The 72,089-nt window shown below is 36.0% G+C and overlaps 2 protein-coding genes across 4 annotated transcripts; both read left to right on the top strand.

Moving 5' to 3' along the window:
- The first annotated feature begins 31,315 nt into the window (after positions 1-31,315).
- Positions 31,316-49,685, top strand: LOC110709408 (serine/threonine-protein kinase CTR1-like). The gene is made up of 16 exons (XM_021887626.1): positions 31,316-32,068; positions 37,075-37,376; positions 37,462-37,606; positions 38,512-38,615; positions 39,542-39,750; positions 41,365-41,757; positions 41,924-41,964; positions 43,885-43,953; positions 44,055-44,155; positions 44,295-44,379; positions 44,589-44,687; positions 45,530-45,598; positions 45,686-45,817; positions 47,041-47,135; positions 47,229-47,448; positions 49,285-49,685. Exons 1-15 carry the CDS (start codon positions 31,559-31,561, stop codon positions 47,335-47,337), a joined length of 2,463 nt encoding a protein of 820 aa, XP_021743318.1. The 5' UTR covers positions 31,316-31,558; the 3' UTR covers positions 47,338-47,448; positions 49,285-49,685.
- A 7,567-nt stretch (positions 49,686-57,252) lies between these two features.
- LOC110709409 (heat stress transcription factor A-3-like) lies at positions 57,253-60,197 on the top strand. Of its 3 annotated transcripts, XM_021887628.1 has the most exons (3): positions 57,253-57,404; positions 57,613-58,052; positions 58,939-60,197. In XM_021887628.1, exons 2-3 carry the CDS (start codon positions 57,723-57,725, stop codon positions 60,031-60,033), a joined length of 1,425 nt encoding a protein of 474 aa, XP_021743320.1. In that variant the 5' UTR covers positions 57,253-57,404; positions 57,613-57,722; the 3' UTR covers positions 60,034-60,197. The 3 variants fall into 3 exon arrangements, with proteins under 3 accessions (XP_021743320.1, XP_021743319.1, XP_021743322.1); XM_021887627.1 differs by having other exon boundaries at positions 57,253-58,052; XM_021887630.1 differs by lacking the exon at positions 57,253-57,404 and having other exon boundaries at positions 57,915-58,452.
- The last annotated feature ends 11,892 nt before the right edge of the window (positions 60,198-72,089 follow it).

A 72,089-nucleotide genomic window follows, 5' to 3' on the forward strand; every position in this document is an offset into this window, starting at 1 on the left:
ATTATTATATTTATTATTATTATTATTATTATTATTATTATTATTATTATTATTATTATTATTATTATTATTATGTTTCTTGATATTATTTTTATTGCTTGATCACACTTTTATGCATGTTTAAAGGAATTTAATACTTGTAATCGCGCTTAATAAGATAATTAATAATCTTGTTAGGATAAATTTAGTTATAATTTCAAGTGATCGCCAATAATAGTTTTATTTGTGCATTTATATTCAACCAACATAGATAAACAGGTTTAGGGTTAATCCTATGATTGTATGTTAATTAGAAAGTGCACATGAATACGATCGGAATAAAGTAGAGGCCTATTATTAGGGCAGGTTCAATCTCTTTTGAGTTGGATTTGTACCTTCATCCCCGAACCCTTATTTGGTTCTAGACCTTATGGAGTTGACGATCTCTTGGATCGTTAAGGGGTGTAACCTTCACCATGTGAACAGTTTACAAGTTCCTAAAACTTGTTAACGACTCTTTTGCTCTATCTTCTTCCCTTTTGGACAACACCGTACTTTAGTGTATGATCACAGTGGGATTCAAGCTAGGGGTTAATGCTTGAATTTATTCCCCACGGGTATAATTTTGGGGGTCATTTTGACCCTTTATGGATACAAATTAAGCTCGGAATTGACAAAAAAATAATGTAAATGCTCCGTTTTGTGTGTTGAAAAATATTTCGATTAGCTTGTTATTTTTTAACCATCAAAATTGATCGAGTAAGGTTTTGGGGGTCATGTTGATCCTTTATGATAACAAATTAAGCTCGGAATTGACTAAAAAAAACATATATGCATGCCCCGTTTTGTATGTCGATATCTTAATTTTCTTTTCGGAAAAAAATGCGAAACAGGATATTTACGTTATTTTTTGCCAATTTCGAGTTTAATTTGTACCCGTAAAGGATCAAAATGACCCCCAAAATCTTAATCAAACAATATTCGTCACGAAAATCGAAAAAAGTATTATTTTTATTCATTAAAATAAATAATTATTGTGTATTAATTTTAAAAAGTAATGACATTTGGTGAAATAATTTTCCAAAGTAATGACATTTGGTGAAATAAGAATTGCATTAATGGAAAACTAACGTCCATATGCTATTAGTGGCACGAGGTGTCATTGTATTGTTTGTCAGTGGCATTTGGTGAATTTTGAAAACTTTGATGGCATTTGGTGAATTTTGTAAGTATTCAGTGGCATTTGGTGAAATAGCCGTGGTTTTAATTTGAGTTCCTCCCATAACCACCTCCATTATTGCCATTATTGTTACCTTGTGCATTCTGAGCCTGATTATAGTCATTCTGCTTCTTTAAACACTCAAATTTCTTGTGAACAACCTCCCCACATTCAAAGCAAGTAAGCTAATCTCCATTGCAATTGTGTCTTGGATGACTCTTGTCACAATTACGGCATGGGTCAATCACCAGACCCTTGTTGATTTTGTTGTCCCTGGCCCCGGTGGTTATTGATCGATTGCTGTTGTTACGGCCTCCCTACTAACCATTTCTACTATTCCCATTATTATTACCCCCAAGGCGTGGTCTCTTGTCATATCCTTGGTGGTTCGATGAATTCTCACCATTCCCCTTGACTCTCACGAGCTTCACTTTCCTAGGACTCATCCTCGTCGTCATCATCCAGGTTATAGTCAAAGTCTCGCTTGGCTTCCGTCATTGCCTTCTCAAGGTATTCCATAGTAGGGATCCATCTTCCACCGTAATGATATTTATCATTTAGTTTACCATTGATGTATAAGTCAGCAAACTTCTTCTTAAGTTGAGAAAATGGTCCCTCAAAAGTAGTGTGTGTAAAAGTATTTGAGATCGTCTCTCCAGAGTGAGGTACTAAGATTGGCCCTCAAGTACATTGTAATGGTAATGTTTAATGAAGAGATTTAAATGGTGCACATAATGTCAAATTTTTTCATCGTACTTCATACGAATCATGTAGGGAGAATCGGGTAATACATGTGTACTCTTCCTAACACTCGACTTTCTTGCAGTTTTACGTTCTCGTACCATCGTCTAATAAAAGAAAATAAATAACTACATCATAAGTACTTAATAAAAGTACTGTAAAACACATAGATCCTTTATCGTGATTCCCACACTCACGGCTTTCCTAAGCTTAAATCAATTTACAAACTTATATATATATATAGGGGAGGCTCTCGATCGTGAGAATTTTCTTATGTGAGAACACTTTTTATGTTCTAAATTTTTACTCGTATGTTCTAAATTTTAAATCTGATGTTCTAAACTTTTTTCCAGGTGTTCTAAATTAAATCAGATGTTCTAAATTGATACTCACATGTTTTAAACCATAAATTAGTTAAGTTAGATGTTCTAAATTTCAAATGACTTATTCCGAAATTTTAACTTATATGTTTAAAATTTAAAACGTGCGTGTGTTCTAAGATTTTTAGTTATGTGTTCTAAATTCGAAAGCATATGTTCCAATTTTTACTCGCATGTTCTATATTTTTACATATATGTTCACTATTTTTACTCCCATTTTCTATATTTTATACCAAGTGTTCTAAATTTTTTATTCACACGTTCTAAATTTTAAATCAGATGTTTTAAATTTTAATCATATGTTCTAAATTTCATAAAGCAAATTTTTTAAGTTTTTACTCACATGTTCTAATTCTTGAATCAGATGTTCTAAATTATTGCTCATACACATGTTCAAAATTATTATTCATATGTTATAAATTATTAGTCATATGTTCTAAATTAAATTTGAGTCGCATGTTCTAAATTTTTACTCACGTATTCTAAATTATAGATCAATTCTCATATAAGTATTAATTCTCATATATGAACCTATTCTCACCGGATCCTGACAAGGTAAAGTCGTATCCCTAAATCAAAAGTAATTACCAAAGTCCTCTAACTAAAGTAGATAGGCAAGTAGGGTCGAACTCCACAGGGAAACAAGTCTTTCTATTCCTAATTAACCAATAAAATCTAGATTATGAGGCAACCAATATTTATATTTAAATAATAAACTAAACTACGGAGATTAAGAATAAGGAGAAAATAATATATAAAAGGATCTAGGGCATAGGTTCACCAATAAATAATATTTCAGGGTAGAATATAATAATCATTCATCAATGCATACATCAATCAGATTATAAAGGGCTTTCGCTACGTATTATAATCACACAATTAATTTACCAGTATTAAATCTCATCTTTCGAATATCGACTTAACCATTTATAAATTAACCTGCCTATTGAAACTAGACCTAAACATCAATTCTCATCTGTCGAATCTCGAATCAATATTGTCAAACTCATGCATAAAAGATCAGGCCTAATCTAGTCACAGAGCGTTAAATCAATCAATAGGAAATTAATCTAGCATTGATAATTAACAACAATAAATTACCCTTTCATATTATTTATGGATCCCCATAAACCCTAGAAAGAAAACTACTCACACATAATAGAAACTAAACTAATCAAAGCAATAAAGTAAGACATGATTAAAGGAATAAAATAAACAACTAAGATTAAAAGAAGAGAAATCGTTACCAAAATAAATCTGGAATTAAGAATAGATTAAGAACAAAGGTTTAAGAGAAAGAAAATCTAAGAGAACAATTAAGAGGGTAAAGAAAGAGTAAAAGAGAGAGAGAGAGAGAGAGATCCTAAAATCGTATTACGGAGGAGTATTTATAATCTATACAAATCCTAAGTTAAAACAAACTTAAACGACAAAATTAACTCCTAATATTTACACGCGCCCGATCAGGCGAGGCACCGCCCGATCGGGTGCGCCTTTTTGCTCTTCAGGTAGACTCTCGCGCCCGGCCGGGCGCGTCACCGGGCGCCGACCTTAGCTTCTCCCGCCCGGCCGGGCAAAACTCCGGGCGCCAGCATCTTTGGCCGGGCGGCTCTCCTGGGCCACTAATTAGACTACGATTGGGCTCCAATTCTTCGAGCCAATCTGGGTTTCCTCTTCAGGACTTATACCGAGCCCTTAATCACCGGTTCGATGGCTCTAACCGGCCCTGGGCTATAAAATCTGGTCATGCTTCTCCAATGTTCGTGATTGCTCCAAAATATCTCGGGAAAATACTCCAAAAGTGTAAATCCCTGCAAAAGTCAACCAAATTTACGAAAACACTAGAAAACACCAATTAGTAATAAAAGTGGCTCTAAAGAGCCAAAAATTCTACTAATTATGACCAAGGGATGGGGGTAAAATACTATATAAAATAGACACATCAAACTCCCCCAAGCCAAACCTTTGCTTGTCCCTAAGCAAAGATCTTATCAATGAATCAATAAATATGCTTCACCCCAGAAAGTAAAAATCAAGCACAAACGATTCAGGGTAAATCAAATAAACATGCTTCAAAATCAACCAATCAAATCCATCCAATTACCAATCTTCCCTAACAATTGTCAAAAAGAGCAAACCACAAGAGCATATAGAATTCAAGACTAGTGCTCACACACTCAACTCTCATTTTTGTGGCGTGTAAAAGATGTACTCGATCGCTTTCCATCCAACCCCTTTATGTGAACAATGCCCTCCCAACTCACACTCTCGTGTGTATAAAACAATGAACGCTCAACCTACTAGTCGACTCGAAATATGTCAAATCATAACTTGCATTGATAAACAACACTTTTACATTCATACAATTCTATGCACAAAGGTCGAAAGGTATTTAAATCTTGTAATGTAAGGCTAGGGTAAAGGGTAGGATAAATTTGGGAAAATGTGAGAGAAAAGCTATGCTTAAGGGAGCAAATCCTAATAAAACCCATGATCAAAATAAATAGATCAACATCTTCTACATAGCCAACTCTAATATCAACCAAATATACTCCAATCATAATAAACAATCCCAACACTTACAATTTCACTCATAAAAATATAATAATGAAGAAGTGGAGTGAATAAACAAACTTTATTTCCAAACTTGATTTTTTCATTGAAGCTCTATTATTTTTCCTTTTGAATCAACCTCCAACTAGAACAATTGAACACTTTTTTCTTTTGAATTTTCTATTGAAGTTCACTTATTTTTTTCACATTTTTTTTTCTTGAACTTCTCTTTTTTTTTCATAGCATCATGCTTTATTTTTTCAAGAAAATATTACACTCAAACTCATCAAAAATAAACATGATAAAAAACAAAACTACTTCTCAAAAACCCACCCAAATTGTGCAAATAATAAGCACACTACAAACTCCCTCACCTCATCACTAATAGCTTCCCCAAGCCAAGCTTGGGACTAGTAACTAATGGGGAAAAATAGGCTTGTAATGTGGCTAATAAACAACAAAAATTCAAGGCAACAACATGGGTAGCAAGAAGGGAACAAATGTATCTACAATCATCTAGAGGCTACCTAAAAGAATGAAAGCCTTCGTCCTCCTCAATGTGCATAATAATGAATCATATAAATATTACTAATAGTTTCAAACCAATACTCAAATTCATTGACATACCAGGAACTAACATACATTCATAATCAAATCAACTAGTCAAGCACTATATTCACAAGTAGTTGGACAAAATTGACGCATGTTAAGGTTCCAAAGCAATCAAACATCAAATCATGATCAACTAATACACAATGCTTATCATCATATACCAAGAATCAAAACAAATTTCTCAAGTAAGGGGCACAGGGAAGCATGATTTACAATTCATTTGAACATATTTTTGGATTTTTTTTTTATTTTTCAATTTTTTTGTATTTTTCATGTATAAGAAAGCAATAAAACTAACCTAGAAAGCAATAAATCTAACCTAAGAAAACACACCAAAAATAAAAGAAAAGAGAAAAATAAATATACCAAATCCAAAATCTCCCCCAAGCCAGAATCAGACAATGTCCTCATTGGCTCGGGAACTAGCCCAGCATAGCTAGTCCTGATCATCCTCATCCTCATCCAAAGTAATCAGCATGAAAACTCCCCCCCCCCCCCCCCCGCCGGTCCCCAAAAGGAATGTCCTGGCCGTACCCATGGAAGGAAAAATAGTCAGTGTAAATACCATGGGTAGTGGGATCCCTATCGTATCCTTGGGGAGGAGGCTAAAACCAGTCAGGGTGAATAGCGTCGTCGGGAATGTTGCCCCAACGAGCATAATCATCGTACATAGGGTAGAGAGCTCTACCTTGGTTCCTCTCTAGGTACCCTAACCTCTAGTCTATGGAGCCTACCATCCTCCTAAGGTCAGTATGAGAATGCTCGATACGTCCTAAGGCCTGACCTATACTCTGAAGGTCCCAAAATGGGTCAGAGTCAACATGAGGGACGGAGTGAGACATGCGAGGTGGAGAGAATGCCACCTCGGGCTCAGGCTGAGGTGGTGGTGGTGCTTGCCCCCTAGCGTTGGCAACTAAAACATCATATGTGTAAGATGGTTGCCCTGGGGGAAAGGCGGTCAAGTCAGGACTGGGTAGGGGAAAGATGGGAAAAGGTTGCTCGCTCCCAGTCCTAATACACCAAAAGGGTGTCTGCTCACTATCCGGTCGTACCCACCCCAACTCCTCTAGGTACCTAATGGTCATGTAGGTATCAGGTCCATAGTTGATCATCTGGTGGGGTCTAGTCTCTACAAAACCGGCCTTCTTAATAGCTATACTAGTGATGAGGCCACCTAGACGGATGGGGGTAGTAGTGGTGTTACTAGCCGTAGCATACCTAGCTAAGTGATGGATGATATACCTAGCTATGTTAAGCTTCCCGAATCCGAACACATAATGGCCAATAACAGCAAGTTCATTGGTCTGACAGTTATGGGGCTCGTTCCTACCTAATAAGCGAACACCAACAAATCTTTGCCATACTTTAGGAACGGGGTGATGGATTGGTTTAGCACTAGCATGTTAGGCGTTAGGCGCCGACAAACTAGTCAAAGCAGTATAAATATCATCCATTTTGTATTCAGCATGCCATTGGTGAGGCAAATCAGGTTCCAAATCAAACAATTTACAAAAATCAACAAAAGTTAAAGTAATATTTCTATTATTTAACCTAAAAATCAATTTTGGCCCATTTTTATGGCTATGAACATGCAAAGAGGAAAGCAATTCACAGGTTAATTCACGATAAGTGGCATAGTGCATATCAAAAAATTTCCTCATACCAATATCGTTCAAAAATCTCCTAACATAATCATATAAACCTAATGCTTCTAGAGTAGGGCGGTGTAACCACCGTGAAGGAATTACCTCACGCCCGTAGATTTTCTCGAGCTTTTCCTTCTGTTCTGGGGTTGCTATTTTGATCGTCAGCCAATGAGGTAGTTGCAACGCCGGGTCGTATTGCTGACTTGAGCTTGAGCTTCCCCCTAAAAGTGTTCTTGCCCTTTTTGCCGCCATTGTTGAGATTTTTATGAAATGGGTCTAAAAATTATTTTATTGGAACTTGAAGATTTTGGTGTAGAAATGTAGAGGATGAAGAGGGGATCAAAAATATGTAAAAAATTTTGGATTTGGGTGAGAGATGAAGGAGGAAAATTAAAGAGAAGGTAGAGAGAATTTGTGTTTTAGAGAGAGAAAGTAATGGAGGAAAGAAGAAATGAAGGAAGAAAGGAGAAAAGAAAGAAGAAGAAGAAGCGGACGACCCTCGCGCCCGGTCAGGCGGTCTGTCGCCCGGTCGGGCGATCTGGAATTTTGATATTTGGAAGTTCTCGCGCCCGGTCGGGCGCCAGTCGCCCGATCGGGCGATCTAATAGCCCGATTTTCCTCAACTCTCGCGCCCGATCGGGCGATCTAACGCTCGAAATTTCGCTCCTTCTCGCGCCCGATCGGGCGAACAAATATGTCCATATACGACGAGTTTCGCGCCCGGTCGGACGCCCATCGCCTGGTCGGGCGAAAATATTCGAAATAAAAGCCTAGCTCTCGTGCCCGGTCGGGCCCGAGGCTTATTGACGAAACCTGTACTTTCTTCCTTTCTTCATATTTTGACTAACTCTTTTCCTTCAAACCTGTATAAGCACTCATAAAACTCATTAAATTCCCTCATCTCTCCCCTCAAAAGAAAAAGAAAGGAAAACTAAGCTAGTCTAAAAAGCATTAAAAATACGGGTTGCCTCCCGCAAAGCGCTGGTTTATCTCGGTCCTGCACGACCTTCTTACCAAGTACAAGAAATAGGACCCTTGGCCTAACGCTTGATCGGGCGGTTTCTCACCCGGTCTAGCGGTGTTTTGGCTACGACGCGGCTTCCTGACATGCCCTGTGGGGCGCCAATTCACTTTGTCTGGTGGATCCTCCTTGACTTGGATTGGGGGTTTTTCAATGCTACGCACCAAAAATCCTTCTTTGATCGAGGGTTGCTTCAAATTGTCATTACATTGAATACTTGCAATTCGATCTGGCGGAACACTTGTCGTAGGCTCAAATTTCACAACTTGCTTGATTGATTCCACCTTTTCGTCGTCAAAACCAAGACCAACAGTGTAAAGTGCTCTTTCAATTGCATCAACTTCCTTCTGCCATTTGTCTATCTCATCTGAAAGGGATGCAACACAAGATACCGCCTCCAAGGGGTCTTTTTCAAGAGCTTGGGGCTTGTTAGAATAATTCTCAACCACTTTGACACTAAAACATTTCTCCTCAATCATGGAGCTTTTAGTGGTATTATTAAGATTAAAAATAACTGTATCATCCCCTACTGATAGTGTTAACTTACCACTTCTCACATCTATGATTGCTCCTGCAGTGTTAAGGAATGGTCTACCCAAAATAATTGGGTTTTGCATATCCTCAGCTATATCAAGGACAACAAAATCCTCAGGTATATAAAATTTACCTACTCTTACGGGGACATCCTCTAAAACACCTAAAGGGTATTTGAAAGAACGGTCGGCCATTTGTAGAGTAATATTAGTATCTTTTAATTTACCCATATTCAACTTGGAACACACGGATAATCGCATGACACTAACGCTAGCACCCAAATCACACAATGCATTATCAATCATTAGATTGCCTATATGACAAGGGATAGAAAAGCTACCAGATCTTTTAATTTAGGTGGAGATTTATTCTGAAGTACGGCACTACACTCTGCAGTGAAAGTTACTATCTCTACCTCACTAATAGACCTTTTCCTTGTCAATATTTCTTTCATAAATTTTGCATATGAAGGAATTTGTGTGATTAATTCAGTGAAAGGAACTGTTACCTTCAAATCTTTCACCATCTCCAAGAACTTACCAAACTGCTTATCCAAATTTGTCTTCAAGTGACGATTGGGGAATGGAAGTTTGATAATTGGCTTTGGAGCATTATTGCTCTTATCTAGAGTGGCCACCTTCTCCGGAGTCGTACCCTGCAATGTAGAATTAGATATGTTAGTATTATGCTTTAGCCCTGCAGGGCTATTAACTACATTGTCAGGTTTAACGGAATCAAGATTAGCATTATTTAATAAAATAGGTTCATCAACTCTGGGCATAGGGGGCCCTTCATAGTTTGAACCACTCCTTAGAGTAATTTCCTAAGCTTGATCCGTAGGCCTGGTCGGCTGTGCTGGCAGAGCTCCCTGTTGGTGGGCTTGTAGAGTAGCGGAGAGTTGCGCAATCTGATTATCTACAATTTTGTTATGCGCTAGAATTGAATCAATTGTCGCATCTCTACTCTCCATGTGCTTCTGCATATTAACCAACATCGCTCAAATTTCCACCAAGGAAGGGTCGGAAGATGAGGAGGGTTGTTGTGGTTGGTTCTTCTGGCCAGCATTGGGATGGTAATATTTCTGCTGCTGTTGCTGTGGCGCCTTTGGTTCTTGTGGTGGTGGATTTTGAACATTAGTACTCCGGTAGGAAAGGCACGGATGATTCCGATACCCAGGATTGTAGGTGTTGGAGTATGGGTTATTCTGCCTATAAGCTTGAAAGGCATTAACTTGCTCCACGGAACTCCTGCAATCTTGTTCCCAATGACCTATAATACCACAATTTTCACAGAAAGCCTCATTAGAATTATTATTAATTGCAGAAACATTAGCTACATTAGCAGTGCTCAGATTATCTAATTTTTGGCAGATAGAGGTCAGCTGAGCATGCAAAAAGGATACATGGTCGACGCTATGCTTCCCCTTGTTAGAAAATCCTGTGGGATTCCCATATTGGGAATTATGTATCGTCATATCTTCAATAACTTGACCTGCATCATCAACATTTAGATTCATAAATCTCTGATGTGTCTATTTTATATAGTATTTTACTCCGTCCCTTGGTCATAATTAGTAGTGTTTTTGGCTCTTTAGAGCCACTTTAATTACTAATTGGGGTTTTCTAGTGTTTTCGTAGATTTTGTTGACTTTTGCAGGGGTTTATGCTTTTGGAGTATTTTCCCGAGATATTTTGGAGCAATCACGAGCATTGGAGAAACACGACCAGTGTTTATAGCCCAGGGCCGGTTAGAGACATCGAACCGGTGATTAAGGGCTCGGTATAGGTGATACCGGGGCATTTGGATCGAGTATTCAAGACCCAAAGAGGAAACCCAGATTGGCCCGAAGAATTGGAGCCCAATCGAAGTCCAAATAGTGGCCCAAATGATCTGCCCGGTCAAAAAGGCTGGCGCCCGAAGGCGCGCCCGGCCGGGCGGGAGAAGCGCCTGGTGACGCGCCCGGCCGAGCGCGAGATTTGTATTGGAGTAAAATAAGGCGCGCCCGATCGGGCGCGTGTATATTTAGGAGACGATTAGCGTCGTTTTAATTTGTTTTAGTTTAGGATTTTTGTACAGAGTATAAATACTCCTCAGTAATACGATTGTACGACCTCTTCTTCTTCTCTGAATCCTTTCTCTTAGTTTTCTCTCTACTTAGACTTCTTTCTCTAAACTCTCTCTCAAAACCTTTGTTATTATTTCTTTGATTAATTTCAGATTTATTTTGGTAATGATTTCTTTTCCCTTAATCTTAGTTATTTATTTTATTCCTTTGATCATGATTTATTTTATTGCTCTGCTTAGTTTATATTTAATTATGTGTGAGTAATTTAATTTCTAGGGTTCATGGGGATCTAATAAATAATATGAAGGGGTAAATTATTGTTGTTGATTATCAATGCTAGATTAATTTCCTATTGATTGAATTAATGCTCTGTGACTAGATTAGGCCTATCTTTTATGCATGAGTTTGACAATATTGATTCAAGAATTGAGAGATGAGAATTAATGTTTAGGTCTAGTTTCAATAAGCGAGTTAATTTATAAATGGTTAAGTCAAGAATCGAGAGATGAGATTTAATACCGATAAATTAATTGTGTGATTGTAATAAGTAGCGAGAGCCCTTTACAATTTGGTTAATTGATGCATTGATGATTGACTATTATTGATTGTTGGTATTGCATGATATTTCTTATTGGATTGTTTTAATGTTTTACAATTGCGGCTTGTAAAAGTATAGCAATATTAAATTGATGAATCGAGCAGATGTTAATTTGATATTAAAGGCTATTTTCAATAAGAACTTAGATCTAGTAAATTGCGAGAGCCTGTTAGATCTATGTTGATTAATAAATTGCGAGAGCCTGTTAATCATGTTATTTATGCAATGTCAATGATTGATTACTATGTTTTACCCTGGAGTATTATTTATTGGTGAACCTATGCCCTAGATCCTTTTATATATTGTTTTCTCCCTATTCCTATTCTTTGTAGTTTAGTTTCTTATTCATTCATAAATATTGGTTACTTAAATAATTTAGATTATAATATTTAATTAGGAGTAAAAAGACTTGTTTCCCTGTGGAGATCGACCCTACTTCCCTATCTACCTTAGTTAGTGATTTAGGAATTATTTTTTATTAGGAGATACGACTTTACCCTGTCAAAATTTGGCGCCGTTGCCGGGGAAACAGTTTTATTTTTATTTCTGATTGTTTTTGTAGTCTAGATTATTTCCCTCTTGTCTCAGAGAGCGTTAGTTCTCTGAGACAAATCTCATATTTGCTTCTAGTTTTTGTTTATGCCCAGGTGTTCCAGATCAGGTTATATCCCATTCGATCCTGAGATCGAACGTTCCTTCCATAGACAGAAAAACTTCTACAAGCAAATTCTGGTGGATTCTGGTGATACTAACAATAATCACCGCGATCCTTCAACTGATTCTAGCGATTTCGAGGTATCATCTGACACAGAATCAGAGATGGCGGTTCCAAAGAAGCTTAGTGATTATTCACAACCAAAGCTCACGGATTTTCCACATCTCACCCCTACTCCGGCTCTTGACGGGGTTCAATTCAAAATCAAACCCCAATTTATAACGATGATAGAGAGGAAGCAATTCAGTGGAGCCAAGGGTGAAGACCCGAATCTTCACATTGCCGACTATTGTCAATATTGCAACACCATCAGGCAAGCCGGGGTCTTTCAAGACCAAATCAGGGAGATTCTCTTTCCCTTTTCTTTAACTAGAAAAGCTAAATTGTGGTTTAATGGTTTGAATAGAACTACACTTGGTATTACTGACTGGGAAACTCTTGTTTTGAATTTTTATAACAAGTATTATCCTGCAGAGAGAACAGCAGTACTACGAAGTGCGATTCAGAACTTTGCCCAGGAAGCCGATGAGTCTTTATATGAGGCTTGGGAGAGGTTCAAGGACTTACAAAGAGAATGCCCTCACCACAATTTAGCACAATGGCAGTTAATCCAAGCATTTTATAACGGCATTGGAAATTCTTATAGAATAATTTTAGACTCTGCGGCTAGTGGGATATTTATGAATCTTAATGTTGATGATGCAGGTCAGGTTATTGAAGATATGGCGATACACAATTCCCAATATGGGAATCCCAGAGGATTTGCTAACAAGGGGAAACATAGTGTCGACTCTGTATCCTTTTTGCAAGCCCAACTGACCTCTATTTGTCAAAAATTAGATAATCTGAGCACTGCTAACGTAGCCAATGTTTCTGCAATTAATAACAATTCTAATGAGGCTTTCTGTGAAAATTGTGGTATTGTAGGTTATTGGGAGCAGGATTGCAGGAGTTCCGTGGAGCAAGTTAATGCCTTTCAAGCTTATAGGCAGAATAACCCATACTCCAACACTTACAATCCTGGGTATCGGAATCATCCATACCTTTCCTACCGGAGCACTAATGTTCAAAATCCACCACCACAAGAACCGCAGGTGCCACAGCAACAGCAGCAGAAGTATTATCACCCAAATGCTAGCCAGAAGAATCAACCACAACAACTCCCCTCATCTTCCGACCCTTCTTTGGGGGAAATTAGAGCAATGTTGGTCAATATGCAAAAGCACATGGAGAGCAGAGATGCGACAATTGATCAAATTTTAACGCATAATAAAATTGTAGATAATCAAATTGCGCAACTCTCCGCTACTCTACAAGCACGCCAACAGGGAGCCCTGCCGGCACAGCCGACTAGGCCTACGGATCAAGCATTTGAAATCACTCTAAGGAGTGGTTCAAACTATGAAGGGCCCTCTATGCCCAGAGTTGATGAACCTATTTTATTAAATAATGCTAATCTTGATTCCATTAAACCAAACAATGTAGTTGCTAGCCCTGCAGGGCTAGAGGATAATACTAACACATCTAATTCTACATTGCAGGGTAAAACTCCAGAGAAGGTGGCTACTCCAGACAAAGAGAAGAATGCTCAAAAGCCTATTATCAAACTTCCTTTCCCCAATCGTCAATTGAAGACAAACTTGGATAAGCAGTTTGGTAAGTTCCTGGAGGTGGTTAAAGATTTGAAGGTAACAGTTCCCTTTACTGAGTTGATCACACAAATCCCCTCATATGCAAAATTTATGAAAGAAATTTTGACGAGTAAAAGGTCATTTAGTGAGGTAGAGACAGAAGCTTTCACTGCAGAGTGTAGTGTCGTACTTCAAAATAAGTCTCCGCCTAAGTTAAAAGATCCGGGTAGTTTTTCTATCCCTTGTCATATTGGTAATCTCTTAATTGATAATGCATTATGTGATTTGGGTGCTAGTGTTAACGTCATGCCATTATCTGTGTGTTCTAAGTTGAATATGGGTAAATTAAAAGCTACCAATATAACTCTGCAAATGGCCGACCGTTCTTTCAAATACCCCCTAGGTGTTTTAGAGGATGTTCCCGTCAGAGTAGGTAAATTTTATATACCTGTGGATTTTGTTGTTCTTGATATGGCTGAGGATGTGCAAACCCCAATTATTTTGGGTAGACCATTCCTTATTACTGCAGGAGCAGTCATAGATGTTAGAAGTGGTAAGTTAACACTATCAGTAGGGGACGATAAAGTTGTTTTTAATCTGAATAATGCCCCCAAAAGCTCCATGACTGAGGAGAAATGTTTCAGTGTTAATGTGGTTGTAAATTATTCTAACAAGCCCCAAGCTCTTGAAAAAGATCCCTTGGAGGCGGTATCTTGTGTTGCATCCTTTTCAGATGAGATAGAAAGATGGCAAAAGGAAGTCGATGCAATAGAAAGAGCACTCTACAATGTTGGTCTTGGTTTCGAGGATGAACAAGTGGAACCGATCGAGCAAGTTGTGCGAATCGAGCCTACAGTATGTGTTCCGCCAGATCGAGTTGCAAGTGTTGAACGCAATGACAATTTGAAGCAACATTCGATCGAAGAAGGGTTTTTAGTGCGTAGCATTGAAGATATCCCATTCCAAGTCAAGGAGGATCCACCAGATAAGGCAACTTGGCGTCCCACAGGTTATGTCAGGAAGCCGCATCGCAGCCTAAACATCGCTAGACCGGGTGAGAAACCACCCGATCAAGCGCTAGACCAAGGGTCCTAGGAATTGTACTTGGTAAGAAGGTCGTGCGGGACCTAAATAAACCAGCGCTTTGCGGGAGGCAACCCGTATTTTTAATGCTTTTTAGACTAGTTTCTCTTTTCGTTTTCTTATGTGAGGAGAGATGAGGGAATTTAATGAGTTTTATGAGTGTTTGTACAGGTTTAAAGGAAAAGAGTTAGACAACTTTTTGAGAACAGAAGGAAATTAGCATTCCCCGATTTAGTTTCGGGCCCGACCAGGCGAGACGCGCCCGACCGGGCGCGAATTTTGATGTTTACGGACTAATTTGTCCGCCTGATCGGGCAAGCAGCGCCCGACCGGGCGCGAGAAGTGAAGAAATTCTGGGCAAAAATTCGCCCGACCGGGCGCGAGAGATTACGTATTTTTGTAAACTCAGCTCGCCCGATCGGGCGCGAGAAACAACCTCATTTTTTATCAGATCGCCCGATCGGGAGACCCACCGCCCGACCGGGCGCGAGTGTCAGACGTCTTGTTCTTCTTCCGTCTTTCCTCCTTCTTTCTTCATTTCTTCTTTCCTCCATTACTTTCTTTCTCTAAAACTCAAATTTTCTCTAACTTCTCTCTAAGATTTCTCCTCCATTACCAATCCAAATTCAAAACTCTTTATATATTTGTAATCCTCTCTTCATCCTCTTCACTCTCATACAAAAAAATTTCAATTTTAATTCGAAATATTTTCGACCCATTTCTCTACATGGCTTCAAAGAGGGCAAGATCAATTTTTGGTAGGAGCTCCAGTTCGAGGGAGGAGTATGACCCTGACTTGCAGCTCCCGTATTGGCCGACGATCCGGATCGTGAGCCGGGAACAGAAAGAAAGATTGGAGCATTTGGTCGGTCGTGAGGTAATCCCTTCTCGGTGGTTACACCGCCCTACCCTAGAATCATATGGTTTGTTTGATTATGTTAAACGATTTTTGAATGATATTGGCATGAGAAAATTTGTTGACATGCATTATCCTACATACCGAGAACTCACATGTGAATTTTTGTCCACTTTTCATGTTGTTAGTAGTAGGAATGGGCCTAATTTATTTTTCAGGTTAAATAATAGAAATATTAGTTTAACTTTTGTTGAATTCTGTAAAATTTTTGAATTAAATTCTGAATTATCTCACCAGTGGCATGAAGATTATAAAATGGGTGATTTATATTTTGCTTTGACTGGTTTACCTGCCCCCGACCCCCAACATGCTAGTACCAAACCCATTCACCACCCTGTCCCGAAAATCTGGCAAAGATTTGCGGGATTGTGTTTTTTTGGGTAGGGCCGAGCCTCAAAACTCTCAAACCAATGAACTAGCTATAATAGGTCACTATGTATACGGGTTTGGGAAATTGAACATAGGCAGGTTCATAGTTCATCACCTGAGTCGGCATGCCACAGCCAGCACCACTTCCAAGTCCCCTATCCGTTTAGGTGGCCTTATCACTCGATTAGCGGTGAAAAAGGCCGGTTTTGTAGTAGACGGACCCCACCAGCTGACCAACTGTGGACCAGATACCTACATGACTGCTAGGTATTTTGAGGATGTGGGGTGGGTTAGGCCGGAAAGCGAGCAGACACCCTTTTGGTGTATTCGGACTGGGAACGAGCAACCTTTGCCTATTTTTCCCCTTCCCAGTCCAGACTTGACTGCCTTTCCCCCAGGGCAACTTTCTTACACCTATGATGCTTTAGTTGCCAACGCTAGGGGACAGGCACCACCACCACCAGTTCCACCACCTCAGCCCCAGCCCGAGGTGGCTTTCTCTCCACCTCGTATGTCCCATTAGTCCCTCATGTTGACTCTGACCCAGTTTGGGATTTTCAGAGTATAGGTCAGGCCCTAGGACGTATTGAGCATGCACAGACTGACCTTAGGAGGATGGTGGGCTCTATTGACCACATGTTAGGGTACCTAGAGAGGAACCAGGGTAGAGCTCTCTACCCTATGTACGATGATTATGCTCGTCAAGGCAACATTCCCGACGACGCTATTCACCCTGACTGGTTTCAGCCTCCACCCCAAGGATACGGTAGGGATCCCACTGCCCGTGGTATTTACTCTGACTATTCTTCCTTTTTCGGGTACGGGCAGAACATACCTTTCGGGGGACCGGCGGGGGGGGGGGGGGGGAGTTTTCACGCTGACTATTTTGGTGGTAGCTCTTCTGGTGCAGGTGGTGCAGGTGGCAGTGGAGGTGCGGGTTTCGGCTCGATGGACGAGGATGATGAGGACTAGCTATGTTGGGCTAGTTTCCAAGCCAATGAGGACATTGTCTGATTTTGGCTTGGGGGAGATTTTGGTTTGGTATTTTTCTTTTTCTCTTTTCTTTTATTTTTGGTGTGTTTTCTTAGGTTAGATTTTTCGCTTTCTAGGTTAGTTTTATTGCTTTCTTTATATATAAAGATATAAAAAAAAATTGAAAAATAAAAAAATCCAAAATTACGTTCCAATGAATTATAAATTATGCTTCCCCGTACCCCTTACTTTAGAAATTTGTTTTGATCCTTGGTATTTGATGATAGGCATTGTGGATTAGTTGATCATGATTTAATGTTTGATTGCCCTGAAACCTTTACATGCGTCAATTTTGTCCAACTACTTGTGAATATAGTGCTTGACTAGTTGATTTAGTAAGGAATGTGTGATAGTTCCATAGTTCCTGGTATGTCAATGAATTTGAGTATTGGTTTGTAACTATTAGTAATATTTATATGATTCATTATTATGCACATTGAGGAGGACAAAGACATTTGTTCTTTTAGGTAGCCTCCAGATGACTGTAGATACATTTGTTCCCTTCTTGCTACCCATGTTGTTGCCTTGACTTTTTGTTGTTTATCAGCCACATTACAAGCCTATTTTGCCCCATTGATTACTAGTCCCAAGCTTGGCTTGGGGGAGCTATTAGTGAGTGAGGTGAGGGAGTTTGTAGTGTGCTTATTATTTGCACAACTTTGGTGGGATTTTGAGAAGTTGTTTTGTTGTTATTCATGTTTATTTTTGATGAGTTTGAGAGTTATATTTTCTTGAAAAAATAAAGCATGATATTATGAAGAAAAAAAATAGAAGTTCAAAGAAAAAAAAAGTGAAAAAAATAAGTGAACTTCGAAAAAAAAATGTTCAAATGTTCTAGTTGGAGGTTGATTCAAAAGAAAAAAAAATAAGAACTTCAATGAAAAATTCAAGTTTGGAAATAAAGTTTGTTTATTCACTCTATTACTTCATTATTATATCTTATGTGTGAAATGGTAAGAGTTGGGATTATTTATTATGATTGGAGTATATTTGGTTGATGTTAGAGTTGGTTATGTAGGAGATGTTGATCATTATTTATTTTGATCATGGGTTTTACTAGGATATGGCTCCTTTAAGCATAGTTTTTCTCTCACTTATTCCCAAATGTATCCTACCCTTTACCCTAGTCTTACATTACAAGCTTTAAAGACCTTCTGACCTTTATGCATAGAATTGTATGAATGTGAAAGTATTGCTTATCAATGCAAGTTATGATTTGGCATATTTTGAGTCGACTAGTAGGTTGAGCGTTCATTGTTTTATACACACGAGAGTGTGAGTTGGGAGGGCATTGTTCACATAAAGGGGTTGGATGGAGAGCGATCGAGTACATCTTTTACTCGCCACAAAAATGAGAGTCGAGTGTGTGAGCACTAGTCTTGAATTCTATATGCTCTTGTGGTTTGCTATATTTGACAATTGTTAGGGAAGAAAGGTAATTGGATGGATTTGATTGGTTGACTTTGAAGCATGTTTATTTGATTTGCCCTGGATCGTTTGTGCTTGATTTGTACTTTTGGGGTGAAGCATATTTATTGATTCATTGATAAAATCTTTGCTTAGGGACAAGCAAAGGTTTGGCTTGGGGGAGTTTGATGTGTCTATTTTATATAGTATTTTACTCCGTCCCTTGGTCATAATTAGTAGTGTTTTTGGCTCTTTAGAGCCACTTTTATTACTAATTGGGGTTTTCTAGTGTTTTCGTAGATTTGGTTGACTTTTGCAGGGATTTATGCTTTTGGAGTATTTTCCCGAGATATTTTGGAGCAATCACGAGCATTGGAGAAACACGACCAGAGTTTATAGCCCAGGGCCGGTTAGAGACATCGAACCGGTGATTAAGGGCTCGGTATAGGTGATACCGGGGCATTTGGACCGAGTATTCAAGACCCAAAGAGGAAACCCAGATTGGCCCGAAGAATTGGAGCCCAATCGAAGTCCAAATAGTGGCCCAAATGATCCGCCCGGTCAAAAAGGCTGGCGCCCGAAGGCGCGCCCGGCCGGGCGGGAGAAGCGCCCGGTGACGCGCCCGGCCGGGCGCGAGATTTGTATTGGAGTAAAATAAGGCGCGCCCGATCGGGCGGTGCCTCGCCCGATCGGGCGCGTGTATATTTAGGAGACGATTAACGTCGTTTTAATTTGTTTTAGTTTAGGATTTTTGTACAGAGTATAAATACTCCTCAGTAATACGATTTTACGACCTCTTCTTCTTCTCTGAATCCTTTCTCTTAGTTTTCTCTCTCTACTTAGACTTCTTTCTCTAAACTCTCTCTCAAAACCTTTGTTATTATTTCTTTGATTAATTTCAGATTTATTTTGGTAACGATTTCTTTTCCCTTAATCTTAGTTATTTATTTTATTCCTTTGATCATGATTTATTTTATTGCTCTGCTTAGTTTATATTTAATTATGTGTGAGTAATTTAATTTCTAGGGTTCATGGGGATCTAATAAATAATATGAAGGGGTAAATTATTGTTGTTGATTATCAATGCTAGATTAATTTCCTATTGATTGAATTAATGCTCTGTGACTAGATTAGGCCTATCTTTTATGCATGAGTTTGACAATATTGATTCAAGAATCGAGAGATGAGAATTAATGTTTAGGTCTAGTTTCAATAGGCGAGTTAATTTATAAATGGTTAAGTCAAGAATCGAGAGATGAGATTTAATACCGATAAATTAATTGTGTGATTGTAATAAGTAGCGAGAGCCCTTTACAATTTGGTTAATTGATGCATTGATGATTGACTATTATTGATTGTTGGTATTGCATGATATTTCTTATTGGATTGTTTTAATGTTTTACAATTGCGGCTTGTAAAAGTATAGCAATATTAAATTGATGAATCGAGCAGATGTTAATTTGATATTAAAGGCTATTTTCAATAAGAACTTAGATCTAGTAAATTGCGAGAGCCTGTTAATCATGTTATTTATGCAATGTCAATGATTGATTACTATGTTTTACCCTGGAGTATTATTTATTGGTGAACCTGTGCCCTAGATCCTTTTATATATTGTTTTCTCCTTATTCCTATTCTTTGTAGTTTAGTTTCTTATTCATTCATAAATATTGGTTACTTAAATAATTTAGATTATAATATTTAATTAGGAGTAAAAAGACTTGTTTCCCTGTGGAGATCGACCCTACTTCCCTATCTACCTTAGTTAGTGATTTAGGAATTATTTTTTATTAGGGGATACGACTTTACCCTGTCAATCTCCCACTAGCTGCAGAATCTAAAATTATTCTAGAAGAATTTCCAATGCCATTATAAAAGGCTTGGATTAACTGTCATTGTGCTAAATTATGATGAGGGCATTCTCTTTGTAAGTCCTTGAACCTCTCCCAAGCCTCATATAAGGATTCATCGGCTTCTTGGGCAAAGTTCTGAATCGCACTCCGTAGTATGGTTGTTCTCTCTGCAGGATAATACTTATTATAAAAATTCAAAACAAGAGTTTCCCAGTCAGTTATACCAAGTGCAATTCTATTTAAGCCATTAAACCACAATTTAGCTTTTCTAGTTAAAGAGAAGGGAAAGAGAATCTCCCTGATTTGGTCTTGAGTGACCCTGGCTTGCCTAATGGTATTACAATATTGACAATAGTCGGCAATGTGAAGATTTGGGTCTTCACCCTTAGCTCCACTGAATTGCTTCCTCTCTATCATCGTTATAAATTGAGGTTTAATTTCAAATTATACCCCATCAAGAGCCGGAGTGGGGGTGAGATGTGGAAAATCTGTAAGCTTTGCTTGTGAGTAATCACTAAGCTTCTTTTGAACCGCCATCTCTGATTCTGCGTCTGATGATACCTCTGAATCGCTAGAACCAGTTGGAGGATCGCGGTGGTTATTATTATTATCACTAGAATCCGCCAGGATTTGCTTGTAGAGATTTTTCTATCTATGGAAGGAACATTCGATCTCAAGATCGAATGGGATGTACCCTGATCTGGAACACCTGGGCATAAACAAAAAACTAAAAGCAAATATGAGATTTGCCTCAAAGAACTAACGTTCCCTGAGACAAAAAAAAAAAGAAAATAACCTAGACTACAAAAATAATTAGAAATAAAAATAAAATCGTTTCCCCGGCAATGGCGCCAAATTTTTACAGGGTAAAGTCGTATCCCCTAATCAAAACTAATTACCTAAGTCCTCTAACTAAAGTAGATAGGGAAGTAGGGTCGAACTCTACAGGGAAACAAGTCTTTTTATTCCTAATTAACCAATAAAATCTAGATTATGAGGTAACCAATATTTATATTTGAATAATAAACTAAACTACGGAGATTAAGAATAAGGAGAAAATAATATATAAAAGGATCTAGGGAATAGGTTCACCAATAAATAATATTTTAGGGTAGAATATAATAATCATTCATCAATGCATACATCAATCAGATTATAAAGGGCTTTCGCTACGTATTATAATCACACAATTAATTTACCGGTATTAAATCTCATCTTTCGAATCTCGACTTAACCATTTATAAATTAACCTGCCTATTGAAACTAGACCTAAACATCAATTCTCATCTGTCGAATCTCGAATCAATATTGTCAAACTCATGCATAAAAGATCAGGCCTAATCTAGTCACAGAGCGTTAAATCAATCAATAGGAAATTAATCTAGCATTGATAATTAACAACAATAAATTACCCTTTCATATTATTTATGGATCCCCATAAACCCTAGAAAGAAAACTACTCACACATAATAGAAACTAAATTAATCAAAGCAATAAAGTAAGACATTATTAAAGGAATAAAATAAACAACTACGATTAAGAGAAGAGAAATCGTTACCAAAATAAATCTGGAATTAAGAGTAGATTAAGAACAAAGGTTTAAGAGAAAGAAAATCTAAGAGAACAATTAAGAGAGTAAAGAAAGAGTAAAAGAGAGAGAGAGAGATCCTAAAATCGTATTACGGAGGAGTATTTATACTCCGTACAAATCCTAAGTTAAAACAAACTCAAACGACAAAATTAACTACTAATATTTACACGCGCCCGATCGGGCGAGGCACTGCCCGATTGGGCGCGCCTTTTTTGCTCTTCAGGTAGACTCTCGCGCCCGGCCGGGCGCGTCACCGGGCGCCGACCTTAGCTTCTCCCGCCCGGCCAGGCGCGGCTCCGGGTGCTAGCCTCTTTGGCCGGGTGGCTCTCCTGGGCCACTAATTGGACTACGATTGGGCTCCAATTCTTCGGGCCAATCTGGCTTTCCTCTTCGGGTCTTAAATACTCGGTCCAACTGCCGCGGTACACCTATACCGAGCCCTTAATCACCGGTTCGATGGCTCTAACTGGCCCTGGGCTATAAAATTTGGTCATGCTTCTCCAATGTTCGCGATTGCTCCAAAATATCTCGGGAAAATACTCCAAAAGTGTATATCCCTGCAAAAGTCAACCAAATCTACGAAAACACTAGAAAACACCAATTAGTAATAAAAGTGGCTCTAAAGAGCCAAAAACACTACTAATTATGACCAAGGGATGGGGGTAAAATTCTATATAAAATAGACACATCAGATCCCTTCCCTATATTTATGTATATGTATATGTATATGTATATATATATATATATATATATATATATATATATATATATATATATATATATATATATATATATATATAGATTTTAGTCCCTAAATTTTGAAAAAAAAGACCTTGGCTCTAAATACCAATTTGTATCACCCCAAAAATTCGAGTCTTTTTAGAATAATAAGAGTAACCTTTAACTTTCAAAACTCAACCATTGTACCTTGAGAGTGTTACTGCTACACTTATTTTCCGTAGAAAATAAATGCAAAGAAAAACGAAATACTATTTAATAAACTAAGTGGTCTAAGTGGTGGCAAAATGAAATAGTCATTACATCAAAATTACAAATTATTTTAAAAGCAATAGTTAAAAGGAAATAGATAAATTTGGAAATAAACTAAATTGTCTTAGCTATGTAATTATTCTAACGTCTCTTCACACGTAACTAAGTACCCTCTTAGTCTCTTACCAACCTGCAAAATTAATGAGAAACAAGAAAAGAGAGAAAACTCCCAAAATCAGATAAACTGAGTAATTCTAACTCCATCCCGTAAAATAAATAATTTTAGTTTGAAAACATTTTATGCATAATACAGCTTCATAGACATTATAATACTATACCAAAATCAAATTGTCACATACCATTTTATTACTTTAGTTAAGAAAGGGAAAGAGAACGCCAGTAAGCTGGGACTAGTCCCTGTCACCACCTACTTTACAGAGGGTCGCGTGTATGGCCATACCCCTACTCCCCATACCCGTTGAATAGGAGGAAGACTAACAATAATATACAATAATTTAAACCATCTAATAGCAACCATAACTACTAGTGGACAACTTAGTCTTCACCCTTTCGGGTTTCATTTTCCTTCTTAGAAAAATTTCACTGTACATTTTATTAGATTAAATCATCCGATCACATTGCACACAAGTAGTCCCTCCGTTTCTAAATACTTGCTCCACTTTTCATTTATGACCGTTTTTAAATACTTGCTTCATTTTCTTATTTGGAAAGCTTTTATAATATTTAATTAATTTTTCTCACCTAGTGAACCTACCATGAATCACATTTTATTAATTTCATATTCTATCTCCTCCAATTCTCTCCACTACTTTTGGTTTTTACATTTTTTTAATTCTTCCACAAACCCACTACCCCTATATTTTATTACTTTCTTCAATTTCTTCTAAAACTCCGCGCACGGAGAAATGGAGCAAGTATTTAAAAATTGAGGGAGTATTGCACAAATCAATATAATCCCAAGTAGCAATATTTCAATTTCAGTATTATTATAACATAGTCATTCTACATGACATACAATTACAACTCGTTTCCCAATAAGCCTTGGAGACCATCAATTACATATAATCAATCATCCAATTTCCAAGATTTTAATTTTTTTTTTTTTAAAAAAAAAAAAAAAAAAAAAAAAAAAAACTCATACGATATCAATTAATCAAATTTTCAAAAATAATTATACTAGTACACAAAATATAGAAAACTAGTATAAAATATGATTTCAGCATTTCATATGATAACACACTCATCACATATAATTACATAAGCATGTAGTCGGGACATAATATTTCAAAATAATTTCCTAACGGGGTTCTAAAGATGATGGACATTGAAAATTACCTTGATCGTGCGTAAATCTCATGGTAATTAACCTCCAAAACGTTCATCTAGTAGCCTCCTCCGTCTACAAATAAACGAGTCCAAGTTAGTCTTAGTATACTAATCGAATTAGTTAGGTAACATCATTAATACTTGATGTCTATTACTAATGCACCACTACGCACGTAAGAAGAAAGAAAGTAATTATTTTTTTGTAAAATAATTACTCATCTTTCCCACCATTGTTGCTCGCCTAACCATTGCCTGTAATTGAAAGAAACATCTTATAGTTTACGGAAGATCAAACAAAACCCCCCTTTTTTTAAAAAAAATAAATAAATAATAAAATCTATGCCCCTTCAACTATGAATTGGAAGGAGCCATAGAATTGAAATATAACTCAAGGTCAAGGAACGAAGGCATAGTTTGTAGTTGGTTGGCGAACAATTATTATCAAGAAGGATGAAGGTGAAGAAGAACCATTGCTTACCACTATACTCAATCAATTATAGTTGGTGTTTTAGCATATGACACAAACTAAAGAAGAATAGGTTTGAGGGAAAAGAAAGCTTCTTGGAGCTAACATATTCTCATGGAAATTTGGGTGCATGAGATTGGGCATTTATAAACTTAATATTATGAAGGTAGATTTATCCAGAAGATCTACAAGATAAGAACTGATTTCAAATAGAATTTATTTTTTTTTATCCGATAACACCAATTCTAGAAAATCGGTTTCTCATTCTTTTTTTTTTTAAATTCAAAATCAGTTTTTGGAAATTTTCCAAAATCAATTTTATTTTATTTTTATATAAAAATCCAAAAATAAAAATAATTATTATAAAATTTATCACTATACATATAAATTTGAAAACAATTATAAATTTAAAAATTTATATTAGAAAAATCGTTGACTAATTAAACTAAAAAATTTGGGGTATTATACTGAAAGGAATGGTGTCCTTCGAACAAGTGTATTATTCCGATAGAGGATTCAGAGTTATTAGAAAGCTAATTATTCAGTAAGGTCAAGAGATCGGAATGCCTAGGTGGAGGCCGATTCCGATCAGTAACATTAATGTATAATTAATATTACAACTTAACCTTGACTGAACCCTTCGGGACACACCCAAGAAACTAACGATCCGACACGGCGAATTAATTTGGAAGGAATTAATGAGTCGCTCAAGTATTAAATATTAAGACGTCGAAAATCGAGCTAGGAGCGTCGAAACTGAGCGTCGCAAGTCGAATCAAATTGATAGAAGACGAGATGGTAAAATCAAACTAATTAATCGACAATTACCAAACATTGGAATGACCCAAGCAAACCAGGTGCTAGGGAAAAATGGTGCTAGCATGTGCACCGTACCTAGGCAATGGTGCTAGGTTCACATGGCTAGCACGCACCAGCCGCGCACAAAGCAGCAGTAGCCCGCATATGCGTGCGTGGCTTGCTGCACGCATGTGCGGGCAGGTGTGCTAGGCCAACATTGCTGGCGCGCCAAGCACTAAGCACCCAGCAGCATCCAGCTAGCAAGCTTGGCGTGCTGGGCTACGTGTGCTAGCATAAGCGCAGCAGCAAGCCTCGGCCAGCAGTCTGCATATGTGCGTGGCTTGTTGAGCCGAGGCAGCGTGCATTTCTGCACCAAGCAGCCACGAGAGGCCCAGCCAAGGCTGCCAGCTGGGCGCGCCTTGGTGCCCAAGGCAGCTGCCACGTGGCGTGCGGGGAGTGTGGCCATGTGGAAAGTGTTGGATAGCTAAGGGGAAGCTTGGGGAGAAGGAATGGTCCCCTCCCCTTGTGGTCCTCACCTAACCTCTCCTTCTATGATTGCCACTTGTTTATTAATTAGTTGTTGGTTGTTTTCTTTTATTTTTGATTTAAAAATAAAAAAGAAAAATTAATTTTACCAAATCTCCCACATTATATTGATGGGAGAGTGGATTTCTCACTTGAGTTTCCCTATAAATATCCCACTTGGGAATTGGGAAAACTTACTTGGGAATTGGGAAAACTCACTTGAGTAAGAGCTTAAAAAGGCATCTCCACTTGAGAGAAAACCTTTAAGCTCATTAATTTCTCGAGTAGTGCTTTGGTTCGACTTGGCTAACCTCAAGTAATAGATCAGTCGAGGTCGCATTGTGGGTGGATATCATCGGAGGCCGTTGCGTTTGTGAGGCTTAGCTTTCTCAAATAAGATCTCCATTGGTCGAGCGAAGCATGCTACAAGGGTAATTTAGTCTTTTATCTAATCTTGTTATTTATGCATTTTGGTTATGTTAATTGTGACTTTTTTCCTTGGGCTCGGGTTTTATTTTCGCGGTGAGTTAGACTTATCGAAACCCAACATACACGCCAACTGGAGCGTCCCTATTGGGGCTGGCTGGTGGGAGTGATTAATTGGGGAGCAAGGGGAGTTGTGGTCCTCACCTACTCTCTGCCTTATATTGACACTTATTGTCTGATTATTTAATTTAATTTGAAATAAATCAATTGCTTATTTTCTCACTTTATCAATTCACCCACAGGGAAAGATGATTGAGGTTTTTGGGAATGCTTTGCCTATAAATACCAACTTTGGGAGTTGGGAAATTTACACTTTGAGTAGAACTTAAAAAGGCATCTCCCAAAAGCGTGAGAAAACCTTTAATTTCGTGAACTCCCTTTTTAGTTTAGTCTCATCTAAGTTGCGAGATAGGAGCGTTGTTCGGACGTGTGGTTGTGCGAAGTACGAGGATTCGCATGTGCGTGTCTAGAGCTTTTTGAGAGATTGTGCTCGTGTTCATGTGAAGCACACGTCAAGGATAAGGCGGTCTTTGCCCTCATCTCTCTCTCTCTCTCTCATGTGTTTATTGCTTTATTAATTGTATATTTGTTTAGTTACATTAATTATACATGCAGTTCGGGTGGATTTTGGTTCCACACGGTGCTCACGCATCGTAAAACCTAACATATATGGGGGTTCATACGTCAACCTAGTAGAGACCTTTTGGGTATGCATTTTGTCCTGTACCAAATCAAATCCTTGCGGGCTAGGGCTCAAAGATGACAATATATACTAGTGGGCTCGTGTGTGACCTGAAGTGTTACATCCGTAGTCTCGAAACTCTATTCCCTCCCTTTCCCAAGCCCTGGCACCACCTTCTTTGGGGTTTCGTGGCCAGGGAAAGGGAGGGGGTAGGATTTTAGGCTTGGGAAGGGGAGAGAGGCAATGTTCAGGGGTGAGGGAAACAGATGAGATGGGAATGGGGGCATTTCCGAACAAGGGCGAAGGGACACGCGGGGTGGGGAGGTTGGTGGAGGCCCGGCCTCCCCGGCCCTAATTTGCAGCCCTTGGTTTTAATCTTATGGCCCCCCTTAAATTATTATATACTTCCTCCGTTCTTTATTACTTGACCCGCTTTGACTTTTACACTATTCACCATCTCTCCTTTGACCGTCTTTTGTGAATAATTTGTAAGGAAAAATATATTCATGTATGATATTTTTGAATTCGTCTCAATAAGTACTATCATAATATATAACTCTTATAATCTTTACTTATGGAGAATTGAAGTTATTGATCGTTAAAGTTTTGGATTGACAAGCGTGATAAAAGAAACAGGTCAAGTAAAAAAGAACAGAGGAAGTATATTATTAAAGATAAGAATGTAATAACAAATATAGCTTGTCATGTTGGTTGGGTCTTAATGCATTTTTAGAAGGGACCGGGGATCAAACCCTATCCCATACATTTTTTTAAAATCTTACAAGTTTAATTATCTTTTACCTAATTTAACCAAGTGAAGTGTAGTCATTTTTAGCAACTCTTACGTAAAAAGCATAACTTCTTAACTAATAATTTTGTGCATAGTTTCTTTTAAATTATTGAAGCAATATTGGATATCATGTAATTTAATTTACTCATCCTATTTGACAAATTTTCTTAGAACTTTTTGATAAAAAAAAATTCAAAACGAGGCAAAGTAAAATAAAAGCGAGGAAGTGTATACTACTACGAGTCATTGGGAATTCATAAAGCTGTAGTGTTATGTCTTTGATGGATGATTTTGCTACTATGAAAATTTGTAGAATACGATTTAACTAATTTTTTTTGTAACACTGAAATATTAATACATTTTAATTTTTATATATTTCCATCAATATATTGTCTAACAAGTCCGGCCCCCATAACTGAAAAATCCTAGCTTCGCCCCTGTTTCCGGAGGTGGGGAATGGGGGGCCGCCATTTCATGGGTGGGGTGGGCTGCTGGAGGTCGTGCCTGGGCCTGGTTCTTTTTTCTTAAAAAAAATGTTTTCCTTTTTGTTTTAATTTTTTTTATAGTTTGACCAAATGCATGCTAACTCGTGTCTAATAAACCAATAAATACTTATATTTACATGTTGCCGGCCACTTGGATCCAATAAAAGTGAATACCCTCTAAAGTTGGGATTATTCAATAATAATCTAAAGTTGGAAGTATTTAAATCGAACTGGTCAAAGTTAGGATTATAAAAACCATTTTTTTTCTAAATTATATATATTATCTATGTTGGGGAGAATTTTATATTATGAATTCCAAAAAGACATTAAAGTGACATCTGGGTAGGCATTTCGATCACTTAATTTCACTGAATAATTAACACTATCATTAATCTGAACCATATATTGGAATAATGCACTTTATCGAAGGACATTACTCCTTCACTTAATTCATTAAGGCTACGCCTCTATAATAAGTATAGAGATCATTCACTCTATATATAGGTCTTGAATAATCTATGATTTAGGTATGAAGGTACGAAATTGGGCCATGAGTATGACCCAATTTCACCGCCTTAACTAGGTTTTTTTATGACATGCAGTAATTTGCAATTTATATAGAATTGCATATAATTGTTAATTAACTTCAAACTAATTATTGCTATGTTTGTTGATGCTAATGCTTAATAAAATGACTAACTATTGTGATTATTGTATTAAACATTAATATTAAAGGGATTGTAACGTAACATGTTTTCCATAATTATCTTATAAGGTGTAATTTTCAAATACTAATCTTATCATATAACAATAGAAGGTGATCGTGATAATGAAACAATAAAATCATCATATATAATTATACGATATTGGGTTGGTCTCCCATAAATTAGACGACTTTTTTATTATTTGAAAATAACACCACTCCTGTGGGTGTATGCGTTCTAAATAGGTTGTAACCATTGTAACCTGTTCGTCGGGAAAAATTGGGCACATATATCTAACTATTTGATTGACTGACTTTATGTCTATATTTTTTAGAATTGAATTTATTAGAAAATTGAATTTAGTTTTAAATAATCTATTAATCCTATTATTTAACCGATACCAATCCATATCACACAAATCGAGGCACACATACAAACTACTGATAATTTTTTTTTTTTTTTGTTTTTTTTTCAAAATTAACCTTAAAATTTGATCCTTACAGAATAAATTACCCTTTGAAACCTTAACCGATCAATTTTCCCTCTTGCAAATCAGGCACACAACTCGAAGTTTTTCAATTAATTCTTTGCCATTTGACCTTGAATCGACTCTTAAGGATAAAAATAACCACAAAACCTTATATCAAGCAATTTCTCAATATGCAAATCGAGATTATTTGCATTCCATGGATTTACAATGAGTTAAACAGAATTAATTAAAGGTTAATGGGTTAGTTGAAATAGTAAAACATTAAAATAATAAAGCCTAACCAATCGAATAGTGACACGTGTCACACTTAACATGTTAAAGGTGATATTAGTTTATTATTATTTTTTTTGGTATCCTATACATGGAAGACCGACCAAAATGTCCTATACATGGAAGACCGGCCAAAATGTCATATTTTTTACAAATAATCTTTTCTCAAAAAAAGAAGTACAATGTAGTCTCAACTTTTCTAGGTTTTTTAAAATTTTTTTTTATCTCTTGGGTGACTACGATCTTGAAATGCAGCAATACACGTGAGAAGCACCTACAAAGTAAAAAAAAATAAATAAATTTGGTATCATAATATTTGCCTTTGGCGTTCAATTTATTGACGGGAGAAGTAAATATTGGAGAGAAAAAAAAATAGAGAGAAGTGAAAGCTCTTTGGCAATGAAAGTAACATGTTCCATCAATAAGTAATTGGGGGTATATATATGTATTGTTTCTGAGAGCATGCTACGAGAGTTTTACGACCTAAAAAGGTACACCCTAATTGAGCTGCTCTATTTGTGCGTGACATGTCTTTCAGGGTGTATTGTTTCACAAGGTTATATAACTTTTGTGTGCTTTTGAGCCTTTAATTATTCATGTATCTTTCAAATGACACATGTCAACTCTTATTGGCCTTTGGTGGCTAAGATTTAATCAATGTGTCAGTTGTTGGTTGGACCACTTGATGGCCTCTGATTGGTTTACTTGGCTGAGTGTTTTTACCTTATACAACAACACACTTTCGAGAAATTTCTTGTCCAAGAAAAATTTAACTGAAAAAGTTATATATTGTTTCCAATAAGAACAATCTGATTGATTGTAGTCCTAAATCCATCGAAAATGAAACCACTATATAATCGTACTAATAGACAAAGTCACTTTAAGATAATATCAAAGAAATTGCCCCCACTAGTAAATAAATTAGTAGTACTAGTTCAAAAGCATACCTGAAAAGGAAAAAAAATGGTTGAAAAAATAAGAAAAAAATTTGCAATAAATTAAAAATCATCCCTAACATGCAAGGAAAGGGGGAGAGAGAATTTGTATTTGGCCAAGGTCCTTTTAAATAGGAAAGCTCTTCTCATCATAATTTTTTTTTTTTTTTTTAAATTTTATAAAAATAAAAAAATCTAAAATTTGGTTTCAACTTTCAAATGCAGAGAATGGAGACTGATTTGCGGCGCACAACCGATAAAATATGGTCCCCACCATCACCAAAGGTAAAACTTAAAATAATAATTTTATTTTAAGAATAATTAAATTAAAAAAAAACATTTCTTTTTTTTTTTCATTTTCGGAATTACTACGAATTTACGATTACGCCACCGAATCTTCTCTCTCCTCTTTCCCGACAATAGGAAAGAAAAAGAAGGCAGCTATGCTTATGATAACACTGTTATTTAGAAAGAGAAAGTAAGTAACTTAGAGAGAGAAAGACAAAAAATCAGGGGAAAAATCAATGAGATTTTGACAAAAATGGCGGTTTTCTAGGATTTCTTTGCTCAATTTTCTAGGGGTTTAATTCAGCTGAAATTGATTGATTAATTGAAATTATTTGAAGCTTGTTGATTGAATTTTCCATGGAAATGCCTGGTAGAAGATCAAATTACACACTTCTAAGTCAAGTAGACGATCATTCAACGCCGCCACCGCCAGCGACGGCGGCGTCAAAGTTTTCCGGCGTCGGAGGAGAGAGAAACGTGTTTCCGGCGTCGATCGGGTTGCAGAGACAGAGCAGTGGGAGTAGTTTTGGGGAGAGTTCATTGTCGGATCATTACGTGCCATCGATCTCGCTACCGGCGAGCGATCTCGATGGTTTTAGCTACTTGCAGGAGGAGAGAGGTTCGAGAAAGAGGGCGGCGATTGACGGTGTTGGCGGCGGCGGCGGTGGTGGCGGAGAGTCTTCGTCGTCGAAGAGTTGGGCGCAGCAGACGGAGGAGAGTTATCAGCTGCAATTGGCGTTGGCTTTGAGACTTTCTTCGGAAGCTGCTTGTGCTGATGATCCTAATTTCTTGGATCCGATGCTGGATGAATCTTCGTCTCGGTTGTCTTTCTCCGAATCCGCCGAGTCCATATCTCATCGATTTTGGGTAATTCTTTTACTTTCTGCAATTTATTTTCCTCCATTTGGTTGTATTTTTGAATTTTGATTGCATTGTTGTAAGCTTGTAACTAGAAATGCGGCTAATTTGCAGCCATTGTTGTGATTTATGTTGGTTGGGTGAGAATTGGTAACTTAGGTAACAAACCGATTGCTTTACGCTCCGTGTTCTCGAGTTCATAAAATGCGGCATTGGGTGATTGTGTTCCTCTTAGGTCTTGTATTTTTTTACTGGTTTGAGTTTGACAGAGAATTGATAAGTCGACATGGATAGACAACTGCAGAACTTCAACCTAATTGTTTAGTTAAGCTCCATTATCGGTTATCACGCTTCTTCTGGTAGACCCCATAAGCATTTGCAATTTTCTTAGGTTTGATGCCTCCAATAAGTGGAAGTTCCAATATGCTGATTGGCTCAATTGGTCTATGAAAGCCATTATCTTCCTCGATGTCTCTGTTACAAAGTTACTTTCTAGAAAATATTTTCCAATTTATATTCTTTGTGGCTTCCTTGCCGGACTCATGTAGTTTTGGATATTGAGTGCAATGTGAGTCAAGGGTTAGGGTTTCACATACACGGAGACTCTTTATTCCATTATCTCCTATAATCCTTCCCTTCAGTGATCTTATAATAATGAACTATGTTACTCGCACTCTTCATTTCACCTCGAAGTACCTCATGTCGGATCCTTGGATGTGGGTAGGACACTTAGACTGATAGACACTTTATTTTAGTTGAAAGTCATGGTAAATTTTCACAAAATATCTAGACAATTGGACACATATTTGTGTTAGACGTGAGTACTCGAGTATGAGCCACAAAAACAATGAATACCATTATAATAGTAGAATTAGTAGAAAATAGGTCTTTTTTTTTTTACCTGATTTTTTAGGCACATAAGATAAAGTTGTTTATGTTCATTTTATGTTATGAATTAGACACTCCGTATTTGAAGGTGAAATTGGGGAACAAGTTGATAAGCTCAAAAACAAGGGAAGATAGTCAAGTGATTGCCCTTTTAAACTCCCAAATGCCTTAGTTTAAGGCACGCAATTGTGGCACAAAGGATCCAAGTGCAAGGGCAAAACGCCATTGGCTCCCCTAAAGTGCCTAAATTTTATAAAATCATTTTCTAGAGCACATTTTGCACTAAATAAAACATGATAACTATATCATTAAGGTACAAATTGGAATAAGGAAGCGTAATTTGGTAAATTTCCTCCAAACAACAAATGTATTCAGCAGAGGTTTTAAGTAAGATAGAAAACAATTTAGTTTTAAAAGTGCTTCTTAGGTGTGCCTAAGGGCAAGGCACAAGTGAGAAAGCTGGCTAATCTAGTCTATTACAAGAATGCTAAGCTTCACCCCAATCCTCCTCATTACTTGGGTGATCGCTATCACCACAACCCTTTTAATTGACTCCTCGAAATCTTTCATTTTTTTTAATGATCGGAAGGTGGCTGTTTTAGGCGTGCAGTATAGCACAATTGCTCTGATCAGTCTGATACCATTTGTAATAGATTGAAACTATTGCCAACTTTCGCAAAATAACAGAAATTTAAAGAGAAATATTGATTCTTTGATTAAAAAGGTTAGAGCTTTTTACAAACTTCTCCTTCAATTCCTTAATATTTGCCCTATATTCCTTTTAGTCCATTCCTTTGAGATTGCTCCATACTAATTTTGGTTGTAGGGACCACACCTTTTATTGAGCTTGTTTAAAGGGAGTCCTGTTATGCAAGAACTAATGCATAATGAGGGGTAAGAGTGTAATTGCACGTAATGTATATTTTGATTTTAGAGTAGTACTATTGAATGATCAATAATATCATTGGGTGATGAAATAGTACCATTGAATATTTCAGTGGTACTATGTATGCATTTAGTAGTACTATGTATGCATTCAGTGGTACTATCTATGCATTCAGTGGTACTAAGTGCATATATAGTATCACTAAATAACTAATGATTATTATATTAACTTTGAGTAGTATATTTGAAAGTAGTCCCACTTACCTTTCTCTCTCCTCCTTTCTCTCTCTTCCATGTACTTTTTAATATTTTTATATTTGTTATGCATTTGCAAATGCATAACAACACTACATTAACACTTCCTCCCTTTTATTCTCACAACCACTACATTAACCACCACTTTTCTCTCTATCAACTATTTTCAACCAAAAATTATAAAAAGTAACTTCACCTCTTTGGGGTAAAAAATTAAGGATGAAGGAAGTAACAACTTTAGATTGCGTATTCTCCTAATAGTGACTTAGGGTTACAATTCTCCTAAATTATTCATTCCAAATTCTGCTTACCCTTTCCTTCCTCTCCTCTCTATTTATAATAAACTACTGATTATGCAAGGAATACACCAAGGCCTCCAGTGGTATTTACCTATGCAAGAAGGAAGCAAGGCAAGAGTAGAAAATTCAGCAGGTTAAATTAATGCCGATGTGTCACGTTCTGTTAGAGGCGTTTGTTATGAGAAGCTAGAAGGGAATCAAATTCGGTTAGCCTGATGTGATGGACACTAATTGTATTTAAGTGAGGCACCTCTGATGTAATAATTATGCGAATTATACTGTTAAGCTTTTGCTTAGTGGAGAGCTCCTTTCCTCTCGATAGAAAGGGTTTATTGAGTGGTTACTCTGATCAGTTCAATATAAACTATCCTCTGCCTTCCTCTAATTGCTATTACTGTAGCAATGTCTGTCTTGGTTCATCTACTTCCCAGCAGATTATTAACCTAATAATACTAGACTATCCATATTGCCCCTTCTTAGGTTTGTTTATTACAAACCCTAGCTATTGATCACATAACCCTTTCACCTTTTCTTAGAATTCTTTTTTTTGACTTATTTAAAAGAAATTAATATATATTTTTTAAATGAATAAAGTGTGCCTCAATGGTGTACGCCTTTGCCTCTGGCCTTGCATCTTAGCTTGAAGGACTTTTGCGCCCTACACCCTTTAAAACCAAGGAAAAAGCACAATCAAGAAAAAATTATCTTAAAGGTGAAGAGAAAAACAATCATAGTACCTCTCGTGATTTAAATAAGTGCATCACTTGCCTTATTCGGCTGAATCTAAATAAGTGCATGATTTCCATGATAATCAAACTTCCCTTAACATTTTATTATCCCTTTCCTCCTACTTAGTCCACTTCGCATTATTTCTTCTAGTCTCCCTTTTCAACCGTTCTCAGAGGTTGTTTGGCGGCCTACTAAAACTTTAGTACTCAATAATATCGTCATAGCTTCCTTTATGCTGTTGATAAACATGGATAATTTACATTCGGTGAAAGCATTCCTTAAGAAATTAGCTCTTGAGTCTTATATGGGCGGCTTATTCTCTATTGAAACATAATATTCTGCTTTTTCTCATATTATCCAAACTAAATGGACTAGGAGTCTAGGACTTTAATGATTTTTGGTTGTCAATATGGTTTATCTCTTTTCTGGTATCTCCTTTGGCCATTAAGCGTTCATTTTAGGTTTTAATAAGGCTTGTAAATGTCTTATTAATATAAAGGTTTCAATTTGTACCATTTTGTGTCATAGGTAATGAATAAAAAGATACAAGCATTTGATTTTAGCTTTTCACACCAAATGAATAAATGTAAGCTACATATCAGAGATAAATATCTCTATAGGCAAACTTTTTGATCAACATATGAAAAGGAAAAATATCATTGCCATTAGATTGACATGGATCTCAATGCATGTATCAGTATTGTACAATGTGCTTATTGACTTAAACAATGCTTATTATATCATATACAATATGCATATTACTGTATACAATATTTATCACATTAAGAAAAAGATGGTTAAAGTAAGAGAGAGCATGTAAAATAATGGGAGACTCGAGAAAATGCATAGAGTGAGAAAGAGTGAGTAAATAGTGAAAAATGGTGGGGGTAAGAGAAATAATGTAGTAAAAAGGGTTTGGCAAACATGGAATAAAGTGGAAGTGTTTGAGAACTTTTAGAAATAGACCAAAATGGAAAGTGTTAAGATAATATAGAAATGGAGTTAGTACAATATATAGAATATAAATTTGTGTTTTTCCCATTTTGCCCTTGGATATGTTTACTGAATGTATCTCATAGATAAAATAGGCTTTCCTTCATTTCTTGAGGAGTTGAGGAAGCCTTTCTTTGGATTTTGGACGAATCTCTCATGGTTTAACCCCACATTATAGATCTTTTAAGTCCCTATTCTTGTTACCCAATAAGAAAGGACATGACAGATAGTCCTTGTGCTTTCTAGTCTTTTAGGCTTTCATTTGGCTGAAGAGCAGCAGCTGCCTATTCAAGTCATGTGTTGGTTTTGTGTACTATGGGTGAAAATGAAGGTGCTAGATAATGACATTTAATTCTGTTGTGGTTGAAGCAGATTAAGGTGTGTACTAGGCAGCCAGCTTCTTTGATTGATTTCAAAATAGTTGTTGATTTGAGTTTGTTATTTGGGAGTGTTAGTAATTAATGAGACATGCCATCATTGGTTACATGCAAATCTCTACTGTAATATCAATTGTTTTTCATGAGTAAAACCACTGGAATATTATGTGGTACTTGGTGACCCATAGGTTGACTTAAGGTGGTGCTACTGCACCTTCTGAAAATAAAAAGGCCATTGTAGCCTGTTAAGCATTGTAGTTTGCATTTGTAGCTGTCAATTGGTATTTGTTAAGATTGTCACTTTAAATATATATGGACATATTTTTGTATGTTTATCAATTGTTGAGCCTTTATGTCTATTGTGCGCCTTATAATTTCATTTTCTACTTAATTATTTGTAAGAAGAAAACACCACTTTGTGGATTGTGTGGGTCATAGCTTTTGAATTATCTGTTATTGCATAATCAGAGATTCTTTTTTACTCATCAAATTGAAAATTTTGTACTTTTGTTAAAACCATTGCCACTAATTATTGCAATAAGGATTTATAAATTTATCCAAATACTCACCAGATGTGATTTGTTATCAGGTAAATGGCTGCCTCTCGTACTCTGATCAAATTCCTGATGGATTTTATCTCATACATGGGATGGATCCTTATGTTTGGACAGTGTGTGCTGATTTACAAGAGAATGGTCGCATTCCTTCTATTGAATCACTGAAGTCGGTAACTTCTGTAAATGAATCTTCACTTGAGGTAGTTTTGATTGATCGGCGCAGTGATTCCACATTGAAGGATTTGCTTAACCGGGCTCTTGATATATCCTGTAATTGCATGACCTCTGATGAAGTTGTTGATCAGATGGCAAAGTTGGTGTGCAGCCGCATGGGGTGAGTTGTTATTGTGTCCCTTTGTGTACTATGTTCAAATTTATGGAAGCCCACTCGTTCTGACAAATTTTTGATCTTACATTAGGGGAGCAGCTTCAACCAGAGAGGAGGAATTGGTTCCCATCTGGGAGGAGTTCAGTAATGGTCTCAAGGATTGTCTGGGGTCTGTTGTGCTTCCTGTTGGTAGCTTATCTATTGGCCTATGCAAACATCGTGCTTTGCTATTTAAAGTATGTCAATTGCTGTCAAATTAACATTGTTACTTGTACTGTTTGATGTAGATTATAGAAAGTTGGCACCGGGACAGCTGTGAGCATGTTACTACCTTTTCCATCATTTTTGTCTTGATCATGTGGTGACTTTTGTGCTGTGGGCTCTAGGCTCAGTGGGTACAGGGAATAGCCTGCAGTCATGAGTCAGTATACCTGCCAACTTAAGTTTAAGTGTATCTTCATGTGAGTTTATCTCTCAATGCCGAGGCTGGGCTTTTTGAGTAAATCACACAAGCTTCTTAACTGCTTCACCCCTGTGAGCCGTACATTCTTGTCTGAAAGTTTTGTGTTGTTTATCTGGGTTAATTGTTAAGACTCCTGGAATTCTTTGTCTGAGTACATATTTTCTTTATCGACATTTTATGACGTATGGAGTTGAGTTCTGGTTCTTTTGGTTACTGTAATTTGCTACTTGCTGAGTTGTTGCACTATTGCTGACCTGTATTTAGTGTATGATGTGGACCTCCTTTAACCAATACTGCCATTAAGCCCTATGTATGGTCCACTGTAACATGCTACACTCTGCACAATTGCTGACCTCTACATATCTATGATGTGGAAGTCTTTAAATTATACTGCCATTATGCTCTGTGTATGGTCAGTTGATCACTGTAACTTTCTGCACTATAGGTGACTTCTATATAATATATGATGTGAAATCTTTAATCTGTAATGCTATCATGTCCTGTGTATGATTAATGTAACATGCTATTTGCTGTACATTGTTGACCTCTCTTGTGTGATGTAAAAGTCTGTATATTAAAGTTTATAAAATTATAATTCTCTGTTAAATGAAATTTTTACTTTATAAATATTATGCTTCTGAAGGGCATGTGAACATGTTTTATCATCCTTACTTTCAGGTCCTTGCTGATTCAATTGATTTGCCATGCCGAATTGCCAAGGGCTGTAAATATTGCAACAGAAATGATGCTACCTCTTGCCTTGTACGGTTTGGACCTGACAGGTATGCTCATATTAATTTTTAAGTTTATCATAATGCTTACCAAATATATTTCTGCTAGTCACAAATTCACATTTTGTAAGATTGTGGACATTTTGGACTAAATTATATGGCTTATTATAATCTTAGTTGCTAATATTTACTATGAAGAAGTCGGTGGTGGTTGTGTTTGGATCAAGGGAAAGTTGAACATAACCCTTTTTTGCTATTAGTCACTGGAGTAGGGAGGTTTTGTAAATCTTATCCTATTAAATCTATCTAGGGTGGGAGCAGTATTGGGATGTTGTTGATGCATTGTATTGTCAGGACAAGGATGTTAATGGAAAGTATTTTAAAATTTCTTTATCATGCTTCGATCCAAACTATTGGTGAAGCTTATTATTTTGATCTGGTAACACAGCTTAAATGGTCATGTTTTTGTCTATTTCAAAGCCTAGGCCCTATTGCAGAGGTTAGGTTCTTTTCATTTTTGGGGGCTAGTGTTACTAGGGTATGCTGTCAGCCGTGATGAATGTCAGACTGTGTAGCTGTTTTTTAGAGTTGCTGTGCACATGGATATTATCTATTTATTTTTAGAGTTGTGCCCACAGATTTTATCTATTTATTTTTTAGAGTAAAGCTAAATTTTTTTTGGGAATGGAAGGGGATGTGCCCCACCAGGCACACTTGTGGCTCCACCCCTGTTGGAAACTGCCATTTTATTCTTACCCCTTTTTCTTTTTAAAAAAAAAAGCTGCATAGGACTAGTAGATTGTACTGCATATGCAAATAATTTTGCCCTTTTTTTTTAAAAAAAAATAAAAAATTAGAGCTGTGGTCTTGATGGAAAGATGGGAGTCTTGTTGGCTAGCTTATGTCAATACTGGAAATCCCGAGCTCCTGATGCACCTTGTATCTGCATGATAATGCTATTCTTTTATTTGTTTCAGGGAGTATTTGGTTGATTTGGTTGGGAAGCCTGGTTGCTTATGTGAGCCTGATTCCTTGCTTAATGGTCCATCTTCCATATCGATTTCTTCACCATTGCGTTTTCCACGATTTAGAACAGTTGAACCTGCCATAGATTTCAGGTCACTGGCCAAACAGTATTTTTCAGATTGTCAATCTCTGAATCTTGTATTTGACAGGCCTTCAACAGGTGATCTTTCTTTGTCTCTTGTGATACTCAATGAACTTATTGAGTTATTGTTTATTGTCTTTACTGTCTTAAAAGTTTAAAACCATATGACTAAAGAACCTGATTTATTAAGTTTTTCTTGATTTTAACTTGAAGATACATTATACTTTGATTGTAAATTGTTATATGTGCTCTTTGAATCATAAAGAAACTTGCATCAACTTTGTACTAAATGATGGTGTAATTTTCTTAATGAAGAACATTGTGTATCCCCTGATCCTACTACTAGCGCGTGCCGATATCCTAACTGGTTGGTGGTGACTGATCCATTAATGCTATTGGTGTTATTTATCTTTATTATTGTTGTCACAGCCTTATACAATCAAGAGTTTTCTAAAGTTTCTAGTGAGATATTACATTTTTTTGCTTTCTTATTGGGAAAAAGTAATAAGTTTTGATATAAGGATGCAATCTAGATTTTTTTTCCCTATCTGTCAATCTCATATGTGTAGCTATACCAATTTCACTCTAAGCGTGTTATTAAATAAAATTGATCCTATTTCTCTTGATATATGTGAGGGGTCCTGATGATAGATAATAATACTAGCACAGTGAACTTGAGAAGTTCAGCTGGGATTCTGGTCAATGGCCTAGGCGATAGGCTTCACATTTCCATTGTAAAATGGAAGGAATTATAATAACGATATTGAGGGTGGTGGTTTAGAAGTGATAACATTCAAGTTCAGAAGAGAATAGTTTAATTTAATTTTAGCTCTATGAGGAAGTCAAGTTGGGGTATAATAACGATGGTTAGAAGGTGCCCATGAGCAAGTGTTTATATACCTTGGATAGATTTTGCTGGAGAAATTGATTAAGGCTTAATCCATGGGATTAAGTCCGGTTGGCTCAAGTGAAGAGCAACAATTGGGTTATCGTGTGACTGTAGCATACATTTAAAGTTATAGGGAACATTTAATCGGACAATTATCAGACCAATGTTGTTAAATGGGTCAGAATGTTGGGCATTCAGGAAGCATCGATTAGAAAGATAGGAGCAGCAGAGATGGGTATGTTGAGATGGATATGTGGCTGAAAATATGAGAAGGAAAGTTGGGTTGCGGATATTGAGGATTAAATAAGGGAGAATCAATGTTTAAGACATGTAAGGTGGAGATCAAAAGCTGCACCAATAAGGGAAGTAAAGGGTGTGGATCAAGGTTGGAAGAGGCAAGGAAGACCAAAGATGATTTGAATGGAAGTAGGAAAGCAGGACATAAATAAGTTGGGTTTGCATGAACATATAACATTGGACAGAAGGGAAAGGAAGGTGAGGATCATGGTTAGAGATAAATATTTGTTCATGTAGCCAATCCCATCAATTGAGTTAAGTCTTCGATTGTTGTTCTTGTTTTATCACCCTTCAAAATAAAAAAGAGAAGGGATGCCCCCTTTCCTGCTTTTTTTTTAGCTGTTTATAATGTCCTTTGCTGCATGAAAAACTGATATAGTAGTTGCAGGATTGTTATTGGCAACATATTCTAGTATATTGGTCTTCTTCTCATGCCTCAAATCAACCAAAACCTGTATCTTGTTAGTAATATTTGCATGCATCTTACATGTTGAATTTCTTCGCAGGTACAGTTGTAAATGAACAAGATGCAGGAGATCCGATGTATCTTAAGCAACTTGCTAGGAAGCTTCCTGATGCAAATAATCCTGTACCAAATGACCAAGTACATTCTCAGTTTGTTGGTCATGATAGAGAATCCCAGTCTTCTGATTCTAGTAGTCCTCCACAAAATATTGGAAAAGTACCTAATGCCAACAGAGAGTTCCTTCAATCAAGATTTGTTCCTCCTAGCAGACAACGAGTGACCCAGCCATTCACTGATTCAACGAGAAATACATCTAATGATTTTCGGTTTGAGGCTGGTCAGCTAGTTTCAAGTAGAAGTGAAGCTGCTCTAGACATGGATGATTTGGTCATCTCATGGGGTGACCTTGTCGTAAGGGATAAGATTGGAGCAGGTATCTCTATCATTTAACTTTCATGCTTTAGCCTTTATGTATCTTGTAGAAATTATTAGCTTGGTTTTGTTAATACCCTAAACACATTTTTGTCTCTAATTATGAGTGCATTTTGTTCTCTGGTCTTTGTGATATCGGTTTTTGAACTACCTACTTGTATCTCCAGGTTCGTTTGGGACTGTCCATCGTGCTGAATGGAACGGATCGGTGAGCATTTTATACTTCCTGATATTTGTTATGTTGTGGCATTCCGTGGTGAAGATTTGAAATATCTTCCTGTTGTTTTTGTTTGATCTCAAATGGTCCTGTATTCATTCACAATTGGTGGAAGTTAATTTTTGATTCTGTATTTGTTAGATGTTGTTGTAGAGACATTTCCTTTGTTCTAATACAAAGGCAAGAAGCAAGATGAAAATTCAAAGGTTATATAGAGAGAAAAAAAAAAACGACGTAAGGTGAGAAATAAAACAATGGTTGGAGATTGTATATATACGAATATACTAAGGGATTGAGTGACATCATCTGCAAAATCTTTCCTGCAGTTTAAGTAGCATTCTTTTCTTATAACATTCAATTGGTATTCCAAGCTCAAGCCATGTATAATTCTCACTGCTCTTTATGAGCAGACTAAATAGCATATTAAGGTGACCTTTTTGACTTGGACAAAAGTTGATGTAATCTCCCTACAACTAAATCATAGCTTTTGGAATTTTATAAAGAGGAAGCTTATATGATCTTTCACAGACTTCGTTTTGTTAACTAAGAGCTAATATCTCTTTGATACCATTATCAGGGAAGAAGGGTATGGCCGTAAGAGGATAAGGGCTAGAGACTTCGTTTTGTTAACTTTTTTGTCTGTTTGCAATAGAAACTTAGAATGTGACTTTTCTTTCACTGAAAACCAGGTGTTTTGCCTTTAATTTATATGAAGATAGTGTGTGTTACTTCTAAAGTGTATTTTTATGTAAAATAAATTGTCTTTATTTTTATTTATATATAAAAAAAAAGGCATTGCCATTTTTTTTCTTTTAACTTTGTCCAGTGGATTCAATTGTTAAACTTGTTGTGTCTAAGTCTCTAAGATGGGTATATCTGTGTTTACATCTTGCCATGATTCTGATAAACTTAGCATCTGAAGAAGAGTGCCATTAATGTAAAACAGTCAGATTGTGCTTTTATTGCGTCAAATCTACTTTACCAGCCACCTTATTGGATGTGCTTTAGCTTATGAACATATTTACAAGAACAGGACAATTGGATCAAGGTGAATATACACATAGTAAATATCAACGAAATGGATGTTATGCTGAACAAATGTATATCAGATATCAGTTGGAACCTGAGCATATTAGAGTTATAAGACATGTATGAGTGTCTAAATGCAACGTCTATGTTGTGAGGATGTTGTGGACACAAATGGGAGTTACCAAGCTAGTCTTCTTTCTAAGAAAGTTAAAGATTGTGCTATCCTGGATGAACCAAGCGTTGATGCTAAAGTTGAGTATTAATGGCGAGAGATCCGAAGCTTGGGTCTTGGTGACAAGATGAAGGTCCTTGAACTATTGTACTTCATGACTACTCTCCACTTTTGTAGATCCTTTACAGATAAGCAAAAATGTTCAAATGGTACTGGAACATTCAATCACAAGTACATTTGCAAATTAACCCAAAGTTCTTAAAGGCGTGTGGGATAAGCAGGAAATTGGAGAGGGTAAAAATCATACATAACATAAAATCTTTACTTATCCAATCATATATTATAAGACACACCCCACCCACCATGGGATGGAATTGTGGGGAGAAAAAAGAGCCCCAGGGGGTGTGCGGGGGGGGGGGGGGGTGTGGTGGTGGTGGTGGTGGTGTTTGACTGTTTGTTATTCTCACTCCTACTGGGAGAAGGGTGTCAATGAGCTTACATTCTCTAACATCTGTTCACAAGCCTATATCATAATCGTTTTTTCTCCTATCCTTTTTCCTTGTCAGGAAGACTGTGTTTGTTGAATCCATTTTTTAAATCTTCAGCTAGTTCTATTGTCTCTCTCCAAGTTGCTGAACTGTGTACATTTGATGTATCATCTATATGATCCAGATGCAGAACTAATAATGGCCTTATGGTTCACTGTGTAGGAGGTTGCGGTCAAAATTCTCATGGAGTCAGATTTCCATCCAGAGCGATGTAATGAATTCTTGAGGGAGGTGAGAATTAAGCATGATGTAGCTATTGGTCTACATAATTGCTTGAATATGTGTGATTTCTTGTGTTTCTGGTCCATTTTAATTGAAATATTGTTAATTAGGTGGCAATAATGAAACGATTACGGCATCCAAATATAGTTCTCTTCATGGGGGCAGTTACTGAGCCACCTAATTTGGCCATAGTGACAGAATATTTATGCAGGTCTGCGTCCTTTAAACTTTTAGACCACATCCTCTTAAATTCTTTCCTCTGTTTTTCTTTTGTTCCTATTTCCGCACCCCCCCCCCCTCTTTTTTTGTTTCTCTTATTGAACTAGTTATATATGGTACTTGAATTGCAGAGGAAGTTTATACAGGCTTTTACATAAATCGGGTGGCAGAGAAGTGTTGGATGAGAGGCGGCGTTTGAGTATGGCTTATGATGTGGTATGCATGCTTAGTCTCCTGTGCTTCCCCTCATTTTTTTTTTAATTTTTAAAAAAGAACCTACCATGCAAAAAAAGAAAAAAAAAAAAAAAAGTAAAAAGGAGTAAAAAAAGAAAAAAAAAAACTATCATGCATGATTCTCAGGATTAGTTACATGTTTGTTGGCACTAATTGTTGGCTCTTCAACTAAAGAACTTTCTTCTTTGCAGGCAAAGGGAATGAATTATCTTCATAAGCGTAATCCACCTATTGTTCATCGGGATCTAAAGTCTCCTAATCTTTTGGTGGATAAGAAATACACTGTAAAGGTAAAGTTGCTATAAACCCCACCCCCTTCCTAGGGGCCTATCCTTCTGTGTGAAGACTGAAGAATAGAGTTGTATTGTAGTGCTAACTTTTTTACAATTAATTTGGCAAATACACTATAAAGGTAAAGTTGTTATACACCCCCAACCCTTCCCTTGGGCATCTAATCCTCCTGTGTGCAGACTGAGAAAGAGTTGTATTGTAGTGCTAACTTTTGTACAATTAAACACCGTTTATTGCTTTAGCAAAATGCTGGATCTAGACTGAAAACCTGTATCTTTATGCATCAATTAATTTAGCATTTTCCCCTTTTTCAATGCTTATTATTATTGTGAATATATATCTTGTCTTGCACAAGGGCATGATCGCGTGAGGGGATAATAATGAGTAGGGGAATGGGTTTTCGAACTTTTAGTGATAACCTAATTCCTTGGCAATTGAAACAATTAGATTGAACTCTGAACATCATTGTGTATTTAAGGACTGTTCTATGTAAATTCCGCACTATGGGGTAGTCTTGTGACAAGGTGTTCTGTTAGAGATGGTTAGTGATTAAAAGGCCTAATTTTTTTTTTACTATGGGTCATTCGTACACAAATGTCTTGTTACCCTTTTACATGTATTCTAGTTCTGTCAATTGCTCCTAGTTATCTATTTGTAGCTTTTTGCTATTTATTTAGCACACTAACTATTTTTTGGGCTACATTATGTTCTGGTTGACTTTGCATGTCTTGTCTTCTGTCCTTATTTTCATAATTCTTCATATGTTCTGTTTTTAGCCTTTTGTCTTTCACTAATCACATCGATTCTAATTTTTCTCTTATGATTACATTTACTTGTTTAGGTCTGTGATTTTGGCCTTTCGCGTCTAAAAGCAAATACTTTTTTGTCATCAAAATCAGCTGCAGGAACGGTAAGCTCTTGTGATGAATGGCATGGGACCACTGTTAATTTCTTTGCCTGTTGAATTTGTTGTAAACTGAATAATTGTATTAAACAGCCTGAGTGGATGGCACCTGAAGTTCTCCGTGACGAGCCGTCAAATGAGAAATCAGATGTCTACAGCTTTGGTATAATATTGTGGGAACTTGCAACATTGCAACAACCGTGGAGCAGCTTAAATCCTGCTCAGGTGATCCTCCACCCCCCCCCCCCCCCTCCCTCTCTTCTTTCTTGTTTCTCTTCTTGATATGAATTTTGTATCTTTTTTTTTACTGATCTTATTTTTTTCGAGTTTCCAAAGTTGTATTGGAAATGCTAAATAAGCTATGTTGTTGCTCCCTTTAATGATAAAGCTGGTGTGAAGATATTATTGGAGATAATTGAGGGGACATTTGGTTCTCTTTTTCAGGTAGTAGGTTTTCTATTAGATTCCAAACCAAGTTGCTGTTTGTTTCAAGAATTTTTCAATGATTAAAACCCAAGCTCCTTATCGGTATGGGGTCCTTAGATCGGAGAGAGATGGGGTTTGTTGAGGGGGGGGTGGTGGTGCTGATGGCCCAAATAGCATATATGGGTCAGATGAAGAGATAAAAAAGAGGAGACAAAGAAACTCAGGGGAGTGAGAGCATTGTTAATAATTACCTTCCCTATGCTTTGTAAATAGGTACAAATTGTACTTACCCTGTTTTGACAAAGAACTGAACTTTGGGATTTGGAACATTCAGGGTGCTGATGTCCCAAATAGCATATATGGGTCAGATAAAGAGAGAAAAAGAGGAGAGAAAAGAAACTCAGGGGAGTGAGGGGGAGCATTGTTAATAATTAGTTAATTACCGTCTCTATGCTTTGTAAATAGGTACAATTGGAACATTCAGGGTGCTGATGTCCCAAATAGCATATATGGGTCAGATAAAGAGAGAAAAAGGGGAGAGAAAAGAAACTCAGGGGAGTGAGGGGGAGCATTGTTAATAATTAGTTAATTACCGTCTCTATGCTTTGTAAATAGGTACAATTGTACTTACCCTGTTTCCACAAATAACGGCACATTGGGTTTTTTTTAACTAGATAATTCAGGAATGCTCAAGTTTTCAGAAGTATCCCTTGCTAGTTGTCAGTGGGAACTGAGGATTGAGTAATAGTATTTTTGAATAATTAACAATCTCTATAGTCTGAATAGACGATAGTGACATGTATTTGGCATAAAGGGAGCATCAGTTCAAAGGCTAACTTCTTGTTCACACTATATACTTTCTTATGACTAGTTAGTGCATCTTCATGTCTTTATGCTCCTATTCCCTACACGCACATTCCTATTTTTTTTTGGGGGTAAAATTTGTGCTTATATTTTTGTATGGATCTTATTTCCTTAATGCACATTCTTTCGTGATAAGTTTGTGTTCTACCCTTCTGTAGGTTGTTGCAGCTGTTGGTTTTAAGGGCAAGAGACTTGATATTCCACGTGATGTAAATCCTCAAATAGCTGCTATTATTGAGGCGTGTTGGGCAAAGTGCGTAAAAGTCCTCTGTTTTTGGTTTTTACCATGCATCTGTCAGGGTTTACTATATTGTTTTACTTATCTGATTTTTTTGGTTTTCTGTAGTGAGCCTTGGAAGCGTCCATCTTTTGCCAATATCATGGAATCCTTGAGGACACTTCTTAAACCTCCTGCACCTCAATCAGTACGTGGAGATGCACACATCATTACGTAAATCATTTGTCAGATGGGAGTTTTGCCGCTTTGCTCTCCTCATTCGTATTTGCAAGATTATTTTCCTGGCGAGACATTTGGAAAAGGGTATCTGTCCATCCAATAATCCCAGGTGCGCCCATCTGGGTCTTGCATCCTACCCTCTCTGATTATCATATCATTTTGGCGTTTAAAATATATTCCAAGGATGATTTCAGCTGAAGTTGAGATTTATAAACTAGGACAAATGAAATATTTTAACACAAGTACATACCTACATGTGGACTGATGAATTGATTAAATTGATATCTGATAAAAATTATTGTGAAGAATGACTAAAGTGGCAGCTAATTTGAAAAACAAAAAATTTATGGAAGAAGTTGATATGCTAAATGCTTTCAGAATATGTTACCATGTCCATATCTACCTTGAATGAAAGTGGAAAATCATTTTATTGAATGAACTGTGCTCTTTCTTGTTCTTGGCCGTGTTGCTGGCTGGTTATCTGTAATCTGTGAGCTATTAGACAGATCTTGGATTCCCTGTCTCCATCACTAGGTGAAACTGGTCAGTACCATGGATAAACTCTGTTGGATACCTCTTCTGGGTGTTATTGAATTTCAGAGTTGGATACCTCTTCTGGGTGTTATTGCATGTCGTGTGAGGTCACCACAGGGTATTCACTCTAGATGGGTCTTTGAGTTTTTGTAGAATTGAATGCTTCTTTAGCTATTGAGGGGGAGAATTCTTTGGCTCTTGACTGGCGAATATAACCAGTAGCTGAAAAGTCACTGTCTTTCCTGCTTTTCTAGTTTTCATTTGCTCATCTTGGAGTTTGGTCTTTCTAGTGTCACATGCGTATGACCTATTTGAAATATTTGTCAGAATCCACCTTCTAAAATGGTATGGCGTTTTATGTTAGAAACCACCTTTAATTTTTTTGGTAAAAAAAAAGTTGTTACTAATAAGTTGTTACTAATTTTTTTTTTGGTTGTAAAGTAGCACCTTTTGCATTGACTTTTTATTTCAGGTGTTGACCACCGCGCCATGACTACTGAAATCACCCATTTCCGACACACCACCACTTGACTACCAACGCCGCCCCACCAAAACCCACCCTAACCACCCAAAATCCAACCAATCACCTCCAAAACCACCCATCCACCACCAAAAACCCTAAACCTCCTTGAAACCACTTATCTACCATCAAATGCACCAACCCACTACCAAATCCCACATCAACCTCCTTAAAACCACTCCATTTCCACTAAAAATCTACCTAGTGACCCTAGTCACCACATAACCACTCTTCCACCAATGAAAAAAATACCCTATACCACAAAACGACTCACCCACTACCAAAAGCGACCCACTTACCCCAAACTTATCTAATTATCTCAAGGACAAACCCTAAACCCTCCAAAAACACAGTATCTACTTTTAAAAGAGAAACATAGATAGAGAAAGAGGGAAGGGCATTATAGGGAGAATAAGAAGGGGGGGGGGGGGGGTGGGAAGTAGCGGTGGTGGTGCAACCAGGGCAAAGAGAGTGTGAGAGTTAAAACGAAGTCATTGCCGGAAATGTGAATCAAAGCCCACAATTTGGCTATAAAGGTGGTCTTTGGCAAAAAAAATTATAAATGAAGTCTTCTTTTTCTTTGACAGAAAAAAATAAGGTGGTCTCTGACAAAAACCGTAAGTTAAAAGGTGGTTTTTTTGAAAAAATATAGACAAAAAAAATAAGGTGGTCTCTGACAAAAACCGTCCGTTAAAAGGTGGTTTTTTTGAAAAAATATCCTTTTTTTTTTGGGTGTTGTGATAACAATGATCTGGTACTCCGATTCTAATAACCCAACTACTTATTCTTAACACCTTATTTTCTATCCTTTTTTTCTGAATAATATTTTTGTAATCCGAAGATGAAGACCTTCGATCTTGTAGGTTCTGAAGCCTGTCTCTGTTGATGCAGGTCAAATGCTGTACATCTCTGTTACCTTGCCAATTGAGAATTGATTTTTTTGACAAATATACATTACTCATACTACTATACTAGATGATCAAAATGAATAGTCTTCCAGTACAGTTGTCCGCCTATTCTAATTGTATCATTATGATTTTGTATGTAATTTAAAGCACCGATGCGGACAAGGTTTCTGGAAATTAGCATCTGAGTGAATTGTGCATAATTTGACGTAGGAACTAGATAGATTAAAAAAAAAACAGTATTTTTTTTTTTCTCTTGATTTCGGCACTTTAAATTTGTAATAGCACTCTTGCTTATTCTCTCATTGATGATAAAAGTAGGGTGGGAGTGTTGATGTAAATCATATCTCAATCAGTATAAAAGTCCTAACGAAGAAAGGTTGAGCATCCCTAAATGTCTAATAAGATTTGGTTGCTCGTGATGACCGACTTTCGTGTTTATCAATTCAGGTAGACTTATAATCTCTTACAGCAAAGAATATTACCTTATACTCCGTATTGTTTTTCTAGTTCTTGCGAATAGTTTCGTTGTAAATTTGTTATGGACATTGGATAATATACGAAGCGGGTGTAAGTTACAGCAGCAATTTATCGTTGATTAGATTGGTGCTAAAAAAGCTCAATTGAAGCTTACAGTTTACAAATTTCTCTGATTCTGCACTAGTCTTCTATCTATGAAGCTGGTGCCTTCTCTTTTTCCTTTTATGAATATGGGAATGGGATCGGGATCGGTTCATTGAAAAAAGTCATACAATATGTGCAAAGAAATTTAGATCTAAAAATGTTAAAAGAAACATAACAATTGAATCCAATAAAAGCTATCTTTCGTTGTTGCATATGTTTATGCTGCTTCATAGTATGGAGATTTACACGTTGACAACGCCTGTTAAAAGTTTTACTAGTGTGTATAAATTCTGTTCAATTGGACGTGAATGTCTAATCAACAAAAAAACAACTATATCTTAGCTTGTACATTTGACAGGCAAAGAACCTTAATAATCTTATTAATGGATGATGAATTGTTGGACGATTTACAAAACTAAGGTCATTTAAAACTTTTTTATACTTGTGTCATAATGAAACTTAATTACCAAAGTATTGCTCCTGTAGGATCATATACAATTACTTAAAGTTTTAAAAAATTTTGCAGGGCGAAACCACCACTGCTTTAGATAGCAAACCGCTACAAGTTACAATTAAAAAAAAAAAAAAGAGTAATTTCATAGAGAATACTATTTCCTTTCCAAAATAATTGACATGGTTAACTTTCACATTTAATATACAAACTAGTGTGTGGCCCGAACAATGTTCCGGATTATTTTTTTAACACTTGTAATTGAATAGATAGGTTCATTCTTTATTATTTATTTATTCATTATTTGTATATAATTTATAAAAGTTTCTCATTAAACTTTTGAATAAATTATTTATGGAACAACTATTGACTAATTATATAAACATGTTCTTGTAAAAAAATTATATAGACATATTTTTTTGTATATAATTTATAATATAATGAAAATAAAGCCCTAATTATTATCAAAATAATTAAATAACTAAAATTTATAACAATAGTTAATTTTTCTTGCTTGTACGTATTATCTCGATGATCATAATTAGCAAAAAATAGGATTATTTTTATTTTTATTATTTTCTTTTAAGAATTGCAGTTATTAAATGTTCAGATCTCCATCCAATCCTTATACTTATATATTTATGAGTCGAAAATTAAAACATGATTAATATATGGATGAGATGGTAAGACATCTAATGCATATTTTTGTGGTTGTGAGTTCGAATCTCATGATAGATATTTTTATTATAATATGGTCATGGTTGAAAGATAACATGGCAGGAACGCTTTTTAATATATAAATACAGATTCAATATGGTTTTGACTTTATTAATTTACTAATATATAAAAAAAACAAATGATATTGTATAATACATTGTTGGATTAGTTATAATGTATACTTTCATAATATCAATTTTCCTATAACTTTACTAATATATAATTAGATAAATTAATATGGTCATTAATGGTCAAAGTTATAGCAATTATTATGAAATAAAGGGAGCATGGGTGCTAATCGAGCGAGTCGATTAAGAGCTAAGGGGTGCTCAACTCGACTCAAAAACTTTTTATATGTACTCAACTCGTGCTCGCTAAAGTTTTGAGTCAATAAAACCTGCTCGACTCGTTCTCATCAAAGTTTCGACTCGAGTCGAGTAGCTCATGATCTGCTCATTAAGGTTTTGGTCCTTTTAATTAATGTTGTAGGGGTATGCACTAGGTGAGTAGAGACAAGGTGTGCATGCCTAAGGGTATGGGGGGTTTGGGAATTCGTAGTCTAGGTTCCTTCAACTCAACTTTGCTTATGAAACAAGCTTGGCGTTTATTTCACTACCCTTAGCTTTTGCTCACCAAGGTGTGTGCAGCTCGGTTTCATAGCCCGTTGACTAAAGTGGTAGAGGCTCGGTATCGGAATAAGAATTTCTCTTGGGGCTTAAGGGCTGGGAATACTCTTATCAAGGGTTGTGGTTGGAAGGTGGGAAATGGAAAGTCTATAGTATCAGGGAAGGATAGATGGATGGTTGGCATAGTGCCAAAATTTAATTCTACAATTAATTTGCGTCAGACTAAGGATTGGAAGGCTAGTAACTTCATTTGCCCGTATGGTTCTGACTTTTGAGTGGAACCTTGACCATCTAAACTCTGCTTTTGTACACACTGATGCCAAAGTCATTGCAAGTATGGAATTACCTTGTGGCAACTCGAAGGATTATTTGTATTGGCGTCACCACAAGTCGGGTCAGTTTACCGTTAAGACAGGGTACGCTTTCCTCAAACAACTCACAGATTCCTCAGACGACATTTCAGGATTGTATAAAACCTTATAGTTCCTAAACGTCATGCCTAAGTGGAAACTGTTTATGTGGAAGCTACTTCGGAATTGAATTGCTACAAAGGCTAATTTGGGTAGACGTGGACTGACTATAAGTATAAACTGCGACCTTTGTGGGACACAGGTGGAAGATTTACAACACTTGTTTAGATTTTGCAATCCTGCACGAGATGCATGGAGGGGTGGGATTTTAACTATCCACTCAGAAGCTAGCACAGGCCAATCCTTCAATGATTGGATTCTGTACTATGTCCGGCTGTTCCTAAGCCAGGATGGATTTGATGGTCATAGAACAACCTTTTTCATCGCAACTCTTTGGGGGTTGTGGATATCATGTAATCACAGGGTTTTCAACACGGCAGGGATGGGTCCTTTGTTGACACCGGCAATTATTTCAGAAGGACTTCGCCAACAGGAACTTTTTGCTACAAAGGAGACGGGGGGTCTTCGCGCTTTACACCCTCCTGAAGTGGTAAATGAGTACTCTCTGCTGAAACCAAGAGAAAAAGAAAGGCAAAATTAGTAAGAAGGCAAGAAGAAAGAGGAGAAAAGTAAAAATGACGGGAAATTAAAGCAAAAACGAAGACGAAAGATGCAAAAACTTACCATAACAATGGAGGGGAACGCGCGTCTGAGAAAATGTACAAGAAAGAAAGAGAATTTGAAATAAAAGAAAGAAGACAGGGAAGATGAAAAAATGAGGAAGGTAAAAAGAAGTGGGGGACAGTGAAATTAATACGGAGTTATCAGTTTGCTCTGCATGCAGAGTTGAATGCCTAGAAGGGATACAATGGGAGGTCCCAAGGTCACTTCGTGCGGTAACAATTTATACGGACTCGACTACAGTTGTCCGTTGCCTTCGGGGTGACCAAGATCCAGATATCGCTATTCGGTGGACACTTGCTCGTATTCGCCATTTAAGTAGCAATTTTGAGTGGTGTGCTGTTCTGAAGGTGGATCGAGTGGTAGTGGAGAAGGCTCACGTTCTTGCTACAATAGCGAACTCTACTTTATCCTCCTTTAATTTTGTCTATTAGTTTTTCTATTCTGTATAAGCTCATGTCAAAAAAAAAAAAAAAAATTTTTTTGTAGGTTTTAATTTATAGTTTCCTTAATTATTTATTTAATTAAAGATATACTCTTTCTCTTTTGATAATACTAGGGTAGCCAAAGTGCGTGTTGCTCGCAGGGTGGTCAGCCCTTTCGGCTTAATTTTCTTGGCTTGTATTTGCACTTGACATGGAGTTAATGGACTTATATATGAATATCTTTCTGTTGCTTAGCCTTAATTTTTCTTGGCTTGTGTTTGCATTTCACATTGAGTTAGCGTCCGCTACCGAGGGATCTTGTCTTTAATGTTGTAGGATATTCTGGGAAATCTGATACAATAGGCTGCACCCTTATTTAAGTAGTTAGTTAAAAAAAAAGATAAAAAACGTGCTAAGACTTTATACAAGAATTTATGATACTAATATATCCTTTGCGTTCATTGACCTAATTGGAAACAAGGTACAACATATAGTATAGGGTACATCTTCATAATACATAGTAGTGACAATAATATATAATAGTATACAAATACACATGATTTCACAATGCTCAAAAGTAAAAAAATGAGCTTGGACAAAATGCTTCTAACGATTTGGTTTGACAGTAAAATAAGCACTATGCTGCCCCATAATCCCCTTGAATCCCTTCTTGTTTTCTTCCCCTTTTCACCATAGTCAGTTTGGTTTTCTTTCTTTCTACTTCCTCCGTTAACCATTATCTGCAACTTTGGGGTGAGGAACGGACTCCAATGCAAAACTTCTTAATGGTGTTTAACACAAAGTAAGGGTATGTCATTAATAGTTAATAAAAAAAATAAAAAACTGAAAGAACAATCTAGCACCCCAGCCACCGAAACCCACCGACAGAACCACCACCTCCACGAACACACACCTTTTCCCAGATGGACGACCACCCTCCAAACCCACTGACGGAACCACCAAAACCCACCTACGAAAACCCACCCACGAAAACCACCCACCTAGAACGACCTGCGAAAACCCACCTACGAAAACCCACCTACGAAAACCACCTGCGAAAACCACCCACCTACGAAAACCACCCACGAAGAACGACCAGCCACCAAAAACGACCAACCCACCAGAAACGAAACCCACAACTCGAACCCAGAATTACGACCCACCCCAATTCGAACCCAAAACCACCAAAGAAACCGCCACACCCACCGAATACCAGATCTTGTTCGTCGTCTTCTTCTTCGTCACCTTCTTCTTGGTGATACCAGATCTGATTGAGTTTGAAGGAGGAGGGAGAAAGGTAATGGGAAAGATGAATTGGGTGAAAAATTAGGGTATGAATGTGGAGAAATTGGATGATTTTGAACTAGTTTGGTTGATTTTAATGAGTTATTGGGGGAGATGAATTAAATTTGATAGGAGTAGTTAGATTAATTAGGTTAGATTAGTAATTGATTAATTATGTTTTAAAGAATGTAATTGATCTTATAAAGTTTTAAGTAAGGGTATTTTTGTAATTTTGTTAATTTTTTTTTACTAAATATGGAAAGGTTTGGAAATGTTGCACATAATTTTTAGCGTCCATTTTTAGTAAAAGTTGCAGATAATGGTTAACGGAGGTAGTAGTACATTTACTTCGGCACAATCATAGATTAATTTCATTGTCCTATATATATATATATATATATATATATATATATATATATATATATATATATATATATATATATATATATATATATAAACTCCCACATAAAACAACTTTTCGTTATCCGATGACCAATGTTGTCATGTAATTAAACCAAAACCCCCATTAAATTTAATATAGAAAATTTTAAACTTTATTATTCCATTTTTCATTTTATTTTTAACTAATTGATGGGTCTTAAGAAAAATTACAAAAAATACACATGGGGGATAAGAAGGTAAACAAACATTTTGAGGGGTAATAGTCCGTGTACTATTCATAAGACAATTGTGGACCTGGTCCATATTAATTTATTGTGGACCGCTAACATTATAGACAAGTGGAATATGGTTTTTTATTAATTAAAAAAATACTATATTAAAATATAGGTTATTATGTTGAAATAAAAGTCATTATGGTATTATAAAGGCAACAACATGTTAGTTTTTTTAATGAATATTTTTATACACGGGTCAACATAAAGTCGTATATCAGATTCACAATAATATTAAAGGCCACACAAGTTCTAATAAAGGTTACTATATTAAAATTAGAGTCACTATATTCAATATATATAATATCCAATGCGTGCGTATTAACCTCAGGTCGGCAATAATATTATCATGAATCAGATCCACACAAGTTTTTTTTTTTCCTAATACTTAATACTATCTATACTTATTATTTTTTAAAAATATAAACCATCATACCCATCACGCCACGTGTAAACTATTTTTTCCACCAATGCCATATGTCTCTTCACCTTTTCATTAATTAAATCCCCTTTCTTAGAAAGATTTCCTTAAATAATGTTAAATTAATTCTCTATATAAGTCGATTTAAAAACTATTTCCCACAATACCGTCCACGTAGAATCGGTTCCTAGGTTTGGAACTTAGCAGTAAAGAACAACTAATACCATTAGAGGTTCTTTGCATAGAACCTTTACTTTAGCTTTCACTAGCGGCTCTTTATATAGAAATGCTAATGTGGTATTAAGTTCTACATAAAGAACCGATAATACCTTTAATTTAGCTTTCACTAGCGGCTCTTTATATAGAAATGCTAATGGTATTAAGTTCTACATAAAGAACCGATAATACCAATAGAGGTTCTATGCGTAGAACCTCTATAACCTCTCATATCATTAAAGATTCTATATTAGTTAAAATCGCCAACAACGTTAGCAATTTTATACTTGCAAATACCGAACCTTGAAACTGAGCCTACGTGGACGGTATTGTGGGATCTAGTTTTTAAACCAATTGATATAAGGAATTAGTTTATATTATTACATTATTTTGGGAAATCACTCCCTTTCTCATATTAAATTAAAAAAAAAACTAGCTTTAATTCCATACATGTATGAATTGAATACGAGTATTATTTAATTCACTTTCTCCCAACTTAATAACTTCTATAATTACTGTTCATTTTTCAAGTAAAACTTATTATAAAATAAAAATTTATATTATACACCTATAAATAGGGTTGTTCATCGGTCCAAGACCGGACCGGACCAACCCGGATTGGACCGAAGACCGAAAATTAGAATTTTAAGAATCGAAGACCAAACCAATTCGATTAAGTTAGGACCGAAAAAAATCGGTCCAAAACCCAGACCGGACTGCTTTGGACCGATTTAAGAATATTTTTAAAAAGAATACTAAATTTTTAATAAAGTTAAGGAAAACACAAAAAAAGTATTGGAAAAACTATATTGTAACGTCATTTTACGTCTTTTTTTTGTATGTTTAGTGCAAAAAAACTTATAAAGTTAAAGCTTACTAAGCTTATTAAGAATAATTTTAACCATTATTTAAGGTTTCACACATATTTTTAATAAAAAAATCGGTCCGGTCCAAAACCGGTTTTTATAGGATTTTGGATCGGACCGGACCGAAGACCGGAAAATGAATTTTAAGACCCGGTCCGGTCCGGTCTATTTTTTCGGTCCGGACCGATTTATAAACACCCTATCTATAAATAACCTGTACATTGTACGGGCTTTAGAGTATTAAGACGAAAACGTGTCGTATACAGTGAACACTGTTTCACTGATACAGTGATACTACTATGTCGGTTTAAGACGAGTCGTGTTTTTTCTTTAGTCCTCCCTTCAACCCATCAAATTTGATCGTCAGATTAAAAAAAAAAAAAAAAAAAAAAAAAAAAAAAAAAAAAAAAAAAAAAAAAAAACATCAAAGTTACACTCACTTGTTTAATGGATGAACACGATTGGCAAATCTCCCAACATCATAACTCGTGTTACTCCACCATTGGTTCCTCCATCTCACCCTTTCTCATTAAACATCGACCCCACCAAAAATATCTATTTCACTTCACCCAATTTGCAAAAAAAAAAAAAAACTCACTTTCATCAGTCATCACCCACCTTTCATCTAAAACCCAGAAAAATTCCCAGTAAACCCAGAAAACAGAGTACAGTATCCCATTTATTTCCAGGAACATTCCCACTAAAACAAAGGTCGGTGACCCCTTCATACTTTTACACCGCCTTACTTTGCTCAGATATTTTTCCCCTCTTTACTTAGTCGGCAAGTCTCCATGTTTATCTATAAATTCTCTCTCCTCCATTTTTTTTCCATTTACTCTACTGTGTTTTTTTTTTCTTTATAGTTTTCATTTTCTGCCTCCTTAATTTATGGATTCTGATGATAAAATGTTTCTCCCAGAAATACCCACTTCATCGTCTGCTCCAATTCCATCTGGGTCGACTTCGACTTCGTCTTTCGACCCATCCTCTGTTTTTTCTGAACCATTTTACTCAACTGGGTTTGATTCCATGACATCCTCTAATATCAATATCAATTTTCAGGGTTTTTATTCTCCACCACCTCCTACTCTTCCTTCGCTTCCTGCTGTTTTTGCTGCGGAGTCGGAAACTGAGCAGAAACCGCAGCCATTAGAGTGTTTACAGGGTACTCCAATTCCACCATTTTTATCCAAAACTTATGATCTTGTTGAAGATCCCAACTTGGATATGATTATATCTTGGGGTTCGCGAGGTGAAAGCTTTGTGATTTGGGATCCTGTGGATTTTGCTAGACTTGTTCTTCCTCGGAATTTCAAGCACAATAACTTTTCCAGTTTTGTTCGTCAGCTCAATACTTATGTGGGTATTTCCCCCTATATTTTCTATTTATTCTGCTGCTTTTTTTATTATTCAATTATGTTCAATTAATATGTATCATCATTTTGTATCAATTTTCAAAAAGTTGTAATTTTGGTTGTAAAGGGATTGATTTTGCTGTAATGTTGTGGGGTTGGTTGTTGTAGAGTTGTACATATTTTAAGATAAATGTATAAATGTTTTTTTAGTGAGTTGTGTTCTTGGTTGTATACATGGTTGGTCTATCTATATGTGTAATGAAGAGGAAATGCTTCTGCGATGATTGGGAATGGATCATACATACTTGAATCTTGATCGTGCTGTTCTTCGCATTTCCAGATATAACAATGAATTTACTGGTTTGGTTGTTTGCTCGAGTAACGGAGTTTCACCATATTACAAGGTAGAATCCGGGTTTTAATGAATTTTAGTTGTTATTACTGCTACATTACTTCAATTCATCTTTATGCATAATGGAATAGTATGTTTTATATTGTAAGTGTTACACTGGTTGCTTGGGTTCTATGTTGTAAAGGTAGAATGTCAGGTTATTGTGAAATTTCAGCTTGCTGTTGCTAATCACTGAATCAGGTTATGCTCTACTTGTTTCTTTTATTCGAAGTTCTTTTGTACTGTTGTATTAAGTAACTGTATGACTGAATTTTCGAGTGAAGTTGTATTAATGCAATTTATAACTGAGATTCCAAGTGTTTCAGTGTACTGATGCAGTGTATGACTGAATTGTCGAGTGTACCTGTCGTTTTGATGCAGTGTCTGACTGAAATATCGAGTGTGTCTGCAACTTGTCATGAATAGATGTTTGTATTTGGACTAGTTGTAATATTTCTCATGATTTAGCATTAATTCTGGACATTTTTGGTTACTTCAGGGTTTTCGCAAGGTTGATCCTGATAAGTGGGAGTTTGCGAATGAGGGGTTTTTGCGTGGAAGCAGGCAATTGTTGAAGAATATTCACAGGCGAAAATCCACTCAATCTCAGCAGCTTACCCCCTATGGAGGGTCATCATCTTCTGAGTCTGGAATTGGAAGTGAGATTGAGAAACTAAAGAAAGAGAAGAGTGCATTAATGCAAGAGGTTGTTGAGCTGCAGGAACAGCAGCGCGGAACTGCAGAGCATGTAGAAAGGGTGAAGGATAAGATTCAGGCTTCGGAGCAGAGACAGAAACAAATGGTTTCATTCTTAGCTAAAGTGCTTCAAAACCCGGTATTTGTAGACCGTTTGAAGCAAATGAAAGAACAAAGGTCTATTGTTTCTCCTAAAACAAGAAGGAATTTTCTGAAGCAAGCACATCAAGAAGCAGGTAGTTCTGGTACATCTCTAGAGGGACAAATTGTCAAATACAAACCCGAGTTTGAAGAATGGAGGAAGTTTCCGTCTTCTGATATTCCAATGACAAGTGCCCAAGATTATCTCTTGCAAGATGTGATGGGAATGTCAAGTAGTGGAGCACTGAGTGTGCCTTTTCAAAGTGAAGCTGTTCCTTTGGATGAACCTGCGGCAGCACAGGAATTTATGGAAATCCCTAGCTCAGTTGGAGCTGGCCTTTTGAGTTCTGGGATAGGAGATCCCTTTTCAAGGGGTCAGGTAGCTGCTCCTCAATCAGAAGCTGCAGGTGACTATTTTGTTTCATTTCCTGAGGAATTGGTACGACAGAAAACGTTTCCTGAATCCTCCTCTCCTGCAATTGGAAATATCAAGCAGGAGGAGGTCTGGAGTATGGGGTTTGATCTCAGCACAGATGTCTCAAGTTCTACTCCTGCATTTTGGGGCAACGTTGCCAGTTATGATATTCCGGATGTTGTAACTTCTTGTCCAGGCGAGTTTTCAGATGTCTTTGATTTAGGTTCTCTTCAGGCAGGAGGTACAGGAATTGAAAATTGGCTGGATGATGATTCTTCTCCTGGCCACCCTGAGAACGAAGGTTTCGAGTCAAAAGATAATGTTCCTAGGACTAATTCGTAGGTTGCACTTGCTAGCATAACGCGAGTGCAGCCCTATGGTGTTTTAGGTTTAAATTAGTACATAATTGATTGAACGAGTGATTCTATCATTTAATCTATAAATTTGTTTGATTGATTTTAGCTTCAGTTCCTCCAAATTTCCTTCTTTAATCTTATTCCATTTTACATAATGGATATGGGTATTATCCCCATCTGTTTGCTGATACATATTTGCTGGTTCTTCATTAAGTTTTTGGCTAATGACTGTATCTCCTGCTGAAAATTTCGTTGCTAACAGCTAGAAGTTTTTGAGTTATGAATGTTGCAGGTAGGCATGTGCAGCAACGTAACCAGGCTATGTGGTAGGTAGTAGGTACTTCTTACAACCGACTAAAGAAGAAGCAAGATCTGGTAAGCACTTTTTATATATAGCATATGAATTTCATGATTAGTATTATGATAAGACCTCAGTAATATAGTCTTTTAGCACACAACCTGTATATAGCTTGTTTTGATCTGTGTCAATGTCGGTGGTGAAACAGAAGGGTGTTTCTTAGTAGGATGATTATCAGCTGGGATCACTGGACTGGGGAGGAAGGAGGAAGGGGAATAGAGCGGTGATGTCATTTAGATATAGCTTCTTATCTTTCCTAGAGGTCAAAAGAAATGAGAGAACTGATAATTTTGGCAAACTGATTTCCCTAACCTTCATTCACCAGTAAAATCTCTGCTCATCATGCTAAAGTAGTCTCTCAACTTGTGTGCTTAATCCTTGATAATTAGATGTCGGGCCAGAGGTTAGGATCCCTGCTTCCTGCTTGAAAGGCGTATCATTCTTATCTATGTCAATTGGTTTTTGGCTAGAACACTTGAATAGATTTGCGAAATAATGTCTTGTACCTCTGAAGTCTGTCAGTTACCTTAAATCCAGGCTAATTCACTGGCATCCTTCTCAGTGATCTATAATCTGCCTTAGTAAAAGAAAAAAAAGATCAGGATCAACAAGCTTGCTTTATGTTTATCATATATCAAACTTCCACCATGAAATGCAACATTTTTGCTCAAAAATAGGCATCACAAGTTCACAAGCTTCTTATCAGAAAGAAGAAGCTCGACTCATCAAAAGACCTTGTTCTACAGATCCATTGTACTAAGCCATATTATGCTCCTGTAAGATGGTGTCTGCCTGAAACAACTGAGACATTATATATCTTATATCAGATCAAGACTTGAGTGTGTGTCATTAAATTTTCAATGACCTTCCTTTGTAGACCCAGCTCTGGATATAGTTCTACATCATCAAAAAAATATTTTGTTGTTGGATTATAAGGGTGAAAGCTGAATTGACATCTATAACGTGCACTAAATTAGAGTAGAATCAGTGTCCTCTTACCAAGCTCCATTTTTTCCCCCCTACCAATTTCCCTCCCCTCTTTTCATTCCCTCCTTATTTATTATTTTTTTTTATTTTGTATTTTTTCTGTTCATCATATATAGTGTATATTACTTGAAGATTGGACTAAAGATGTCACTTAGAGTAGCAGCAATATATAGTTACCTATCCACTTATTTCTTGTGCTGTGAGACCTTATCATGATCAAGTAACACTCTTAAAGGGCTAAGTTTGATCCATTAGTGGAAGAGATAAAGACGGTTGAAATTTAGGTAAGTATCCACTGTTTCTCTCAAAGTTGATTAAACTTGGAATCTATTGCAAGCTCACTTTCGTTCAATGATATTGGCAGGCTCATAAGATCAAAAGTTCGTAGATTTATAGATATATATGTTGAGAAATGAAGTCGTATTTTCTTATGTATGGAAACTTAAGATGAGGCACTCATGTATGGAATTCAAGTGTTGATATGTTTTTTGGTATCAAGACATAATTAAATTAGGCCATTGGCAGTGGCGGATCCAGGATTTCGGACTAGGGGTAGCACTAAACGCACGCTAGAAAAATAAAAGGGAAAAAACCAATATACACTTACCAACTTGAAACTCAAACTAAATTTAAGTTGGGTAATAAATCATCAAGTTAAAGTTTTTGCATAATGTATTGCGATTCTGTATAAAATGTTACCATCAAATTTCAACCATCTATACATTTTGCTATGAGTTATTATCACGGGTAAAATTATGTACACCATACTAGTTATCAAAATGTATACTTCGTATTACTATCAAATAAAATTAGTCAAATTAATAAGATATTACTAATTTTCTTCACGGACGAATTATCTATATATATTTATAAATATTTCATACTATTATTGTTGTTGAACAAATTTTTATGGGAGTTATTTTTATCTAATATATTATAACATAAATGTCAAGAAACTAAGAAAGTGGAAGTAATCTGGAAAAAAAAATCAAGTTGATGGAAGTCTTTTTATCTAATCTATTTGAATATAAATGTGTAGAAAGAGGAAAATTATTTGGGGTGGAAAAAAAAATAATAAAGCATTGATATTGTAGTTTTTTTTTTATTTATTTTTTTATTTAGAAAAACAAAGACTTAGAAAATACCAAAAAAAAAAGGTGAGGGAGAATCGAACCGCTGACCCCAAGGCACTCATAGGAAGCTTTATGACTTGCTTTGTATCGCTGAGGCAGGTTCTGTTTTCATGGAAATCATGCATTGTTTAATAAATTCAAATGAAGAGAATTTAGCAGGAAGGTTTTTTTATAAATAGTTTTTTTTTTTCGGGGGTAGCACGTGCCCCCCGGGTCACAATGTAGATCCGCCAGTGGCCATTGGTAACATTAATTAAGCATATTAGGCATTTAAGCGTAACTATGGTTAACTAATAACCTAATGACTAATTTGTCCCTAATTTTCCCCTAATAAAACCTGACTTTCCCTCCAAATTGGTTTCCCCCTTCTTATATGTCTGAAATCAATTTGCCCCTTTAATAAAAACCAAACCCTAATTTTCACGATTATCCTCAATTTATCACGATTTTCCCCAATTTTCACGAATTTCCCCCAATATTTTCAATGAGGACAGTTGTTCATCTTCCTTGGTGAAGCCAATCACCATTAACCCTAGAAGACTATTTTTCAAGTGCAGGGGTTGCGATTTTTTAGCTTGGATGAAGGAGGATGATATAATAAGGGTTGGTGATGATTTGGTGGTTGAACAAGGTGGTATTGTTGCGGTTAATTCAAGGCTGGATGAATTGGTGAACTTCATCAAACTAACTGTGAAGATGGCTCTGATTATGTACTTTGTTATGTTATTTGTTGTTGCTAAGTGTTGAATTAGGTTTAGTAAGGTGAATTACAATGTTAATGTTGGAGGTTATGTATTAGGGGAATTAATGAAAACTGATGTACTTTGGTTTGCTTAATGATTGAATAAAACTAGTATGTGCCCATGCTAATGCACGGGTTATAACTAAAGATAGCAGGGTTAAAAAAAAATTTATATGTACAATAGCCGTTAGTTGAACAAAAATAGTTAACACTTAGAAGCTAAAGTTCTAAAAAGCTTTCTTTTGTGTTGAATTGTTAGAGGTGGAAGTAAGTTCTTTATAAGTTAAGAAAAAAATGTACACATACTTGAAGAAATAAGGTTTATCTTTTTTTTTGATAGGGTGAATTGAAGCGAATACTTTAAAGTTAGATTATTTATTTATTTATTTATTTTTATCGGTAAAAAATTAAGTGCAACAATTGAATTGATATACTGAGGGTGTGAGATGCCGTATTGTGTTTGATCATGAAGCTATAGATAATTAAATATGTATACAACCATTAATTGGATTTGAGACAATTTTTTAGATATAAAGTATTAAGCCATTGATATATTTACTTTTAGATAATTAATAATAGACTTACACTTAAATATATAGAATAGATGAAAAACTAAAGTTTAAATACAAAAGGTCCTTATGCTGTTATAAAAATTAAATTGTATTGTACTGTAAAATGATAAATATTTACCAAATAAATAAAAAGATCACACAATTAATATAAGTACGTGTTACGAAAACTATACAGGTATAAAATAAAAAATTTGTATATCTATCATCATTATCCTTGATTCCATGCTCTCAAAACTTAAATGCAAAATAGTAAAAAAGATACATAGGAAAATCGAAACATTACATGGTATAAGGCATAAATGCAAAATAGTTGCCACTCAAATTAGGTGTTCAATGAAGCATATGCATCATCCACAAACATAAATCTTGTGAAAGAAACAACATAATATAGTTGTGAAAAACTTGAAACCCAAAAAAACATCAGTAAGAAATATTGTTAATTTCAAAGATAATAATCATCAATTCAACAAAGCAAACAAAAACTATTATTATTGGCCGTTAAAGAGAAAAAAAAAAGTGAAACTACTCACAAAATAGAATTTCATGAGGTCATTTTCCGACAAATACTGGATCAACACACATACACTACAACATATATCAAAAGTATATCATAAGATAAAAAATATAGAATAAAACACCATAAAATTACGCAAAATTGTTTCAAGAATATAATGTAGGAACAGAACGATCATATGTTATCTCACACCAACAGGAAACAACATCAACCTTTAAGCAGAAACTGAAGAAATTAAAAGAAAATCCAAAAATTAAAATTTTATATATAATAATAATATAACATTATAAAAAGATATATTCTGAATTATAATAAAATCTATGGATTATAATAGTTTGTAAAGTGAGAAGGCTTAACCTAAATAAAATATTAAATTTTTGCAACTTGACGGTTCATACTAATTCACCATATAGTAAGAGGCGTTGTGATTAATGAGGGGATTGTAATTGTTGAATTTAGGGGAGGTTAGGCAAGATAAGTGGGAAGATGAAGAGTGGAGGTGTCCAATTATCAAATCTGTAAAACTAATCTATCAGACTTTGTTTTTTTATCTATCAAGTTTTTTTTTTTCTTTTTTTTTTTTAAATTAAAATCTGATAACTGTTGGAGGGATTTTATATTTTTAGGTGTACATTTTTTTTTAATTTTTTGAAATTTATTTTAGTTTTTTTGTTGGAGGGATTTAGATTTAGGGCCTGTTCATATTTACTGAACTGAGCTGAACTGAACTGAACTGAACCGAACTGAACTGATTGGAGCTGAACTGAACTGAACTGATTGGAACCGAACTGAACTGAACTGAACTAAGCTAAAATGAATATTTTATGAGAGAGGGAAATTAAGAGCTGAACTGAACTGAACTGAACTGAATTGATTGGAGCTGAACTGAACTGAAAATAAGTAAATATGAACAGGTCCTTAGGCGGGATTGAATGAGAAATCTGGATTGGGGATTTGTTGCAACCTCATCGAAATGACTCTTAAATTATATATAAGATTGGTACTACTACTATTTGGAGTAACATATAAGTGTTTGCAATGCTTTTACTTCATAATAATGTTAATATGTGATTGATTTCTCAAAAGCAAAACATTACATCAACCCATAAGCTCAATGATTTGTCCAAATAACAGCGTTTCAAAAGCAAAAACACGTAATATTAAAGTTTGACACTTCCAGTTAACTAAGAAGCAAAAACCCATGCACTATTTTAAACAACTATTAGGACACATCCCAGTTAACTAAGAGGCAGACTGTGATGCTGTGATATCTCCCTTAGCTCTCTTTAACCTTGGTTAGACTCTTAGTGGCTGTGATGATGATGCCATTGTTTCTGGTTCTAGTTGGCTCATAGATACCCCTTTTCCCTTCTTTTTAAATTTGGTTGCTTTTTATTGGTCCGACGTGCTGAGGTTTCACCTAAGGCAACCTTTTGTTTTCCAGTCAAGCCGCCTTGGCATGTTTGTGAATTATGCCCAAATTGTTGGCATTTGCCACATTTGCCAGTCCTAGACCTATTCCCTTTGGCTTGCTCAACCTTTTCTCTCCTCATATTCCTTTTAGGTCGTCTTATTCCTCTTTTCATGGCTGGTGGGGCAACCTCTGGATAATGACTATCAGGCCATTGCTCCACATCTGGTATGGCCTTGATAGAGTTGCCATAAGCCATTTTGTGCCTTGTGACAGAATACCACTCACTGATGTAGAGCCTAGGGTCTTCATTTGAGTGCAAAATGTCCCTCATATCATGTTTGCAAGGCAGTCCAGTCAGTTGCCAAGCATTACATACACATCTCTTCTCTCTTAGGTTGACAAGAAGCACAGATTTCCCATCCAGTATTTCGAATTCTCCATCTCCGGACTTCAAACTTTTGCAGGTCCTTTATTCATGGCTAATAACTTGCAGCCTTCTCATGATGTTAGGGCACACATCATTTCTCCAGCTCTCACATGCCTCCTTTTTGGTTGCCATTCTAACCATGGTTAGCCTTCTAATACTTGCATTAATAGTGATTACAAGAGATTAGCATTTGAGAGTACAAATTAACACTAAATCAAATTAGGCAAGGCAAGTTGAATACCTTCAAGCAGAGTCAGCACTGGTCTGCATCTATCAATGCCCATGGTAGAGTTGAAGCTTTCAACAAAGTTTGATTTGTTGGTATCACACTTCACAGCTGGATTGAAGGCATGCTTTGACCATCTTGATTGCGGTCCAAGCATTGAGAGCCAAACAAGAGCTAGGGGATTGGCCTTCTACAATGCCTCCATTGCCTTTTTAAAGGTGAATGGATTGAATGCTCCAACAGCCTTCCAAAACAATTAGAACATCAATAAACCAGGAAATTCACTCTTGAAGTACTTGACCAAGTGTTTGCAACAATACCTTCTGCCTACTTTTGGCCACATTTCACTGATGGCAGGTGTAGTGATGAATCACATTTATATAGGATTTATAGGCACGTTTATGCTAAGTTTATAGTTGCTTTTTAATTAGGTCTTTTAATCGCTTTTTAGGTCTTTTAATCACTTTTTATGTCGCAAATACATAAATTGTTTTTTTTGTGCTCTATTACGCTCCGTTTGTGTTTTTCTTAATGTTTCAGGTGATTTCAGAGTCATTTTGACACTTTCCTAGTGTTTGGAGTTGATTTGGATGATGTTTGAATGAAAGTCGATGAATTTAGTTCATTAATCGAAGATCTCATGTTCGTGGATGTTGACTCTGAGGATTTTATTCATGAAAAATGAAAATAGCATTTTCAATGATCGTTAGGCACTTTTTGGAATTGAATTTGAGTTAGAAACGAAGTTAAACGATGTTTTACAATTTGGTAAAACTAACTCTTGTTCACTCTTTTGATCATAACTTTAGTTCTACATATTGGATTGAAGCAATTCAAATTGTGTTGGAAACTAGACTTGAAGTGATTTCCAACAATAGGTCACATGACTTTATAAAATATCTAGAACAAAAGTTACAACCTCTGCAAATATGCCCTGCGAACCAGCAGACGACCAGCGCCCGAAGCTCGATACACCCAGCCACGACGAGCTTCTGCCTGGCCCGATGGATACCCAGCGGGCGCTGGTTTGGGCGTGGCTGGCAGCTCGTGATGGGCCTCGTTTTCCCACCTACGCAAGCTTCCTTGACTACGATTCCACTTGTCGCCTTAGTCGACCAATCATAATATGTCTTATGTAGTTGCTATTTTTTCTGATTTTATTTTATTTTATTTCTTTAGATTAGTTTTAGGATAATATAAATACTCAAGGGATATTATTTTTCCCTTATGCCTTTTTATACATTTTGTTTTATGTTTGTTTTAGTTTTCTCCCTAGCCCTAGTTTTTTATGGACAACTCCATGGATTCCTCCATGGATTTGTTCTTGAATTTCTTACTTTAATTTATAGAGGTAATTTATTTCTTTATTTTTATTATGATTTCTTCATTAGATTTAGTTTTTATTATTTATTTCATGCTAGAGTAGTTTATTTCTAGGGTTTGGGAATCCATGTTTATACTTTATTTCTTGATTGATATTATTTATGATTTGATTATTGATATCTCTAATTGATAGTGTTTTTCTTATTAATCTTGCAACCTGATCAATTGTTTGATTAATTCTTGTTAATAAGAGTTTGAATCGAAAGATCTTACTTTTAGAGATTTACCTACAATTAGCGATTCTGATTATGTTAGCGACCGAACTACATATGTTGAATTGAGAGCGTTAAGACCCGACCGTAGGCTTAGCTATTGCTCTAGATAATTGATTGATTGAATTGTTATTGATATTTGATAGATTTAGAACTAAAAACATGGTGAACCATAACCCTAGGTATTTTTATTAATTATTTTATCCTTCTTTTATTTTAGACTATACTTTTATCCCAATTTCGTGACATAGTTTATTTTCTCCATACCTTGAAAGCTAGATTGAATAGGCATCTCTATGTGGATTCAACCCTACTTACCCTACAAACTTTGGCGCCGTTGCCGGGGAGACGACTTAATTTTATTTAGCTTCTTATTTGGTGAGACTATATATATATATGTTATATATATATATAACATATATATATATATATGTATGTATATATATGTATATATATATATATATATGTATATATATATATATATGTATATATATATATGTATATATATATACATATATATACATATATATATATATATATATACATATATATATATACATATATATATATATATATATATATATATATATATACATGCTTATTTTTTCTTTTTTTCTACTAATTCTTGTGTTTGCAGGTTTCTCTTGCTCTTTTGTGGATTTATTTTAATGGCTATTTTTTATTTTCCACAATTTGAGAATGAGGTGTTTTGGAGATATTTTTATAGGCTTGGTGACTTTGTTGGTCCTAATCATGGAATTGAAGAATGGAATATGTGCTTAGTGATTTATGAGGGTCTAAATGAAGAAACTAGGTTTATTGTTGAGTCTATATTATGTAGTGAAGGATCTTTTGATTAGGATTTTATTGAGTGGTTAGCTAGAGATATATATGAGTGGGAAATGACATTGTATGCTAAACCAACTTTAGGAAATTTCTCTTCTTTCACTAATTTGACCAATACTCCATCCCATTGCTATTGTCCCCATTCCATTGCAATTCATATGATCATGATGCCTCTTCTTGTTCTTACAATAACTCTTTCATGCACGTTCCGAATCCCTCTCCCAAGTATGAAGTGCATTCTATTGTAAAATCTAGTGCCTTACCATACATTTATGATGATGATGAAGGGTGGATTAAGAATGAAAATTTTCAAGAGAGCATTTATGAATTAATAGGTATTCAAGATGAGAACAAGGTGCATATGCTAGATATTTTTGAGGATGGTGAGCCATTATGTGATGAATTATTGGTGGAGGAATCATTAGATATAAAAATTCAAGCTTAAGACTCTTGTGTTGAAAAGCTTTTAGAAGAAGGGGAGATTAATGGTGCAATCAAGCATGATGAGCCAACATTACCTTCTCATTATGTTCCATTTATTGAGAGTCTTAATCTTGTGAATTCATCCTCTTTGCTATGCTCTTCTGAGATTCTCAAAGTATCTCCATTGCATGACAGTGGCAAAGTGGACCTTGATGTTCATTCAAAGAGGTTTATATTGCCCAAAGAACAAGTAGAGAGAAGTTGTAAATTCTTTCCCTTTTCTTTTTATTTTGATTATTCTTCCTCTTCTTACTCTTCTTTTTCTTTTAAATTCTCTTCTGATTTTTCTAACCCCCCTGTATTTCAAGATTGGTGTGCTTGTATTCAAGCCATATGTGGTGCTCAATGATATGTTTGCAGGGGCGTATGATAAGTTACTCAAGGCATTGGATTCTTCCGATTGACGAATTGAGTAGGGTCGTGTGGGACCTTAAAAACTAGCGCTAATTAGGAGGCAACCCAATTTTCTTTTTGTGCTTTTTTTCTATTTCCTATTTTTATTTCAATTTTTTTTCGTTATTTAAATAATAATGGTAATGTGTGTTCAAGTGATGAACTTTGTTGCTAGGTACAAACATAGCTAAGTTCCTTGGTTATGTCGGCTAGCGTATTACAACAACCGATTGTGGTGGAGGTGTCTATACCTTTTGATGCTCCCTTCGCTTACCCACCCCTTTGTGAGTTGTACCTCTCCCTTATTTATGCTTTAGTTCCTCTTTGTTCACATTGAGGACAATGTGATGTTTAGCTTGGGGGAGGATGATTATAATCATCACTTTTGTGCATGTTAGTTGTGTTTAGTTTATTTTTTTATTGCTTTTTAGGTGTTGTATGGTTTGTACCATTCATTAGGAGTGAGAGTTTACATACAACGAAAAACAATGTATTGCTTTCTTAGTTTTTTTTAGTTGTTTTGATAGTGCATACTTGTGTTTTGACTTCGAAGCGTGTGCAGATTTGGTTTGACTATCCTGAGCTTCTTTTGATTTTAGTTATAATTCTAAAATTCAGTCGGTCTGTGCTATACATTGCTAATTGCTTGACATTGTGTGAATCAATTGAATGGTTTGTGGAAGATTGGTTGTCCCATATCAAGTATAGCTAGCCAATTCTCTTGCTAGGTCATCTTACTTTGTGTTTGTGTGATTGATGCAATTTATATTTCAATGACTTTAGCTTGAGATTTATTAGTAATTTGATTATGATTCACGCATGCCGCATATGATAAAGGCCATGTTCTTTAGGTAGCCTTCATATGATATTTAGATACATTTATTCCCTTTTTGCTCACCCATGTTGTTGCCTTGCCCATTCATTGATATATAGCTACATTACAAGCCTCTTTAGCCCCATTGGTTACTATTTCCAAGTCTAGCTATCTTGGGGAGCTTATTGATGTGGTGTCGTTTTTTGAGTGTTAAGCTTTAATTTATGCAAAACATGGTGGAATAAAGATGGAAAAAAAATTTGTATTTATAGTTAAGAAGTGTTACTTGAAGCTGTGAAGAAAAAAAAGAAAGGAAAAAAATAAATAAAAGCTTGTTATGTGTACTTCAGTGAAAAAGCCAAAAAATTGAAAGAAAAATGCAATGAAAAAGGAAAAGGAAAGAAAAAATTATTCATTACGATGTATAATTAATTTCAATCTTGGTTCGATATAATGTTTTGGAGAAAGTTGGTGATGTGAATCGGAGTTAGATCATTATTTGATCGCATTAATGTTTTTGCTCCCCAAGTTGGCTTTTTACTCACATTTTCCTAAAATATTATCCTACCTCTTTACCTTAGCCCCATTACAAGCTTATAAAGTCCTTTTGATCGGCATGTCTCTTTTGTAATTGAGTGAACATTATCTCTTCTTATCGTCAAATTACCCTATGTTGCATCAAATAATTATATTCTACAAGGTGTGTGGCGAAGACTAGCTTGATTGGGAAATCGTTTGTGCCAATTTTGGTTTCAATTGTGGATCATAATGTTGAGTGGTTCTATTTGTATCCGAGCTAGATTTTTGTCTTAATAACTTTGATTGATTATTTGCTCGAGAGTTGGTGTAGGGAATATTTCAAGCATTAATCCCCAGCTTGAACCCCACTATGATCATACACTAAAGTACGGTGACGTCCAAAGGGAAAGAAGATAGAGCAAAAGAGTCGTCAACAAGTTTTTTAGGAACTTGTAAGCCGTTCACGAGGTGAAGGTTACACCCCTTAACGATCCAAGAGATCGTCAACTCCAATAATAAGGTCTTGAACCAAATAGGGTTCGGGGATGAAGGTACAAATCCAACCTAAAAGAGATTGAACCTACCCTAATAATAGGCCTCTACTTTATTCAGATCGTATTCATGTGCGCTTTCTGACTAACATGCAATCAATAGGATTACCCTAAACCTGTTTATCTATGTTGGTTGAATATTAATGCACAAATAAATCTATTATTGGCGATCACTTGAATTATAATCATATTAACCCTAAACAAGATTATTAATTATCTTATTAAGCATGATTAAAAGTACAAATTCCCTTTAAACATGCATAAAAGGTGTGATCAAGCAATAACAATAAATATATCAAGCAACATGATCATAAAAATAATTATAATATTCATGTCAAAGAATAATAATAGCAAGATCCTAGGCATGATACTAACAAGATTAATAACAAACCCTAGCATGTCACTAAACAATAAAGATCAAAGCATTGGCCCTAACATGATACTAACAATCATAAATATTAGGAAGAA

Source organism: Chenopodium quinoa, unplaced genomic scaffold (genome assembly GCF_001683475.1).
Source record: "Chenopodium quinoa cultivar QQ74 unplaced genomic scaffold, ASM168347v1, whole genome shotgun sequence".
NCBI lineage: Eukaryota > Viridiplantae > Streptophyta > Magnoliopsida > Caryophyllales > Amaranthaceae > Chenopodium > Chenopodium quinoa.

What these genes read in the sequence shown, in the direction of transcription:
- LOC110709408 (XM_021887626.1), top strand. Translation starts at nt 31,559, where the DNA reads ATGGAAATGCCTGGTAGAAGATCAAATTACACACTTCTAAGTCAAGTA. An exon ending in GTACGGTTTGGACCTGACAG is followed by an intron (nt 38,616 to 39,541) that starts GTATGCTCATAT and finishes TATTTGTTTCAG; the next exon opens with GGAGTATTTGGTTGATTTGG. An exon ending in TGAGTATGGCTTATGATGTG is followed by an intron (nt 44,380 to 44,588) that starts GTATGCATGCTT and finishes TCTTCTTTGCAG; the next exon opens with GCAAAGGGAATGAATTATCT.
- LOC110709409 (XM_021887627.1), top strand. Translation starts at nt 57,582, where the DNA reads ATGGATTCTGATGATAAAATGTTTCTCCCAGAAATACCCACTTCATCG. An exon ending in TTCGTCAGCTCAATACTTAT is followed by an intron (nt 58,053 to 58,938) that starts GTGGGTATTTCC and finishes TGGTTACTTCAG; the next exon opens with GGTTTTCGCAAGGTTGATCC.